This window comes from Mobula birostris, chromosome 2 (genome assembly GCF_030028105.1).
Source record: "Mobula birostris isolate sMobBir1 chromosome 2, sMobBir1.hap1, whole genome shotgun sequence".
NCBI classification, from domain to species: domain Eukaryota; kingdom Metazoa; phylum Chordata; class Chondrichthyes; order Myliobatiformes; family Myliobatidae; genus Mobula; species Mobula birostris.
The window spans coordinates 146,077,342-146,149,430 of record NC_092371.1 but is presented as its reverse complement, the minus strand read 5'-3'; positions in this window follow the sequence as shown (position 1 = coordinate 146,149,430).

The following is a 72,089-nucleotide window of genomic DNA, read 5'->3' as shown; positions in this document are numbered from 1 at the left end:
CTTTCATCAGTCAGTCTTGAAATGCACACATTCACATACCACCATCTCCCTTCCATCTACCAGGGACTACTGTTTTCCTCACTAGTGGATAGCAGATGGTGAGCTTGAAGAGGTTGGTAGATTGCATTATTTACAGCAGGGCTGGCCTCTATTCTAGGGGGCCATGCCAAATGTTCTAGGCTGGGATTTGTCTAGGAAGTAACCTGAAGCACAAGGTAGTCAATAGATACCTGAACTTTGGGGAAGCCTGCAATAGCTTCAATTTTCAGAGAAGGATATAAAGTTTGATGTTGTGGGGCCTCACCCACAGTGGTGATCAGGACACTATAGTGTGACCTCTGTCTGCAGATGAGGGCTGTAATGATCATGAAACTGGGAAAGCAGGAGTGAGTGCAACCTTGACTTCCTCTGTGGGAGCAGTCCAAGCATATGTAATCTAGTTGACATTAGTTTTATGTCAGAAAAAATGGGCAGGCAGTATGAAGGTTTCAACAAAAAATGTCAATATAAAAATAGCAATTGACAGTAGAACATCCAAATAACTGCCTAAAATTTTACAATGTGAAAACATGACTTTTTTATTGCTTCTGGAAACACATAGGTCTATTTTTTTCTTATTTGAACATTTCTTCGGAAAGGCAAAGGGCTGGAGAAGAAGACATCTGACAGGAGTCGAATGGACCATGGAAGAAGGGGAAGGAAGAGGGCACCAGGAGGAGCTGATAGTTAGATGAAGAGAAAAGAAGGGGTAAGAGGAGCCAGCCTGGAGAATGGAAGAAGGGAGGTGGGGGGGGGGGAACTTAGAGAAATCAATGTTCAGGCCATTAGGTTGGGGCTGACCCTGAAAGAGTATGAGGTGTTGCTCCTCAAACCTGAGAGTAGTCTCATCATAGCAGTAGGAGGAAGCCATGGACTATCGTATAGAATTGGAATGGGGATTGTAAAATAAAATGGTTGGCCACTGAGAAATTCTGCTCTCTGTAGATGGAGCAAAGGTATTCGACAAAGCAGTCTCCCATTCTATGTCAGGTCTCACCAATGTAGAGGAGGCCACAATGGGAGCACTGGATACAGTAGAAAATCCAAACAGATTTGCAGGTGATGTGTGGCCTCAGCTGGAAGGACTGTTTGAGACACTGTATGCAGGTTAGGGAAGAGACGAAAGTGCAGTTGAAGTGCTTGCCCGCTTGTAGAGGTAAGTGCCAGGAGGGAGATTAGTTGGGAGGGTTGAAGGGACAAGGGAATCACAGAGGGAACGATCCCTGTGGAAAGCAGAGAGTGGGGGGAAGGTGAAGATGTTTTATGTTGGGATCCAGTTGAAGATGACGGAAGTTGTGGAGAATGATGTATTAGATGCAGAGTCTCATGGGATGGCAGGTGAGGACAAAAGGAACCCTGTGAATGCGGTGGGAAGATGGGGTGAGCATGGATGTCCATGAAATGGTGGAGATGCGGGTGAGGACGGTATCAATGGTGGTGAAAGGGAACAGATGTGGTGGAGATGAAAGAACTGAAAAAAGAAATAGCATTTTTACAGGTGACAGGATGAGAAGAGGTATGGTCAAGATTGCTGTAAGTCAGTAGATTTATAAAAGATACTGGTAGACCGTTTCTCCCCAGAGGTGGAGACAGAGAGATTGAGAAATGGGAGAGTGGTGTCAGAAGTGGACCAATTGAATTTAAATGCAGAGTGAAAATTGCAGGCAAAGTTGATGAAATTGACAAGCTCAGCATGGGTGCATAAAGCAGCACCAATGCAGTTGTCAATGTAGCACAGAAAGAGTTGGGAAGTGTAACCAGTGAAGATTTGGAACATGGACTGTTCCACGTAGTCAGCAAAAGATGGGCATAGCCGAGGCCCATGTGGATGCCCATGGTTACACCTAGGTTTTGGAGAAAGTGGGAGCAGCTGGAAGAGAAATTGTTGAGTGTAAGGGTCAGTTCTGTCAGAGAAGGGTGGAGTTGGAGATGGAAATGAACTGGTTGGCTCTGTTGTCAAGAAAGAAGTGGAGGGTTTAAGGCCTTCTTGATGGGGATAGAAGTGTATTGGGACTGGATATCCATGGTGAAAATGAGGCGCTCAGGCAATTGAAAGTTGTTGAAGAGATCAAGAGCATGAAGAGGGTCGTAGATATAGGTGGGAAGGGACTGAACCAAGAAGGATAAAATGGCGTTGAGGTATGCAGACATGAGTTTAGCTGGACGGGAGCAGGCGGAAGCAATGGGCCTACCTAGACAGTCAGGTTTGTGGATCTTGGGTAAGAGGTAGAAATCAGCAGCGTGGGGTAAAGGAACTATGAGTTTGGTGGCAGTGGATGGGATATCTCCAGAGCTGATGAAGTTGGTCATGGTACAGGAAACAGAGGCCTGATGGTCTTGAGTGGGGTTGTTTTCAAGGGGTAAGTAAGTGGAGGTGTCTGGAAAAACCTTTTCTCAGAAGAAAGAGAAGAACTCTCATTCTGGATTCTTCTCCCTTCCTTTCCAGTCCTAATGAAGGGTTTAGGCCTGCAATGTTGACTGTTTATTCATTTCCGCTGTCTGACTTGCTGAGGTCCTCCAGAATTTTGTATGTGTTATTCCGGATTCCTAGACTCCACAGAATCTCTTGTGTTCCATAAAAAAAGAATAAGGTATATAAAGAAATTGTCTTTAGTTAATACCACTGAAGGTTGTGAGAATAACAGCTGTCAACTGTAGGCACCTTCAGTATATTTCCTTTATCTAGGCAGCAACAATTCTTACTCTCATTAGTAGTGTAATCCTTTCTAATATACACCATTAACCACAATCTTTTATCTTAGTTTGGATAAATACTACCATGGAGCAGATTCTCCTATAGGTGTTGATCAGAAACTTGCTACCTCAAAACTTTATTTATAACTAAGTGCAATGCTGCTCCACTCCTGGTTTTTCATCCTACCCACTTGGGTAGAGTCCCTTCCTTGCCTCCTCTCACATACCCCTGCCCTGATACTGATCCTCAACCCACACATTAATTTCACAACCAATGCCCAGGTGCCTCTGCCCCTGACTCTCCAGTTGCCCTGATGTAGACTTTCAGAACCATTTGTTCTGTGTTATATGTTTGTGTTTATAGTCTGATCTTCATTGGACAGGAAAATGATCTGAAGTTCCTACTCTCCAGCAAGGTAACTAAGTTACAGGTATTCAGTCTGGCAGTTCTGAGTCTGAATAAGTAAATATTTTAAGAGCACGGACTTTTAAACTGAAGTGTTACCACTTTTGATAATAGATATTCTGAATCACTGGCCTCTATATATATATATAAAAAACTTGACAAGTTGACGATATGTATGGTACCCTCTCTCCAGGGCTGCTTAAAGTCATTTATGGATCTTTCTTTGCACATTTTGGATGAGTTTGTAACGCCAAGATTAATTTTTTGCATGACATTTCATTTCTTAAAGGCAACTCTGTGTACAGATTTGGATTCACTGCAGAGTAAGATTGAGTGATGAAGGATACCAGTGTTAATTTATCACTAAACTATAACATTTCTCAGGCTTGGAAGTGTTACCACTGAATAAGTTCAGAACAGCATGGTTTGAGTAAGGTTAGGAACCACCCATCTTCAATATGGAAGCAAAAGATCTTTCTTTAAAACAAAAACGATATAGTGCAGGTTGGGGGAGAAAGTGGCATTCTGAGAATATGAGATGTGTGAACATGAAGAGCCCACACATCTGATGGTGGAAGACTATGCAGCACATTGAACAATCTTAAATAATCTTGTTTAAAGGTGCTGTGCAGTAAGTAATCCAAAGCCATTGGAAATGGTGGAAATCTATAAACTTGAGACAATAAGCCAAAAGTATGATGATGCAGTAACAGGTGCTTTTCAAGTTAAAACTTGACCAAAAATATATTGTTGCCACAATAAAATAACACTAAAATGAGTGGGAGGTCATGTTGTAATTAGACTATTTGTACCAGCCACAAGGTGCAGACATGCTGAGTGAATGGAATTTATTGTAGAAAGCTGTGAAGTCATGCAGAAGGCATCAAAAATATCTAAGTGAACGGAGACTGCAGCAGAGTGGAGTACAGGGAGCCCTAGGCATCCTTATGCATGATTCAGAAATAAGTTATCCGGGTTAAGAAAATGATTTACCAAAGTTCCAAGTAAATTTATTATCAAATGCCATTACATATTTATTACATATGTCACCATTTTACAACCCTGAGATTCATTTTCTTGTGGATATATTCAATAAATCTATAGAATAATAACCATAACCACCCAACTTGGCCGTACAACCAGAATGCAGAAAACAAGTGTGTAAATACAAAAAGGAGGAAATAATAATAATAAATGAATAAGCAATAAATATTGAGAAAATGAGATGAGTCCTTGAAAGTGAAAACCTCCAATAGGTCCTTGAAAATCTCCAGTAGGTGTGGGAACATTTCAATGATGGGGCGAGTGAAGTTATTCCCTTTGGTTCAAGAGCCTACTGGTTGAGGTGTAGTAACTGTTCCTAAATCTAGTGGTGTGAGTTTGGGTCTCTTGTACCTTCTTCCTGATGGCAACAGTGAGAAGGGAGCATGACTAGGATGCTGCTTTCCTGTGAGTGTTTCACGTAGATCAAAGGCTTCAAAGGTACATTTAATGTCAGAGAAATGCATACAATATACATCCTGACATTCTTTTTCTTTGCAACCATGCACGAAAACAGAGGAGTGCCCACAAAGAATGAACAGTTAAATGTTAGAACCCCAAAGGTGCCCCCCCCAGCTCCCCTCCCTCCCGCACGTGTCAGTAAGCAGCAATCCCCCCTCTACCCACCACTGAGAACTCAAGCGTGGGCAAAGTAACAGTAAAAACACAGACTTGCAGAACCCCAAAGGTTACATTATTCACCCGGCATTCAACATACCACAGTGTCTCTCCCTCTCCCCCTCCCCCTCTCCCTCTCCCCCTAATGAGGGAGAAAAAGATGTCTGTGTTTCACAGCGAGCAGGGAGACATAACAAATAACTCGCTGGTTTACAATGTTAAAATGTTACGTCGCTTTTTTCAAGTTCTGTGTCAAATATCTTGAATCTCTGGGCACACAGCCACAGATATTCCAACTCCCCCGACGACACATGGGTTTCCTACGATGACGCTGACCTTTGATCCGTTCGTCTCCAGAGCCCCGAGATCTTAGGCCGCCAAAGCCGAGCCAAACTCTTAGGCCAAGCCCGTGGTGTGCCGAACAACAGCTTAATCAAGTTTAATATCAGTGGCGCATCATGAAAGTTGTTGTCTTGCGGCAACAGTACATTACTATACATAGTAATAAAAATGATCAAATATAATAAAAAGTACAGATAAAAAATTAAAATAAGCAGAGCAAAAAGAGAGGGAAAATACTACTGATAAAGCTTTCAGGGGTTCATTGTCCATTCAGAAATCTGATGAAAGGGAAGAAGCTGTTCCTGAAACCTTTAGTATGCATCTTCAGGCTCCTGTATCTCCTGCTCAATAACAGCAATGAAAAAAGGGCATGTCCTGGGTGACGGGGGTCTTTAATGATGGACGCTTCCTTTTTGAGGCATCATCTTTTGAAGGTGCCCTGGATGCTGGGGAGACTAGTGCCCATGATAGAACTGGCCGAGTTTACAGATCTTTGCAGCTTTTTCCAATTCTGTACAGTGATACCAGAGAGTAATGCAACCAGTTGGAATGCTCTCCACATCTGTAGAAATTTGCGAGTTCTTTGGTGACATACCAATTCTCCTGAAATTCCTAATGAAATACAGCCACTGTCATGCCTTCTTTGCAATTACATCAGTATTTTGGGCCCAGGATAGATCCTCGGAAATGCTGACATCCAGGAACTTGAAACTGCACACTCTTTCCACTCTGAACACTCGATGAGGGCTGGTGTTCTCGCAACTTGCCCTTCCTGAAGTACACAATTAATACATTGGTCTTAGTGATGTTGAGTGCAAGGTTGTTGCTACAACACCACCCAACCAGCTAGTAGGATTAGTACTATAATTTTTTTTACTGCAGACTTGACTTACTTCAAATTTGATTTATTGCTTTCAGTGAAAAGCTAAATTTTTAATTCAGAGTTTTTATTGTGTGTGTTGCTTTTTATTACAAGTGGCTGATTGCAAATGTAGTTATTTTCATGAATCCATACACAGATATAGTAATTACATATGCATTTACATTACAATGAATGACAGTTAAATGTTAGAGCCCCAAAGCCCCTCCACCAGCTCCCCACCCACGCGTAAGCAGCAGCAAAGCAACGAACCCCCTCCCCGCGAGCAAAAAAAAGCATCGTGCCGCCCACCAAGCACTGAAGCATGCAGCAAAGCAGCAATACAGACATAGACTTGCAGTACCCCAAAGACTACTCGTTCACTGGTAATTCGACATACCACAGGCTCTCTCTCTCTCCTTGATAAGGGAAAAAGAACTGTCTCCATTTTGCAGTGAGAGAGGAGACATATAAAACAACTCGCTGGTTTATGGTGTTCAAGGTCAGTTGCGTCATTTTTTCCGAGCTCTGTGCCCAAAGAACTCTGATCTCTGGGCACACGGCCACAGCCAGCAGTCAACTTGCTGCTTTCAATCTTCCGTGTACTCCCATGACACACCGATTTCCTGCAGAGACACTGACCACAAGTCTGCCTGCCTCCAGACCCATGAAATCCTGAAACTACAAAGGGGCGCTAATCTTCTAGGCCACATCCTTGGTATATCGAATAACGGCCAGTCGTGAGACCCTGTGAGCGGGTCCCATTCCCGCAAAGAACCAAAGTCAGCGTGTAGCTCCAGGTCAGGGTCTTCAAAAGAACCCTGAAAGGGAAAAAGAGATTTTAAAGATAGAAATAGAGCTGTTTCTGAAGATGAAAGCAAAGGAATCTGCGTTAGGCGCCATTGTCTCCTAAGCTCCTCCTTCATTGAACTGAGCTTGATAGGGAGGGCTGTATCCATGATTGGCCTGACCGTATTCACTACTTTCTATAGTATTTTCCATTCAAGGGCTTTGTGCTTCCATACCAGTCTGTGATGCAGCCAGTCTATATACTCTCTACCACATATCTATAGAAGTTTTTTGAAGTTTCAGATGTCCTGCAAACTTCTAAGGAAGTAAAGGTGCTGCCAGGCTTTCTACGTACTTGCACAGTTCATCCAAAATAATAACACTAAGGAAATTAAAGTTGCTGACCCACCCCACCTCTGATCTTCCAATGAGAACTCGCTCATGGACCTCTGGTTTTCTTCTCCTGAGATCAATAACCAGCTCCTTGGTCTTGCCAACATTGAGTAAGAGGTTGTTATGGCAACACTCCGCCAGATTTTCTATCTCCCTCCTATATGCAGATTCATCACATTTGATTCAGCCTGTGACAGTGGTGTCATCAGCAAACTTGAATTTGGCATTGGAGCTGTGCTTAACCACAGAGTCATAAGTGTAAAGCAAGTAGAGCAGGGGGCTAAGCACACAGACTTGTGGTGCACCTGTGCTGATAGGGATTGTGCAGTAGATGTTTTTGCCACTTTGGACTGACTGAGGTCTGCAAATGAGAACATCAAGGATCCAATTGCACAAGAAAGTACTGAGTCCAAGGTCTTGGAGTTATTGATTAGCCTTGCAGGATGATGGTATTGAATGCTGAACTGTAGTTAATAAGAAAAGTATCCTGATGTATGCATCTTTGCTGTCCAGATGTTACAGGGTTGAGTGAAGTGCCAATAAGATGGCATCTGCTGTGGACTTGTTGTTCTGGTAGGCAAATTGGAGCAGATCTAAGTCCCTTCTCAGACAGGAGTTGATATGCTTCATCACCAACCTCTCAAAACACTTTATCACTGTGGATGTAAATGCTACTATATGATTGGGGAAGGTATAACTGAAGCCTGCTTGAAGCTGGTGGGAAACCTTAGACTGCTGAAGCAAGAGGTTAAAAATCTCACTGACCATTCCAGCCAGTTGATCAGCGCAGGTCTCAGTTCTTTCGTACTTGACCAGGTACTCCGTCTGTGCTGAATGCCTTTCATGGGTTCACCTCCCCGATGGCTGGTTGCACGTCAGCCTCCGAGACGGAAGTCACACAGTTGTTGAGGGAGGTGGGAGTTTGTGATGGTTCCTCCATGCTTGGACGGTCAAAGTGAGCACAGGAGGCACGGATCACTTCTGGAAGCAAAGCCCTGCTGTCACTTACGTTCCTTGACATTATTTTATAAGATGTGACAGCATTCAAGCCCTGCCACAACTGTTGATCATCCTTCGTTGATTCAACTTTAGTCCAGAATTGCCACTTTGCCTGTGACATGGCTTTCTGGAGATCGTACCAGGCAGGACCTTTAGTAACTTTCTTGGTAACCAGGCTTAAATGCCTCTGATCTGGTGCACAGTGGGTTGTAAATCTCATGGTTCATCCAGGGCTTCTGGTTGGGAAAGACTGAATGATTTTGTGGGGTCACAATCATCTATAACTGTTTTAAAGTCCATTACAACCATGGATTACTTACTTCGATCTACAGATGAGTCCTTGAACACAGCCCAGCTGACTGACTCAAAGCTGCTCCTCTGCCTTCCATGATCACCTCTTTGTTGACCTAATCTCGGAAACTTAGCTCTTTAGCCTCTGTCTGTATGCAGGTAGGAAAAGGACAGTCAAGTGATCTGACTGACAGAAATACGGTTTGGGCAAGGAAGAGTAGGCATTCCTTATCTTAGTATAACAGTAGTCTAGGCTTTTGGGACCTTTGGTGCTACAGGTTATATGCTAATAGTAACTGTGCAGGGTTTTCTTCAAACAATACTGGATGAAGTCACCAACTATGATTTGAAATGCGTCAGCATGGACTGTTTCTTGCTTGGAGGCTGCATCATGCAGAACCTCAAGTGCTTGGTTATATTTGGCTGCTAGTGGTATGTAAACTCCAGTTAGGATTATGTGGAGAACCCTCTAGGTGAATAGAATGGACAGCATTTGTCTATTAGGTGTTCAAGTCCATGGGAACACGATTTCTAAAACCCACCACATCAGTGCATCAACAAGAGTTTATCATGAAACACAAACACCTCCACTTTGTCTTTTCCGAAGCAGCTGTTCAGTCCATCTGGTAAATCCTGAAGCTTTCCAGTTTGACCACTGTATTTGGCATGCTGCAAAATAGCCAAGTTTTGCTCAAACGTAGAATACTTCATTTCCCTCTGATACTGCACGCTTGCCCTCATGCTAATTCCTGGAATGAAAAGGGTTGTCCTTTCTTTCAAAAAGTGCAGTAAAGCAAACTGCTAGAGGAACCATCCTCCTGCCACCCTACAGGGATAGAGTTCCTCTTGTCCTCACCTACCACCCCACCAGCCTTTGCATCTAGTAGATAATTCTCCAAAACTTCTGCCACCTCCAACGGGATCCCACCACCAAGCACATCTTTCCTCCCACCACCCCCCCCCCCCACCACTTTCTGCTTTCCACAGGGATTGCAACCTACGCAACTCCTTTGTCCATTCATCCCTCCTGGCACTTATCCTTGTAAGCAGAACAAGTGCTACACCTGCCCCTACACCACCTCCCTCACCACCATTCAGCACCCTCAACAGTCCTTCGAGGTGAGGTGACATTTCACCTGAGAGTCTGTTGGGGTCACTTACTGTGTTCGGTGCTCCCGCTGCGGCCTCCTGTATATCGGTGAGAGCTGACATAGATTGGGAGACCGCTTTGCTGAGCATCTATGCTCCATCCAACGGAACAAGTGGGATCTCCACACATTTTAATTCCACTTCCCATTCCCATTCCAATATGTCCATCCATGGCCTCCTGCACTGACATGATGAGGCCACACTTAGGTTGAAGGAACAACACCTTGTATTCTGTTTGGGTAGCCTCCAACCTGATGGTATGAACGTTGATTTCTCAAACCTCCAGTAATGCCCTTCCCCATTTCTCGTCCCCTTCACCATTTCTCGCCCCCTTTACCCTCTTACCTTATCTCCTTAACTACCCATTGCCCCTCTCTGGTGCTCCTCTCCCTTTTTCTTTCTTCCATAGCCTTCTGTCTCTTTCACAAATCAACTTTCCTCACCCCTCCAGATTTCACCTATCATTGGTGTTTCTCTCCCCCTCCCCCCACCTTTTAAATCTACTCTTCAGCTTTTTTTCTCCAGTTCTACTGAAGGATTTCGGCCAGAAATATCTACTGCATTATTTTCCATAGATGCTGCCTGGCCTGCTAAGTCCTCCAGCATTTTGTGAGTGTTGCTTTTATTAGCTAGAGGAACTCAACTGTTCAGCCAGCTTCTGTGGAGGAAGATGGACACTCAATGTTCTGGGCTGAGACCCATTATTTGCACTGTTCCCTTTCTCCCTCTTTAGGTGCTGCCTGCTCCACTGAGTTCCTCTGACAGTTGGTTTTGCCCCAGGTTTAGACACAAAAGTGTCCTAATAATGAAGGATAATCTTAATGAAACATATAAAATCAAGAGAGAATGTAATAAGGCAGATGTTGGGATGTCTCCACAAGTGGCTGAGTTTCGAAGAAGGGTCCATAATTACAAAGTAAGAGAATTGCCATTTAAAAGTGAGAAATATGAAAACTTCTCACGAAGGGTAGTGAATTTCAAGAATTCCTACCCCAAAGAGCTGTGGAGGCTAACTCAATGGATGCACTTAAAGAGAAGGTGGCTACTTTTTGAAAGATCAGGCAATCAAATTCTGACATTTGAGCTTGAGTGTAAATATATGGCATCAATGCATCTACAAATTCTAGAAAATCTTGTCAAACAGAAGCAAATGGAATAACTGCAGCCACCAGAGAGTTGCAGCAAAGTCCAAGCTATGAAACCTAATTGAAATATACTGTTGAGACCATTGCAGTCAGCAGTTATCATATTACCAGTCACTCACCATTGTCTTGTTGCATTAGAACTATCTAGTATTTCATATGCTAAATAATCCTCCATAATCCTGACCACAGTTTACATTCCACCAACGATAACCCCGTCCTGTAAAATCCTAGAGCTACAGAATCAGCAAGAGAAGCTCCCTGGGAGAGGAAGGCTCTTTGCTAAGAGAATGTATGAAGTTGTGTGGTGAAAGTGGGAACCACAGGGATGATTAAACTTGAGCCCAGAATGTTTTCTATGGTGGGGGTACCCAGAACTAGAGGGCACAGCCTCAAAACTGAAGGGCGACAATTTAGAACAGAGGTAAAGAGGAATTTTTTTTAGCCAGAGAGTAGTGGATCAGTGGAATGCTCTGTCACGGACTGCGGTGGTCGTCTATGGGTATATTTAAAGTGGAAGTTGATAGTTTCCTGATTAGTCAGGGCATCAAAGATATGGTGAGAAGGCAGGTGTATGGGGTTGAGTGGGATCCTGGATCAGCCATGATGGAATGGCACAGCAGGTTTGATGGGCTGAATGGCCTAATTCTGCTCCTATGTCTCATGGTTCTATGGACAGGGGTCTCTGGCAAGCTGCTGTCATTGGTCTATGCCCAAGTAGGGGTGATGGGCTTAATAACTAACTGCAAGACAGATTCGTGTTTGCCTAAACGGATAAATATATCATCAGGTATTAGCTGTTGGGGACAAGGAGTATTACACATTATTTGTATGTCAAGACTGCAACCTCAATTATAGTGGAAATGAAAAATACCAAATAATTTTATTTATCACTAGGTACAAACCATCCAAGAAGAACTTGACGTTGACCTAGGGCTTGGAGGCTTGCATGTCTCAATAAGCCAGAGAGCTATGTTGGCTGGAGTCAAGGCTGTGTGCTTTGGTTCTTGGTAGGCTCACCCATGCTAAATAGGTCAAAGGGTAGAGGCCAGACTGAGAACGGTCCTCCAGGTTCGTGGGTTAAGTGCAGGATGAACAACACTGACCGGTCAAAAGAGTTTAGTTATGGTAAAAGCAATGAAGAATCTTAAATCTGAGTGCAACAGTATTTCTGTGTTTCCACCTGGGACAGTAGTGAAAATCAAGAGGAAGCCACCGGTGTGATGAAAGAAGCCCTGAACACCACCAAGACCAACACCAAAATTGTTTTTTGGAATGTACAAGCCATGTATAACACAAGCAAGCTAGCATAAATAACTGCAGAAATATATCTGTTACAACCTACATTTTCTGGGCGTCAGCAAAAACAGACAGGGTCTGGCAGATGAAAGGCAGCAATTGTTGAAACAGATTTATACTCAGGAAAGATGGTCAATATCATGATGGTGTAGCTGTCATTTTGAAGAGAGACATTGAGAGGTGCTTGCTTGAGTGGAAACCAATCAATAGCAGACTGATGAGAGTCAGACTGAAAGGGAAGCAAGTGAACATAACTGTGATCCAGTGATGTGTTCCAACTAATGATAATGGCATTGTACAAAAGGACGTCTTAATCAGAGGTAGAGTTAACACGACGTCATATCAATCACCATCATGGGTAATCTAAATTCCAAAGTGGGAAATAACAAATCACACTTCACTTGGGTCACGGGTATGTGGAATAATGAATACACAATGGTGAAAGATTGGTGGAATTCTGTGCCATAAACAATTTGGTCATGAGGTGACCCTCTTTCTACACCATGAAATCCACAAACTGACATGGTGCTCACCCAGTGGACATGACAAGAACCAGACAGACCATTTAATGATTAATGGTGCATGAAGACGATCCTTGCAAGATGCAAAGATGAAGAGAGAAGCAGATACAGGAAGTGACTTCCACCTTGTTGGAGCAGTGAAGAAACTCTAGCTGAGAAGCACTGGGATCAGGATACATGTACAAAGACATTTTGATATTGAAAAGCTCAAAAACACCCGTGTGAGATCTTCCTACACCATTCAGCACAAAAACGGATCCAAAGCCTTGCAAGACCTTGACAAAGATGTGTCAGTAGACAGAATAGACACAATGTGGAGATGGATAGCTTCTCTCTTCAAGGAGAGCAGCAAGGCTTCTCCAGAAATGGAAAGAAAAACAAAGAATGGCTACTGCAGGAAACATGAACAGCCTTGGAAGGAGAGCAGAAAATTAAGAAAGTGGTTGATGCAAAGTCGACGTGAATTGAAGTGAAATTACAGCTAGCATATACTGAAGCTAACAAGAAAGTGAAGAGACTTGTAAGAAAGGATAAGAGAGTCTACAAGGAAGACCTTGCAGGGGAGTCCAAAATAGCAGCCATTTGAGGAGATCAGGGAAATACTTACAAGATTTCAAAATGAGAAAATTGGCATGAGAAAAGCTTCAGGCCAGAACCAGCGGTCCTGTGATAGATAAAAACAATCTGTTTTTGAAAAGGCAAAAAGCACAATGGACAGAATTGCTGAATAGACCACCACCAAAGAAGAACCTAACATACAAGAGGACCTTGATATCAACACAAATCCAGCCAAAAAAGAGATTGTTGCTGTGATTAAATTATTAAAGAACAGTAAAGCGCCAAGACGTGACAATTTGAATGCGGAACTGTTCAAAGCTAAACCTAAAGCTGCAGTAACCATCATGCAGCCACTGGTTATGATAATCTTTGAATGGGGACAAATACCTAAGAACTGGACAAAAGGAGTTAATGAGCACTAAGTGATTACAACAACTGGTGTGGCATCATGATTTTGTCAGTGCCCAGCAAGATTCTCGCCAAAGTCATTGTCCATCAAATTACAGATGCTGTCGATGTGTGCTTGAGAAAAGAGCAAGATGCTTCAGAGAAATCTAGGGTGTGTCAGCCAGATATTCACCCTGCATGACATCATAGAACAGTGCACAGAGTAGCAGAGACGACTCCTATGTGAATTTCGTGGACTTTGAAAAGGCTTTTCATTGCATCCATAGGGAGAGCCTCTGGCGAATTCTCAGATCATGCAGGACCCTTCCAAAATTGTCCAGCTTATCCAGAGTTTTTATGTTAACTTTACCTGCATAACTGGGGACTGCAGTTTGAGTTTGAAGCCAAGACAGGAGTTGGGCAAAGCTGTGCGATATTATTTTACCTGGCGATTGTCTGGGTCAGCGGGCAAACTCTGAAAGATAAGCAAAGAGTCATTAGGTGGACTCTATTTTCTACTTTAGAAAACCTTGACTTTGCGGATGATGTTGTATTACTATCACATACACACCAGCACATGCAAGAGAAAACTTAGCACCTTTATACCTTTGGTGGACAGGTTGGACTCAGAGTCAGCAAGAGAAAGACTGAGACCATGACGTTCGTTGTAGAGTCTCTTCCTCCTGTCACAGCATGTGACGTTGACTCACCCAGCACCAGCAGATTCACCTATCTGGGCAGCATCATTCGACAGGATGGTGAGACCAAGGACGACATCCAGTGCAGACTCAGCAAAGCTAGAAACATCTTCAGATCAATGAGCAACACATGGGAATCAACCAAGTACATGGTCCACACCAAGGTGAAGCTGTACAAGAGCTGTATTCTGTCCACACTCTTGTACAGATCAGTGTGCTGGTATATGACAGAATGACCTTGTCAAGCTGTTGTCATTCTACACCATGAGCCCCTGGAAGATTCTCCATATTTTCTGGCCAAGAAAGATCTCCAACCATGCCCTCCCCCTTCAGTGTCACCAAGAAGTCATGGCCGCAGTCATCGTGAGGAAACATTGGAGATGGAATGGGCACGTGTTGAGAAGACAGCCTAACTCCATCAAGACAGCACTTCACTGGAACCCTGAAGGGTGGAGGAACTGCAGAAGACCAAAGGCAACTTGGCGCCATACCGTAGAGGTCGAAGTGAGGACCCTGAACAACACCTGGGGCACAATAGAGAAGATGACCAAGGACAGACAGAGATGGAGGACCTTCATTGCTGCCCTAAATGTCAAGGGCATAACAGGCAGTAACTAACTAACTCATCATCATCAGTGATCACTCTTGCCTCAACAACAATGTGTATTTTTGTGGTGCTTCAATTGAAACAGAAGGATTTCCAGTGGTTTGGCAAATTTGACACTGAATTGCAGAATGAATCACAGAAGTTTTAAAGGCAATATTAGAAGGGACAAAAATAAAGAGACAAAGAGCCTTTCAGAGGGAATTCCAGAGTTTAGAGCCAGACATGAAACTTAATCCTTAACTGACAATGTAGAAAACATAAGAGGCCAAATTTGGAACTGTGCAGAGATCCAGAAGGATTGTGCAATAGAAGAGGCCATAGTTCAATCTATTGGGGGTCAGGGGGAGAGACAAGGGTGACAAACTTAGAATCTAAACCTCAAATAATTCTCACTTGCTTTCAAATGACTGCTTTGTTGAACCATCATTTATTTTTATAGGCGGGTAGTTCAACTGGTTGGTTGTTCAGGAATAGCTTTATTAAATAACCTAGCGGTGGTGAGGGGATGAGGTGGAGAAAGCTGCTCAAGGCATCACAAGGATTCAAAACGTGACAGATTGAGCTCACTTCAAGCAAATTTTGTTTCAACAACCTGCAGGAAGACAAAAAACTGAAGCAAAGGATGCTCAAATACTTCAAAGAATCAGAGATTGAAACAGCCTAGAGGGGACATTGGCCCATCATTATTGGGCCTATTTTCCTACCAGTAATTTAAACTCCTTATTTTGCGGTAAACTAAAGTAGCTTAATCTCACAAAATTCTGGAAGAATTAAGTAGGTCAAGGCAGCATCTACTGAAGGAGAAGTGGAGTTAATGTTTCAAAAGGGTCCTTGACCTGAAGTGTCAATGCTGTTTCTCTTCCTGAAGAAACTACCTGGGGTGCTCAGTGTTTCCAGACTTTCAGTTTTTATCTCAGATTTCCAGAATCTGCCATTTTTGATTTTCATTGTCTTGATCTCATTTTCCTTTTCAGATGGAATGTTCTGGTTGGTTGAAGCATCACTGGGGAAGCTAACAAGGCAGTCTTTACAGGGAAATCATTCATTTCTTCATCAAGCATGTGCTAACCTTTTCCCAGCCCAATCTTCTTAGTCTCATTTCCCATCTATGAAATAATTCCTTTACAAAAACTAGATTGGATCTGCTTCCACGTGTTGGTGACATGGTAATGTAGTGGTTCGTGTAACACTATTACAGTGCCAACAACCCTGTTTCAGTTCCTGCCACGGTCTGTAATGATTTTATCTATTCTCCCCATAATTATGTGGATGTCCTCCTACATTCCAAAGGCATAGTAGGTTAATTGGGCAGCATAGGCTCATTGGGCTGAAAGGGTTAAATAAAGTAAATTCCATCAAAATTCACAGAATAAGTTCCAGATCACTGTATGAAGAAGTTTTCCCTCATCTCACCTTACTTCTTTCTCCAAATATCTTTAATCTGTGTCCCTTGATTCATGACCCTTCCTCCATTAAGAACAGGAATGAAAGCAGAAACACATTCTGCAAATCTAAATATTCTTTGATGTTACCTGCAACATACAGCTGTTAATAAGGAGACAAATCTTGTACTGCTGGCCTATTCTGTCACCCGCCCCCCCACCACACCCTGTGCATACTCCCATTTAGACATAACTGTCCCAACAACAGTCTCTTCTGAGTATATAAATCAAGGTGACTCTAAAAAATCTTATGTAGCATTTATGTATGAAGTGCATAAGTGAGTGTACTTCCTGCTGGCAAAATTGAATCAGGGTGACATGGACCACTTTACAGGTAGTAAATACACTGAGAAATTTATATTTATCTCTTTTGAAGATTGCAGATGCTTAGAAGTTTATTATATTGTGTCTTTTTATATTTTTATATCACTGATACTTCCTCGGTCTCTTGGTGGGCAGGTTTGATTGGAACGATGGTGCAAAACAGTCTCAAATAAAGAAGCATAAAATAGAGAAAATCTGTTTCAAACTAGATTCCAGACTTACAGTATAAACAAATGTTTATGCCCATGACCCTCCACCCAAAGTCTCGCTGAAAGTTTATAATAAACTGATCTAAAATTATTCTGACTTTAATTTATTGTAGATTAATCTTAATAAAAAAGAAAACAAGGTGGTTAAAAATGAGGGAGTTAAATGAACTGGTCTCACAAATAAATGCAGATAGTTATGCTGGAAACAGATCAGACACTATAGCTGTCGACACGTGCTCTTGCGATTATAGAATGAAAAAGCTCAAAAGGTACAGTTCTAAGAATTATAATATGTCTATAAATTCCATAACATATTGAAACCAGCTGCAGCTGCGACACATTAGGATAATAAAGAGTTCTTGAGTTTCAAATCATTTTCCAAAGACTAGGGATGCAAGGAATGATATTATTTTAATCAGATATTAATTGATTAATGAAGAAACAATAATAAATTCAAAGCTATAATTTTTATATATGTAGTTGAAATTGTAATGTAAAAGGTAGGACATTTAACGACGTGTATCAGTGAAGTGCTTCTCCAGGCATGGAATGTCTGTGAGATCTGCCCAAAGTTGAAGTGGACATTAATGTGAAGTAAAGTTACGAAGGTTTGGAGAAGGAAGATTTTGAGCACCTTGGAAAGGATTGTTTTGGTTTTTATTTGAAAACCAATAGAGAAGTACAGCACAGAAATAGGCTCTTCAGCCCAGCTAGTATGTGCCGAGCCACTTAAACTGCCTACTCCTTTCGACCTGCACAGGGACCATAGCCCTCCATATCCCTACTATCCATGTACCTGTCCAAACTTCTCCTAAATATTGAAATCAAGCTTGCATACACCATGTGTGCTGGCAGTTCATTCCACACTCTCATGACCCTTGGAGTGAAAAAGTTTCCTCTCATGTTCCCCTTAAACTTTTCACCTTTCACTCTTAACCCATGACCTCTAGTTACAGTCCCACCCAACCTTGTTGGGAAAAACTGATATAGATTCATGGCAACTTTTGGTGAAACAGAAGATTTGTCACATTCCTTGTGAACTTTTCTCCGAAGAAATGAGACAGACCATGTAGGATTCAAAAATGCTTTACCAATATTGCCGTTGGTTCACAGATATTCATGGAGTTGGGAGAAGATAGTTCTGTGAATGAGGGCCATTTTTGGCATGGTGGATATCAGGGTCTAGATCCACAATCCTGATTGATAAGTTACAGAACCTGGCCTTCTGTACCTCCCTCCGCCATTGAATCCTTGACATCCTAACTGGAAGACACAAACTTTGCAGATTGGTGATAATATCTTCTCTTCGCTGACGATCAACACTGGTGCACCTCAGTGGTGTGTGCTTAGACCACTGCTCTACTCCCTCTATACCCATGACTGTGTGGCTAGGCATAGCACAAGTACCACCTATAAATATGCTGACAATACAACCATTGTTGGTAGAAACTCAGATGGAGGTGAGAGGGCATACAGAAGCGAGATATACCAACTAGTGGAGTGGTGTCGCAGCAACAATCTTACACTCAATGTCAGTAAGACAAAAGAGCTGATTGTAGACTTCAGGAAGGATAAGAGGAAGAAACACATACCAATCCTCAGAGGAATCAGAAGTGGAGAAAGTGAGTAGTTTCAAGTTCCTGGGTGTCAAGATCTCAGAGGCCCTAAACATAAGCTATAAAGAAGGCAAAACAGTGACTGTACTTCATTAAGAGTTTGAAGAGATTTGGTACGTCACCAAAAACACTCAAAAACTTCTATAGATGTTCCGTGGAGAACATTGACAGGCTGCATCACCGTCTGGTATGGGTGGGGGGTGTGGGCTGAGGCTACTACACAGGACCTAGAAAAGCTGCAGTAGGTGGCAAATTTAGTCAGCTCCATCTTAGGTACCAGCCTACAAGGTACCCAGGACATCTTCAGGGAGCGGTGTCTCAGAAAGGCAGCGTCCATTATTAATGACCCCTAGCACCTAGGGCATGCCCTTTTCACATTGTTACCATCAGGTAGGAGGTACAGAAGCCTGAAGGCACACACTCAGCAATTCAGGGACAGCTTCTTCCCCTCTGCTATCGGCTTCCTGAATGGACATTGAACCCATGAACACTACCTCACTTTTTAAATGTTTTTGTTCAATTTTTAATCTATTCAATATACATACACTGTTATTTTTTTATTTTTCTTCTGTCTTCTGTATTACAAGGCAGCTGCTACATTACAAATTTCACAACATATGCTGATGATAATAAACTTGATTCTCAGATGAGACTGGGGTGAGGTGGGGATGAAGGAAAGGATTCAATCTTCATTGAAGGTCCTGACAGGTGAGGAACTGAAAAAAAGGTGAAAATATATGTGGAGAGTTATAAAGCAGTCATTGCCTCGGTGACACCCAGCTCATAATAAACTGTACTTATATTATGCTATCTGGAGATGGTAACATAATCTTTGTATTACTGGACCAATAATTAAGAGGCCTGGTCTAATGAACTGGAGGCATGGTAGGGTTAAAGTGTCCATTATAGTAATACCCTATTAACAGGTCCATGAGATTATTGTCAATAACCACCTACTTTGATAGTGTCTCTTAAGGAAGGAAAGCTGGTGTCATATTCTAGTTTGTACAAATGAGTTTCATTCTTAACCGCTTCTGAACTGCCCCCTGAAAACCACTCAGGATAAGGGATATGAGCAATAAAAACAGAACATGTTGGAAAAACATTCAAGTACCATCTGTGGAAAGAGAAATGGTCAGTGTTTCAAATGAAGACCTGAGAAAGAAACAATTTGATCCAGTGGTTGAAGGTGATTAGTAAAACTAATGGATTATTATAATGATCCGATTAAATTATTATGGCTGTGTATTTCTAATCTGGCACAAATGGCTCATGTAGAGAGGAAGAAAGAACAAATTACTTAAATTTGGAGAATTTGATTTTGAGTTGAGAAGGCTGCAAATTGCTTAGATTGAAGATAGGGTGTTGCTCCTTGAGTCTGTGTTGGTTCTCGTAACAGTGCAGGAAGTTGAATACAAAAGGTCATAGCCGGAGTGAGATGGAGAATTAAGCTGCCACAAATCTGATTTTGAAGATTCTGCAGATGTTCCAAATCTTGAGCAACACATAAAAAAGTACTAGAGCAAATCAGCAAGTCAGACAATATCTAATATGGGGAAATAAAGAGTCAACCCTTCATGAAAGATCCAGCCCGAAACATGACTGGTTATTCCCCTCCATAGATGCTGCCTGACTTGTTGAGTTCTTCCGGCATTTTGTGTGTGAATCTGATCTTACCACATATTCTGTACAGTTAAAACTTTGATCCATACCTGATCGAAGTTTCTTTTTACTCCAGGTCGTGCACCTCGTTTCTTTCAGCTTCTGAATTCTCTTCACTCCTTTCTAAATACTGTGTCCTCAATCTTCAAGGTTCAATTTTCTTTCATTTCCTCTTTACTTTTGCAGCTATTTATTTTAGCCCAGACACCATTTTTCTTCCATTTCTCAGGTGATTTTGTTTTGGCACTCTAACTCTGTAACCTCCACCAATGCTGCAAATGTCTTTCACAGGCTTTCCTTTGTTCTGACAATAGGCTCTTGACCAAGCCCCACCTATTTCCCTTCACTGTACTCATACGCCACACCACAATACCAGCAGTGATTCTGTAACTCCCATTCTATACCCTTGGCATCTGTTTCCCTTTATTGCACTTAGGCTATCCGTAAATCCCATTTGGTCATATTTGGTTATCCATTCCTACCAGACCAAATTTTCCAGGGAACAGGTTAACAATTCTCCATTCAACTGCTGGAATTTCCTTAAATAGCTAAGAAAATTCTGGAATTACAGGAAGCTGTGGAAGTCCCAGAACTTGTGGCCAGTAGTTCATTGTTGGTTTCCTGAATGCATTCTGACACTCTGGGTCTTAGGGGATTTGCAGTATTCCCCATTAATTACTGCGCACGAGACTAAGTTCGCTGCATGACAGCCTCCTTGTATAAGTCAATGGAGAGAAGTAACTTAAGGGACCAAGTAACTGTTGGCTTAAACACATCCAAAATGTTTGAATGATTTAAACATTTACATATTGAAGAATTCCAAAGAAATTTCATGCTTTTTAAATTGATTTAAAGATGCTATAATAGCAGTTTGAACCATTCATTAGCGGTTATAACATTTGGCAACTGCTTAAGTTAGATCTGTAACCGAGGGGCATAGCTTCCTTTGAAACCACTGCTTGATCCTATCAGTGCAAAGGGTCACATCATGAGGGATCGATCAATTCTGAATCCTACTGGGAAATCAGAAATCCTACCAGGAAATTTCTACTGGGAAGCTTCTGTCTGATTTTTCAGAGCAGTAATCGTTGGCAAGTGTTCAGCTCAGCAGAGATGCAAATTCAGAGCCAAATTTAGTGTCGGTATCTCATTGTGTAGATTACTTGGTACCCTTTTTAACATTATACAAAGATAAATTGTTGTTTTTGTTTTTTTCAGTTAAAGGATACACTTATCTGCTGCCAAGCCCAACATGTATTGTCCATTTCTTCATGAACTTGAGGAAATAATTGTAAGCTATCTATCAGCACCACTGGTGCTAACAAAGGAGAGCATCTTGTATACCTACTAACGATAAGGTCGTGAGACACAGAAGCCGAATTCAGCTATTGGGCCCATTGAGTTTACTCCTTCATTCCATCATGGCTGACTTATTATTCCCCTCAACCCCATTCTCCTGCCTTCTCCTTGTAATGTTTGATACCCTGGCTAAATGACTAAATGACCCAATGACAAGGCCGGCACAGCCGTCTGATCAAATGGGAAAGGAAAGTACACCAGTAAATGGCATTATCGCTAAGATTACTGATGGATAGCATGATCTTGAGGTGACAGTCTATAGCTCCTTGAAAGTGGCAACACTAGTGGGTAAAGTGGTCAGGAAGGTGTGCAGCAAACTTTCCTTTATCAATTGAGGCATTGAGTATACAAGTCATGAAGTCATGTTGCATTTGTATAAATGTTGGTTCGGCCATGTTTGAAGTATTGTATGCATTTCTGGTCACTGCATACCAGGAAGAATATGGATTTTTGGAAAGGGTGAACAAGTGTTTCACAAGGATGGCGTCTAGGTTAGAGGAAGGTACTACAAGCAGATGTTGGATAAATTTGGATTGTTTTTCTAGAGTGTCAGAGGCTGAGGGGCAACCTGATGGCAAGATATGAAATATCTTAGAGGCATAGATAGGGTAGATAATCAGTCTTTTTCCCCTGAGTAGAAATGTCCAAATAAAAGGGAAGATAAAATGTGAGATAGATAACAGAGAAATACAAGGGAAGTTTTTACTGTATGCTTGGTGCCTGGAGCACACCACCAGGGGAAGTGATGGAAGAAGCCACAATAGCAATGTTTCAGCTGCATTTAGTCAGGCACATTGGTTGGATCTGACATTGTGAGTGGAAGAGCCTGTTCCTGTGGTGCACTGTCCTATGTTAGACTCATAGAACACTTCAGCAGAGAACAAGCCCTTCAGCCCATCCAAACCATATTGAACTATTATTCTAGTTCTCTATGAGTATACTAGTCCCATCAACCTGCAACTGAACCATAGCCCTCCATACCCCTCCCATCTATGTACTTATCCAAACTTTTCTTAAATGCCGAACTCAAACCCAGATCTACCACTTCTGCTTGCAGCTTTTTGCACACTCTCATTGTCCTCTGAGTGAAGGTTCCCTCATATTTCGCTTAAATATTTTACCTTTTATCCTTAACCACTGTTCCCTCTAAGCTGTGTAGGTATGCAGCTATGCAGTAACTGAAATGCTCCCACGCACATAGCCTTTGTTGCTGGAATTGGACGCAGCTAGAAAATATGAAAGATTTTCTTTGTACTGTATTTCATTATATCTTTCAATTAATAAGCATACTTTAAAGTATGTGATACTTCAATTTTCATTCTAAATATCTGTAGTATGTATATTACAGAACAAAATCTAAAGTACCTCACGGTTTTCAGGCTGGGAAAAAAATTCCTGCGCAAAGCAATGATAGGTCCATGCAGCTGTAACAAAAATTAAAGGTACATTTCCCTTAATCCAGTTGACCTCTAGTTCTATCACAAAGAAGAGAAAACCTCTCCCAATCTCAGGGGTAAAAGCCTACTTGCATTTACCCTGCCAATACCCCCTCATAATTTTGTTTACTTCAATCAAATCTCCCCTCATTCTTCTTCCCACTGGAGAATAAAGTCATAACCTATTCAACCTCCCCCTATAACTCAGGTCCTCAAGTCCCAGCAACATTCTTGCTAATTTTCTCTTCACTCTTTCAAACTTATTGAACTGCACACAGTACTCTAAATTAGGCCTCGTAAACATCTTGTACAACTTCAACATAACATCCCAACTCCTGTACTCAGTACTTTGACTTATGAAGACTAATGTGCCAAAAATTCCTTTTATGACCCTATTTACCTGTGACAACATTTTCATGGCATTATGGACCTGTATTCCCTGATCCCTCTGTTCCACCACACCCTTCATTCCCCTACCGTTCACTGCACAAGTCCCATTCTTGTTTCTCCTGCCAAAGACAAACTTTACACTTATCTGCATGGAATATCATATGCTATTTTTCCAGCTGGTCCAGATACCACTCTGAAGTTTGATAGCCTTCCTCGCTGTCCACAATCTTGGTGGCATCTGCAAATGTTCCATGTTCTGCCACATGCTCAAGACTCTGACAATAATAAAAGCACCCTAACATCTGTCCAGTCCAGCTTCCTCAAGATCTTATATGTTTGAATAAGTCATCTCTCATTCTTCTAACTTCCAAGGAATACTAATCCAAACCAGTTACTCTATCTTAATACGACAAACTTCAAATCTGAGGAATTAGCCTGGTGAGCCTCCTTTGTACTGCATCCAGTGATATTAAACCTTTTATTTTAAATACTGTATGCAATTTGACAGGTGAGACCTTGCTAATGCCCTGTGCAATTGCAACAAAACATCATCATTTTTAAGCTCCACCCCCTTGCAATAAAGGCCAAAGTGCCATTTTCTCTCTTAAATATCTGGCGGCCCAGTTGTTTTGTGATTTAAGCACTGGAACACTCATATCACTCTGTACTTCACTCATTTTCAACATAGTGGAGTACTTATCTACTTATCGAAGAAGAATGCCTGGTGGCAATTGCCAAGTTTCCTTGGCCATTTTTGAACAGATAATGTGAGACTTCATGGGATCCAGCGTTACTGTTAATGATCCCCAAGAACTGTTCCATTTAATTGATTACTATTGTATAATTTATTCATCTTTGTGATATACTCGTGGAAACCAAGACATTTCCTGTTATGAGCTTCAAAACATAATGTCATTTCTAAGTTTATCATTCTGATTCTGATTCATTTATTTATCACATGTACAAACGTACATCAAAATCCACAGTGAAATGTGTTGTTTGTGTTAACAACCAGCAGAACCCAAGGATGTGATTGCAAATGTCGCCAGGCATTCCTGTGCCAACACAGCATGTTTGGCAGAATAAAACAGAACACAGCAAAACAGAATGCAAGCAACAACAGCCAATCACCCACACACTCCAACTCCAGGACAGACCTTACTTATTGAATGGTGCAGCAGGTAGATGAACCTACACCTGTATCTATCGCTTACGTTTCCTGTTCTTTAATCTATTTCAGAATTACCACAATGCACTCAGTGGCCACAAAATTAGGTACGGCATGTACATAATAAAGTGGCCACTGTGTGCACGTTTCTGGTGGTCTGCTTCTGTAGCCCAACCACTTCAAGGTTCAATGAGTTATACATTGAGATACTTTACTGCACACCACTGTTGTAGAGTGTGGTTATTTGAGTTACTATAGGCTCCTGTCAGCTTGAGCCAGTCTGGCCATTCTCCTCTGATCTCTCTCATTAACAAGGGGTTTTTGCCCACAGAATTGCCACTCACTGGATTTTTTTTTTGTTTCTTGCACCATTCTCTGTAAATTTTAGAGACTGTTATGTGTGAAAATTCCAGGTGATTAGCAGTTTTTGAGATACTCAAACAATCCCATCTGGCACCAACAAACATTCCACATTTAAAGTCACTTAGATCACATTTCTTTCCCATCCTGATGTTTGGTCTGAACAACAACTGAACTTCTTCATCACATCTGCATGCTTTTATCTATTGAGTTGCTGCCACCATGAATAGTTGATTATATATTTGCATTTACAAGCAGATGTACAAATGTACATTCTCTCATTCAGAAAATAGTCCTTTTTATTCCTTCTACCTAAGTGTATGACCATGTACATCCTGACATTATATTCCATCTGCACTTCTTTGCTGGCTCTTCTAATCTGTCATCTGCTAATAGCTTACTGAGATTGCAAGTGATCTTGATGGTATTTCTCACAATATTAATATGTTACTAAAATGTATTGTGTGCTCATACAATGCATTGTTTATGCTTAATATTGCAACCACCCTTGTTTTCTATCCTATTTTATTAATTTTCTTTTATTTTCATATCCAAATGGAGCTTTACTGAAGGTTCAAGCTGCCAAGAGGAATTATTTTCCAAAGCTGAGCACATTAGAATTGAAGAGACTACAGAGGAGAGATTAGTACATGGAATGCAGCCATTGACAGCAGTATGCCAAAACTCTTCATAGTCTCTTCCAGCAATGCATTCTTTCTTACAAGAAGCTCTGTGCTATCTGCCATTTTCTTTCTGAATTAATCTTCTAACTCTTTGGCTCTTGGTGAATTTCATATTTGATCCAAGAAATTGGAAATTATTCAGTGCATGTGGGAATTCAATTTCCTTTGTTTTTTGGATTTATATTTAGTTTCAGAGATTCTTTAATGTCCTTAAGGCATAGGAGCAGAATTAAGCCATTCTGCCCGTTGAGTCTGCTTCGCCATTTCATCATGGCTGATCCATTTCCCTGTTAACCCAATTCTCCTGCCTTTTCCCAGTAACCTTTCACGCCCTGACTAATCAAGAACCAATCAACCTCTGCCCTAAATACACCCATTGACCTGGCCTCCACAGCTGCCTGTGGCAATTAATTCTACAGATTCACCTCCCTCTGGCTAAAGAAATTCCTCATCTCCATTCTAAATTGACATCCCTCTATTCCAAGGCTGCGCCCTCTAGTCCTAGACTCCCCCACTATAGGAAATATCCTCGCCACATCCACTCTATCTTGGACTTTCAACCTTTGATATGTTTCAATAAGATCCCACCACCTCCCCACCTCCACCATTCTTCTAAATTCTAGCAAGTACAGGCCCAGAGCCATCAAACACTCCTCATATGATAAGCCTTTAAATCCTGGAATCATTCTTGGGAATCTCCTCTGAACACTAATGTTAGCACATCCTTTCTTTGATAAGGGGCCCAAACCTGCTCACAATACTCCAAGTGAGACATTACCAGTGTCTTACAAAGCCTTAGCATTGCATCTTAGCTTTTATGTTCTAGTCCTTTTGAAATGAATGCAAACAATGCATTTGCCTTCCTCACCACTACTCAATCAGCAAGTTAACATTTAAGGAACCCTGCAGGAGGACTTACAAGTCCCTCTGCACCTTGGATTTCTGAACTTTCTCCCCGTTAAGAAAATAGTCAATGCCTTTATTCCTTCTGCTAAAGTGTTTGATCATGCACTTCCTGACACTATATTCCATCTGCCACTTAGCCCATTCTCCAAATCTGTCTTTTCCTAATAGCTTCCTGAGACTGCAAGTGATTTTGAAGGTATTTCCCATATATTGTCAAAAAAATAAAAAAATATATTCTATTGCCTGTAAGGATCCAATGTGGTTAGTTATTTTCCCAGACCTATGAACTCAAATAGTGAGACAGAAAATGCGAACACTTTCGATTCTACTTACAAAGATATCAATATCTATTTCCTGCCTTTTCAAATTAAACAGAATATATAAAAAGGAGATATCCATTCAGCCTTTCAGCCTGCTTGATCATTACAGATGTCCACTTCGGTTATATGCATTTACATTTCCCTTAATATCTTTACCTAAATAAACCTGGGTAGCTGTGCCCAAAACAGAATTCAATTGGGGATTGACTAAAGCTCTGGAAAAGAAACATACTGTCACTTTTTCATTTATTTTCTTTGAAATCAAGGCCATTAAAAAGCTTTTTGTGTCTGTACATCAGCTTTATTTAATACTTCTGCACAAACAAACTTACAGCTCCTCAGAGTTCCTTGGCACTTACTATTATCAAAATATTCAGAATTGTTTTTACAGATTCGAAATAGATGAAAGTTGGTTTATTATCTTTGAACTTCTAAAAATGAGTTTCTCAGAATTTCACCTTCTACTTCAGCTGAGATGGAATCAATGCTTTGCGAACATCTGCTCTTCTATTCACCCACCATTTATTTGCCTGCTCATTTCGTCTGTCCATGTTCCTTTGTTGATTTACAACTGTCTAGATTTTTGACTTTGCAGAGAGTTTATCAATAACTAAAATTAACCTCTGAATCAGTGTATAAAGGACAAGGAGATGATAAAGAGTTTCTTCCATCTTGAATCCTGTTATGTTCTAAGCAAGAACAAAAAATTCCACTTTCAGAAGAAACTGGTTTAAAAAGATGAAATTGATGAAGTTCTGCAATATAAGTGGACAAGTACCAAGCGGATACTTTTTTCAGGACCCTAGTAGTAGTGAATGGGCCTGTAAGAAATTCTTCGGAAGTGAACAAAAACTGTACATGCTGGAAATCTGAAACAAGAACAAAAATGCTGGAAACATTCAGCAGGTCTTGCAGCATCTGCAAAAAAAGTCAGAATTAACTATCTACATCTTAAATATTAATTCTGTTCTTTTCTTTCCAGAGATTTCATGGACCTTGGTTCCTTAAAGTTGTCTTAGCTGTGTAGTAGGAATAAAATCCCACTACCTATTAAATCCCCACAACAATGTGCTTCTCAAATAACCTCTGACAACCAAGTCCAGCTCTTAGCATGTATGCTTTAGCTGCAAAGTCAGCTGAATCATTTCTACTGACAGGAGAAGGGGCAAAGCTGGGTCATTGGTGCCTTTAAACCAGTCCCTTTGGACAGATGGGGCTAATCGGCTGTGGTTGACCGCTCATCAAGGAGAAGGAAAGCTTTGGTCTCAAACCTCCACAGCCTTGCAGCTATACCAACCCATGAGGAAGTCTTCAGGTGTAAACCCTGAGGAAAATTCTGAAGCTGGAGACCCTAAGGCAATCCTACTTTGAGTTCAATGCTGATTGGCAACTCCAGCAACATAGTTTGGCACCAGCAGCATCGGTTTCTGTCATTCCTTTGAATGAATCAGCTGCTTGGAGAGGGGGAGTCTGCTGCACGGGTAACAGCTTGCTATTAATTTCATACTGCCCTGACTTGTGTGCTGGTTTTGAGTATGACGGCTAGGATGCAACATCCGTGGTCAACCACAACAAATGGACACCTAATCATAGACTTAGTTTCTTCACACCAAAATTACATTGATTTGACCAAAGTCAGCAGTACTTAAATAGACTCAATGTATGTTAAAATGACTTGAGGACTAGATTCATGATAGCAACCTATATAAAAGTGATGCACTGCAAGCAGGTTTGATTTTCCTGTCTTCTATAATGTGGAATCAAAAGGTTTGCGCATCTGTTTTAACATTTCATAACTAAAGAACAGTCATTACACAGTTCAGTAAGTACTATTCTAAATATTCCAGAAATAATTGAAGAAAAAAAAATCAGCCCATTGACTCTGTTCCACTGATTTTTTTTTAAACCCCATTGTCCTGCTTTCTCCCTGTAACCCTTAACACCCTAACCAGTCAAGAACCTGTCAATCTCAGTCTTAAATACACCCTATTTTGTCCCTAAAATTTGCAAGCCACAGTTCCCGAGGAGACATTGGATTGCAGAGGGAGAATGAGTTTAAAAGAAACGAATGGGGGCAGCCAGCACATTTGCCCGCCACAGTTCTTGAGGAGACGTTTGAATGCACACACTTAGGCAGATGGCAAGATCCAAATCAAAGTAGTTAGGTTTATGCAGAGCAGCCAATGTGTAAAAGGGCTAGTGTTAGAGTGGGTAGTTGAGGCTTTGGCGAGGAGAGGTACAAGTCATAAGTAGATTTTTCATTATTAATTTTTTCTTTACTTATTACAATTTTAGAGCAGTGGGGATGCCAGGCAGGATAGTGGATTGCACCTTTTGCGGGATCTGGGAAGGTTGGGATACCTCCAGTGTTCCTGATGACGATGCATGCAAGAAGTGCATCTAGCTGCAGCTTCTAACAGACAGTGTTAAGGAGTTGGAGTGGGAACTAAAGGAACTCTGGATCATTTGGGAGGTTGAGGGATTGTTCAACAGGACATGCAAGGAGGTAGTTACATCCAAGGTGCAGGGCACAGGTAATTGGGAGACCGTCAGGAGGGGAAAAGGGCATAGACAACCAGTGCAGAGTAACCCTGTGGCCGCTCCCCCCAACAAGGATATCACTTTTGATACTGTTGCAGTGGGATGACCTACTAGAGGAGAGCCACAGTGGTCAAGACTCTGGCACTGAATCTGGCTCAGTGGTTCAAAAGGGAAGGGGTGAGAAGAGGCGAGTTGTAGTGATAGAGGATTTGTTGGTAGGGGAACAAAAAAAAAAAGTTTCTATGGACGAGAATGAGATTCCTTAATGTATGTTGCCTCCCAGGAGCCAGGGTCAGGGATATCTTCAATTGAGACTGACCACAGCATTGAGTTGGAGGGTAAGCTGCTTGACATTGTAGTCCTCATTGGTACCATTGAGTTGAGTGGGAGTGATAAGGTCCTGCAACGTGAGTTCAGGGAGTTAGGTATTAAGTTAAAAGACAGGTCCTCCAACATTGTGAACTGAGGATTGCTACCCATGCCATGTGCTAGCGAAGTCAGAAGGAGGAAGATCATACAAGTTAACATATGGCTAAGAAGATGGCGCAGAGAGAGGGCATCAGATTTTTGGATCATTAGACTATCTTCCTGGGAAGGTGGTACCTGGACAGAAAGGACAGTTTGCACCGGAACTAAAGGGGGACTAACATCCTACCTGGATGTTTTCCTTACAACACACATCAAAGTTGCTGGTGAACGCAGCAGGCCAGGCAGCATCTCTAGGAGGAGGTACAGTCGACGTTTCAGACCGAGACCCTTCATCAGGATTAACTGAAGGAAGAGTTAGTAAGAGATTTGAAAGTGGGAGGGGGAGGGGGAGATCCAAAATGATAGGAGAAGACAGGAGGGGGAGGGATGGAGCCAAGAGCTGGACAGGTGATAGGCAAAAGGGATATGAGAGGATCATGGGACAGGAGGTCCGGGGAGAAAGACAAGGTGGGGGGGAACCCAGAGGATGGGCAAGGGGTATAGTCAGAGGGACAAAGGGAGAAAAAGGAGAGTGAGAGATAGAATATGTGTATAAAAATAAATAACGGATGGGGTACGAGGGGGAGATAGGGCATTAGCGGAAGTTAGAGAAGTCGATCTTCATGCCATCAGGTTGGAGGCTGCCCAGACGGAATATAAGGTGTTATTCCTCCAACCTGAGTGTGGCTTCATCTTTACAGTAGAGGAGGTCGTGGATAGACATGTCAGAATGGGAATGGGATGTGGAGTTAAAATGTGTGGCCACTGGGAGATCCTGCTTTCTCTGGCGGACAGAGAGTAGGTGTTCAGCAAAGCGGTCTCCCAATCTGCGTCGGGTCTCGCCAATATATAGAAGACCACAATTTCCGGCTTTTATGTGTGTTGCTTGAATTTCCAGCATCTGCAGAATTCCTGTTGTTTGTGGATTTTTCCTTATGCTGCTTTGGGGATGTGGGCTGTGGTGCAGGGGTTTAAACTAGAGTTGCAGGGAGATGGGAACTAGAGTATCAGAGCAGCTAGTGGAGTGGTTGTGGGGAAAGATGTTGTTAAGCCGACATCCAATTCAGGAATCAAAATGTTGAGTATGGTGGGTATATTCTGAACTGCGTATATTTCAATACAAGGAGTATAGTCAGAAAGGCGGAAGAGCTTGGGGCATGGATCAGCATGTGGAAATACGCATGACATTGTAACCGGTTGTGAAACTTGGTTGCAGGAGGGGACAGGACTGGCAGCTCAATGTTCCAGGGTCCTATTGTTTTAAACATGATAGAGCAAAAGGGATTAAAATAGGAGGAGTGGCATTACTAGTTCAGGAAAATGTCACAGCAGTGCTCAGACAGGACAGACTGGCTAGCTCATCTAGTGAGGCTTTATGGGTAGAACTAAGCAATAAAAAAGGTGTGCCACCTTATTGAGATTATATTATAGATCACCCAAAGGTCCGCAGGATTTAGAGGATCAAAATTTTAGAGTGATCACAGAAGCACAAGGGAGCGATAGATGGGAAAGAGTTTGTCAATTGTGTTTGGAAAAGTTTCTGTAGTTAGTATATAGAAGTCCCGACTAGAGAGAGTGCAATACTAGATCTTTTATTAAGGAGTGATATAGGGCAAGTGACAGTAGTTTTTATAGAGTCATGCAGTCATAGAAAACTACACCACGGTAACAGACCCTTCAGCCCATCTAGTCCTGTTGAACTATTTAAACTATTCTCATCAACCTGCACCCATACCCCTCCCATCCATGTCCCTATCCAAACTTCTCTTAAATGTTGAAATCGAAATTGCATCTACAACTTGCATTGGCAGCTCATTCTACACTCTCACCACCCTCTGAGTGAAGAGGATTCCTGTCATGTTCCCCTTAAACATTTCACCCATGACCTCTAGTTGTAGTCTCACCCAACCTCAGTGGAAAAAGCAGGGGAAAACTTTGATTCTAGTGATCATAATGCCATTAGTTTCAAGGTAATTAAAGAAAAAGAATAGGTCTGGTTCTCAAGTTGAGATTCTAAATTGCAGAAAGGTCAATTTTGATCACATCAAAAAGGATCTGGCAACTGGATTGGGACAGGCAGTTTTCTGGCAAAGATATACTTGGTAAGCAGGAGGCCTTCAAAAGTGAAATTTTGAGAGCACAATGCTGGTATCTGTCTGTTAGAATAAAAGGCTAGGGTAACAGGTTTAAGGAACATTAGCTTTCAGAGGTATTTAGGCCCTGGTTAGGGAAAAGGAGGTGCATGGCAGATAGAAACAAATGAGGTACTTGAGCAGTACAAGAAATGCAAGAGAACATTTAAGAAGGATAACAGGGAGGTTAAAAAAAGACATAGAGTTGCTCTAGCAGACAGAATGCAGAAGCTGCTACAGATATATAAAGAGCAAAAGGATAGCAAGGGACAAGCTAGGTCCTCTGAAAGATCAGAATGGTAATCTATGTGTTGAGTATTTATTCGAGAGGTGGACACAGAGTCTCTCGAAGTAAGGAACTGCAGCAGAGAGGTCATGGGCTGTTATACAGATTACAGAGGGGGAAGGGTTTGCTGTCTTGAGGAAAATTAGGGTGGATAAATTCTCAGGGCCTGACAAGGTGTTCTGTGAGAACTTGAAGGATGCTAGTGCTGAAATTGCAGAGTCCCTAGCAGAGATACTTAAAACGTCCTTAGCAATGGGTGAATTGCTGAAGGATGGAAGGACAGCTAATGTTGTTCCCTTAAGAAGGGCTCTAAGAATAAACCAGGAAATTATAGGTCTATAAAGACAAGAAATTCTGCAGATGCTCAAAATCCAAAGCAACACACACACACGCAAAATGCTGGAGAAACTCAGCAGATCAATCAGCATCTACAAAAATGAATGAACAGTCAACGTTTTGGGCTGAAATCCTTCTTCAAAATTGAAATGGAAGAGGAAAGATGCCAGAGTAAAAATGAGGGGGCGGGGAGGGGAAGTAGGCTTCCCAGAAAGCAATAAATGAAGCCAAGTGGGTGGGAAACTTTGTCACATGGTGTGAGCAGAATTATCTGCAGCTTAATATGAAAAAGACTAAGGAGCTGGTGGTAGACCTGAGGAGAGCTAAGGTACCAGTGACCCCTGTTTCCATCCAGGGGGTCAGTGTGGACATGGTGGAGGATTACAAATACCTGGGGCTACGAATTGACAATAAACTGGACTGGTCAAAGAACACTGAGGCTGTCTACAAGAAGGGCCAGAGCCGTCTCTATTTCCTGAGGAGACTGAGGTCCTTTAACAGCTGCTGGACGATGCTGAGGATGTTCCACGAGTCTGTGGTGGCCAGTGCTATCATGTTTGCTGTTGTGTGCTGGGGCACCAGGCTGAGGGTAGCAGACACCAACAGAATCAACAAACTCATTCATAAGGCCAGTGATGTTGTGGGGATGGAACTGGACTCTCTCACGGTGGTGTCTGAAAAGAGGATGCTGTCTAAGTTGCATGCCATCTTGGTCAATGTCTCCCATTCATTACATAATGTACTGGGTGGGCACAGGAGTACGTTCAGCCAGAGACTCATTCCACCGAGATGCAGCACTGAGCGTCATAGGAAGTCATTCCTGCCTGTGACCATCAAAGTTTACAACTCCTTCCTTGGAGGGTCAGACATCCTGAGCCAATAGGCTGGTCCTGGACTTATTTCATAATTTACTGGCATAATTTACATATTACTATTTAACTATTTATGGTTCTATTACTAGTTATTATTTATGGAGCAACTGTAATGAAAACCAATTTCCCCCGGGATTAATAAAGTATGACTATGACTAAGACAAAGGGTTGGAGAAGAAGGGATCTGATAGGAGACAAGAGTGGACCATAGGAGAAAGAGAAGAAGGGGAACCAGGGGGAAGTGATAGGCAGGTGAGAAGAGGTAAAAGGCCAGAGTAGTGAATAGAAGAGGGAGGGGGAGGGGAAAATATTTTACTGGAAGGAGAAATCAATATTCCTGCCATCACGTAGGAGGCTACCCAGACGGACTATAAGGCGGCTCATCCATCCTGAGGGTGCCTTCATCTTGACCCAAGAGGAGGCCAAGGACTAACATGTTGGTATGGGAATGGGAATTAAAATATTTGGCCACTGGGAATTTCTGCTTTTAGTGGATAAGGTGGAACTGCTCTCCTGAGCAGCCCCCCAATTTATGTCAGGTCTCACCAATGTAGAGGAGGCCACATTGGAAGCACTGGGCACAATAGTTGACCCCAGCAGATTTGCAAGTGAAGTTTTGCCTCACCTGGAAAGACTGTTTGGGGGACTGAATGGGCAAGCGTAACACTTGGGCCATCTGCTAGGAGGGAGATTAGTGGGGAGGGATAAATGAACAAAGGAATTATGGAGAAAGCGATCCCTGCAGAAAGTTGGGGGGTGGTGGGGAGGTGTAAAGGTATGTTATTGCTAGGATTCCTTTGGAGATGGCAGAGGATGTGAAGGATGATGAGCTGGATGCAGACGCTGGTAGGGTGGTAGGCAAGGACAAGAGGAACTCTATCACTTTTAAGGCGGTGGGAAGATGGAGTGACCGCAGATATTTGGGAAACGTAGGAGATACGGGTGAGGGTAGCATCAATAGTGGAGGAAGGGAAACAATGTCCTTTGAAGAAGTCAGACTTCTCTGATGTCCTGGAAAGGAAGGCCACGTCCTGGGAACAGAGTTGGCAGAGGAGAAGGAACTGAGAAAAGGAAATGGGATTTTTACGGGAAACAGAATGGGAAGAGGTATGGTCAAAATAACCATGGAAAATGGTAGGTTTATAAAAGATGTCAGTTGACACTTTGGCACTAGAGATGGAGACAGATGTTGAGAAAGGCAAAGGAAGTTTTAAAAATGGACCAAATGAATTTAAGGGCAGTGAGGAACTTAGAAGCAAAGTTGATAAAATCGACTATCTCAGCGTGGGTGCATGAAGCAACACCAATGTAGTTGACAAAGTAGTAGAGGAAGAGTTGGGGAGTATTACCAGGAAAGGTTTTGAACATGGACTGTTCTATGCAGCAAACAAAGAGGCAGTCTTGGCTGGAGCCAATGCGAGTACACATGGCTACCCCGCCCCCTTGAGTCTTGAGAAAGTGGGAGGAGCCAAAGGAAAAATTGTTGAAAGTGAGGACTAGTTCTGCCAGGTGGAGGAAGGTGGTGGAGGGGCATTGCTTGGCTCTTGTGGTAAACCATGTATATATATTGTAACTGGGTTACCTGTCTGGACACACCCCTCTGCTGACTGCCCCTGTGGCTCCTCCCACAGAGTCCTGTATAAAGGCGTTCGCCTTGAGCCTCCCCCTCAGTCCAGGGGCAGATACTTACTGTGGAGGTCGTATTGTACAGCGAATAAAAGCCTTTCAGTATTTTACCAAACCTCAGTCTTTTGGAGTAATTGAAGGTGCTTCAATTTTATTCGCTGTACGTTTTAAAACATGGAACAGGCCCTGAGACCAGAAAAATTAGACCTCAATCCGCAAACACCTGAAGCTGGAAACGCTTTCGAACTCTGGCTGGCCTGCTTCGAAGCGTATCTAGAGGAGATTAAAGCGACCGACCCCGTAGCGAAGCGCAGAGTTCTACTCTCCAGGGTCAGTCCACGGGTCTATTCGCTGATCAGAGACCAGCCAAACTACGACGACGCAATGAACGCACTCAAAAGACAATACCTGCGGCCGATAAACAGCGTCTATGCTCGGCACCATTTAGCGACACGGCAACAACGCCACGGGGAATCGAGTGCTGAGTTCATCCAGGCCCTACGGACGCTCGTGCGAGCCTGCAAATGCCAGGAGCTGACGGCGACGCAGCGTGCAGAACTCCTAGTGAGAGACGCCTTCGTCACGGGGACCAGGTCAGTGCACGTGCGCCAGCGGCTCCTGGAAAAAGCCGATTTTACCCTAAATTCGGCGATGGAGCTGGCTGATACGTTGGAGGCCGCTCTGCATAACTCTGAGGCTCTCCAGGCACGCGATCCCCCGATGGCCTCGTGGGTGCCGCAGACCCCGCAACCTGCCAGCGAATCGACCTCGGCTGCCGCCAGTCATGAGTCCGCGAAGTGCTACTTCTGCAGACTGGAGAAGCACCCCTGGAAACGCTGCCCGGCCCGACAAGCTACCTGCTCCAGCTGTGGAAAGAAGGGCCACTTCGCCAAGGTCTAAGTCAAAACCGCGAGTGGGATCAAGCAGCGCCGTGTGGGAGACGTGGGGGTCGCCATCTTCCCTGCACACTGCCACCACGTGCGAGACATGAGGGCCGCCATCTTGCCTGCCGCCATCTTCCCTGCACGCCACCATCACGTGCGAGACATGGGGGCGGCCATCTTGGTCGGCGCCACCTCCCACCGCCTACGACCAACGGGTGCTCACGAGGCACCCCACCACGCCAGACCAAGACAGCAACCCCACCCTGGCTTCCGTGACCCTCGACCAAAGCGCTCGCCACCAGCTCGCAAGGTCAATGATGGACATCCTGGTGGAGGGGCACAGGACAAGCTGCCTGTTTGACACAGGCAGCGCGGAGAGTTTTATCCACCCGGCCATGGTGCAGCATTGTGGACTCATGATACGGCCGGTAAGTCGGAGGGTCACCATGGCCTCCAGGTCGCATACAACAGATATCCGGGGGGGTTGTGTAGCGACACTAGTGGTGCAGGGCACAGAATATCGGGACTTTACGTTACTGATCTTGCCTCAACTGTGTGCCCCTGTGCTGTTGGGGTTGGACTTCCAGAGCCACCTGAAAAGCGTGACAATGAAGTATGATGGGCCCCTCCCGCCAATTACTGTCATAAATCCCGTTTTGTAGAGATATGTCACGTACCCCGCTACTGACCACACACACACACACCGACCCGCACATCCCACCCAACATCATGTCAACTGCCACACTACCGACACCACTTGCGGCCTCTCCACCCTCAGGATCCCTCCCCCACTGCTGTTCGCCAACCTGATCCCCGACTGTAAACCTGTGGCAACTAAAAGCAGGAGGTACAGCGCGGGGGACAGAGCTTTCATTAAGTCGGAGGTGCAGCGGCTGCTCAGGGAGGGGGTCATTGAGGCAAGCATAAGTCCTTGGAGGGCGCAAGTGGTCGTTGTTCGGAACGGGGAGAAGAATAGGATGGTCGTGGACTATAGCCAGACCATCAATAGGTTCACGCAGCTCGACGCGTACCCTCTACCCCGCATCGCGGATATGGTCAATCAGATAGCACAGTACAAGTGTACTCGACCATAGACCTAAAATCCGCTTACCATCAGCTCCCCACCTGCCGGGAGGACCGCCCTTACACTGCCTTCGAGGCGGACGGCAGGCTTTATCAATTCCTGCGCGTCCCCTTTGGTGTCACAAATGGTGTATCTGTCTTCCAGAGGGCAATGGACCGGATGGTGGACCAGTGCCAACTGAAGGCCACGTTCCCATATCTGAATAACATCACCACCTGCGGTCACGACCGGCAGGATCACGACAACAACCTCCAAAAATTTCTCCAAGCGGCCAAATCTTTCAACCTCACCTATAACAAGGACAAGTGTGTATTTGGGACCACCCGACTTGCTATCCTTGGGTGTGTCGTGGAGAATGGAGTCATTGGCCCTGACCCCGACCGTATGCGCCCCTTGTTGGAACTCCCTCTTCCCAATACCCTCAGAGCCCTCAAAAGGTGCCTGGGCTTCTTTTCATATTACGCCCAATGGATCTCTAACTATGCAGACAAGGCCCGCCCCCTGGTCAAGTCCACCACATTCCCCCTCTCTGCTGAGGCCCACGCGGCCTTCAACCGCATAAAAGGGGACATTGCCAAAGCAGCAATGCATGCGGTGGATGAGGTCATTCCCTTCCAAGTAGAGAGTGACGCCTCCGACTTTGCGCTGGCTGCTACCCTCAACCAGGCAGGAAGACCAGTGGCGTTCTTCTCCCGTACCCTTCAAGGCCCTGAAATTCGGCACTTTGCGGTAGAGAAAGAGGCCCAGGTCATAGGGGAAGCTATAAGGCACTGGAAGCACTACCTTGCCGGAAAAAGGTTCACCCTGCTAACTGACCAGCGCTCCATCGCATTCATGTTTAATAATCAGCAGCGGAGCAAAATCAAAAATGATAAAATTCTGAGGTGGAGAATCGAACTCTCCACATACAACTATGACATCATTTACAGGCCTGGGAAGCTCAACGAGCCCGCCGATGCCCTATCCCAGGGAACATGCGCCAGCGCGCAGATCGACCGGCTATACGCCCTACATGTAGACCTTTGCCACCCGGGAGTCACCCGGCTTTTCCACTTCGTGAAAGCCCGGAACCTGCCTTACTCCCTTGAGAGATCAGGATGATAACCAGGGACTGCCAAGTCTGCGCAGAGTGCAAACCGCACTTCTACCGACCCGAAAAGGCACCACTCATCAAGGCCACCCGCCCCTTTGAGCAACTGAGTGTTGACTTTAAGGGCCCCCTTCCCTCCACCGACCGCAATGTGCACTTTCTTAACATAATTGACAAGTACTCGCAGTTCCCCTTTGCCATCCCCTGCCCCGACACCACTACCACGTCAGTTATAAAAGCCCTGCGCAAGCTCTTCACTCTGTTCGGATACCTATGCTATATCCACAGTGACAGACGGTCCTCGTTTATGAGTGATGAGCTGCGCCAATATCTACTGGCTAGGGGAATTGCAACCAGTAGGACCACGAGCTATAATCCCCGGGGGAATGGACAGGTAGAGAAGGAGAATGGCGCAGTGTGGAAAGCCACACTCTTAGCCCTCAGGTCAAAGGGACTGCCGGTCTCCCGCTGGCAGGAGGCCCTTCCCGAGGCACTCCACTCCATCCGCTCCCTGTTATGCACAGCCACCAATGCCACCCCTCATGAGCGGCTCTTTTCACTTCCCAGAAAGTCGACCACTGGGACCACCCTACCATCTTGGCTGACGTCCCCGGGGCCAGTGCTGCTCCAGAAACATGCGAGGAGCAATAAGTACTCCCCGATAGTCGAGAGGGTTCACTTACTTCATGCGAACCCCCAGTATGCCTACGTGGTTTTACCTGATGGGCGGGAGAACACGGTCTCCATCCGCGACCTGGCACCCGCAGGAGCTCTGGGCCCCTACCCTGAACACTCTGTGGTGACTATTGACCCCGTACCCACCAATGTATGTACCTACGAGACACCGTGCACCCCAAACCCTATACAGACACCACACGACACTCCCATACTGGGCACGACGCACACGCACGAGGGATTACCGACGCCTTACGTGCTGGCACCTGAAGTCAGGCCGGAGCCAGCACAACCGCCATCGCCGGTGCTACATAGATCACAGTGACGGACTCGACCGCCTGATAGACTTAACCTGTAAATATACTTCTTGTAAATATTGTCAGTCACTTCACCCCGTGGGACTCTTTTTAAAAAAAGGAGGGGTGAATGTGGTAAACCATGTATATATATTGTAACTGGGTTACCTGTCTGGACACACCCCTCTGCTGACTGCCCCTGTGGCTCCTCCCACAGATTCCTGTATAAAGTTGTTTGCCTTGCCCCTCCCCCTCAGTCCGGGGGCAGACACTCACTGTGGAGGTCGTATTGTACAGCGAATAAAAGCCTTTCAGTATTTTACCAAACCTCAGTCTTTTGGAGTAATTGAAGGTACTTCAGCTCTTTGGTTAAGGAAGAAGTGGAGAGTTTTAAGGCCTTCTTGATGGGGATAGAAGTATATAGGGACTGAATATCTATGGCAAAAATGATGTGGTCAATGCCAGGGAATTGAATGTTACTAAAAAGATTGAGAGCTCAAGAAGTGTCATGGATATAAGTGAGAAGCAATTGAACCAAGGTGGTAGAATGGAATCAAGGTATGAGGACACGAGTTCAGAGGAGAAGGACCATGCAGAAACAATAGGCCTACCTGGACTGTCAGGTTTATGGATCTTGCATAGGGGCTAGAAGCAAGTAGTTGTGGGACAAAGGGACTATGAGTTTGGTGGTAGTGGATGGGAACTCAACAGATTTGATGAGGTAATTGATAGTGCCAGAGACAGTTATCTGATGGTCTGGAGTGATGTCCTATTCAAAGGATATGTATAAGGAGGGGCCTGAGAGTTGCTGTCTGGCCTCGACAAGGTAGAGGTCAGTGTGTCACACAACAACAACACCTCGTGTCTGTGGGTTTGTTGGCGAGGTTGGGATTGGAGCAGAGAGAGTGTACAGAGGGGTAAGGTTCGAGGAGGGAGTAGTGCTTAGTTAAAGGTCAATGAGCCTGACATCAGTTGTGGCAAACTTTTGGAGATACTGGATATGTAACTATTTAGATAGGCAGGGACTGATTAGGGATAGTCAACATGACCTTGTGCGTGGTAAGTCATGTCCAACAAATCCTCTAGAGTTTTTTTTTGAGTAAGTTACCAGAAAAGTTGATGAAGGCAATGCAGTGGGATTTTGTCTATATGGATGTCAGCAAAGCCTTAGACAGGATCTTACATGGGAGGTTGGTCAAGAAGGTTTAGTCACTTGGCATTCAAGATGAGGTAGTAAACTGCATTAGATGTTGGTTTTGCGGGAGAAGCCAGAGAGTGATAGTAGATCATAGTGCGCTGTTTTGTAACTCCAAAACATAACAATGGTAATGAGCAAGTTTTAAAATTAATTCAAAACTACTACCTACCTGCTGAAGCATAGCAAGACATTCGGGTTTAAAAACCAGCATGTGTTCTTCACAAAAGGAGGGAGATGTTTGAGTTTAAAAAAAAGGCAAAAAATGAACAAAATTCATGGGTTCATAAAGAGTGAACTTTTTTTTTTTAAATATAAAAGCAGAAATGGTTCTCTACATTGGAAGATAAAGACGTTTGCGAACGTTGATGTACACCGAGTGAATTAAGCAGTATTTTGAAGTAAACAAAATAACCAATAAAATGCAAGTGCCAGCTTTGATGAGTGTAACAAATGGAAGAGAATACCAATTTGCTTAGCTGTTTAATTGCTCCATCCAAACCAGCTGAAATGTAAGAGTAATGCAGAGACATTTACAACTGGAGTCAGATCTGCACCTGCACTCTGGCAGAAAGCTATGGACCAGGCTGTTCAGGCACTCGGTGTTACCTGAATGACATTATTGTTACCGCCAAGGATGACAAGGAACATCTTCAAAATCTCAAGACTGTTAAGAAGATTAGAAGATTATAGGATCAGAGAATGATGCAACAAGGGTGAATTCTTTAAACCAAGAGTCACTTACTGTAGTCACACTATAGAGATACAAGGATTACACATCTACTATATACAGAAATCCACAGCATAAGTTGTTCCATTCAGGCTTAAAAATTTAATCGCTGTGCAGGATTTTTTACTCTTGCGGGACAATATTTTTTCTAACAAGGGGATCACTCTGCTTGGCAGGAGAGAATTGTGGCTGTGAAACAATTTCAGGTTCTTGGTCCTCCTCCATGGTGGTGGTGGGAGCCCACTTGGAGACTGCAGCAAGTGATTCTGAGAGTGGTAGACTGCTTTCTTCTTCCTTCTTTCTCTTGTAGTTTGCGCATTTTGATCTTGAGAGGGTGCATTCAGTTCACTGGAGTATTCTCTTATTAATCCTTCATTCACTTCTTTTCCAATCTGAGATCTCCTCTTAATTTTCTCATCCACAACATCTGATTATACTCTGGTTTTGTATATCCCTTGATTCCTTTCATTTTGGCCTTCCATTCGTCCAGGTTGGTCTATGAATCAACTTTTACAAGCGGCTTTTTGTCTCCCTCTTGAAGTTCATGTAATGACTTTTATACTAACAAAGCTTTACAACTTAAATACTTACAGCTTTGCTGAAGTTCCTTGAACTTTCATCCAGCTTAAAACCAGGTCACATTTTACAATTAACTGTCAGGTTAACATATCGAAAGCTTTCTCAGATATGTTGCCTATAAAAACTGTTGTAGTCAAACCACTGCTTTTGTCACTTTCATGATTTCTCTGAGCAGCATGGTCCTTCCTTGGTCCAATGTGCTTTCCAACCGGAAGCAGAGGCTGGCATCAAAACCTGTCTGTCCACTGTTAGGCAATGGATCATGGTGTTATGGTAACAGTTATGGCAACCTGTACCTTTCTTAATTTGCTTTCAGCTGACTTTCTTTCAGGGACTGTTGATCATTAATCAATTTGCCATTGCCTCAGCCAATCACATCCCCACATTTCTGGTCCTTTTGTTTTTCCCCCACATACAATCGAAATGTGGTTTGTTGGTTGTTGTATTTCACTGTCATGAAAGTCATTCCCACAGGAGGAGTTTCTTTTCTCCAGTATAATTTCTTAGCTGGCTATCAGCAGGCTTCAATTTAGTATCTTTGAAATGCTATTCAAACACATTGTGGAATGATTGAAACAGCTAAACCAGTGTCCAATTCTATTTTAATTAATTTGCCATTCACTTCTGGTGTAAGCCATAATGCTTACTGATTGTTAATTTTCACTTTAAATCTCAAAGCTACACAGTCCTGTGTCATTCTTAGATTCATCTTGAGCAGCGAGCAGATTAGTGCTCTTTTAGAAACTACAAATTGACTCTTTAGCTTTTTCTCTTCCCTGAACAGTTCATTTATTTTTGTTTGCCCAACATACTCCTTGTATGTATCTTACTTTGTTAAATTTTCCTCTAAGTTTTACCTTTAAATCTGCATTTATTTGGTGAATGAGAGCCCTGTCCACAATGGTAACACAATTTATCTATCCAGCCTGACTTCTATTTAGATGATGCAATTTTAAAAAAATCGTGTTCACCTTCATTCCTGAGTGCAACTCAGTTCCATCTGTCTGCGGTTTCCATTGCGGTTTCCAAGTGCTCTAAACACAACTTGTGCTTCAGTTAGTAGCTCCTTTTCAATGCTTTCTTATAAGATTCCACAAACTGTAGATCTCTGTTTATCATTAAGACCATTACAAATTGACAACGCTCAGGCAATTTCTTCAATTCAGCCACGTATATTGAAGAGCACACCTCTTTTTAATTCCACTTATGAAACCTAAAGCATTCTGCATCAACAATGGCTTTAGTTCTAAATGTTCCGACATTATTTTTACAATATCAGCCTCATTTCTGTTGGTTTAGTAGGAGCAGTTAAACTTCGAAGCAAATTGCATGCCTTGAAACTCAAAAGCGCTCAGCAAAATTGGCACTCACTTTTCACAGCCTATCTCAGTTACTCCAAAATACTGTTCGAATAGCTCAGTACGCATGAGCTAATTACCCATTGTGTAACCAAATGTTAATCATTCCACTATAGCCAGCCACTTCTGCTTTCTTTTTGTGATTATTTTCACCCAATACTCACTTTATGAACCTTGAATTTTTCCATTTACAGTCTTTTAAAATTTGATATCTCTGCATGTGCTGTGCTGCAATTTTAAATTTGACCGTTCCTCACTGCGTTTTATTTTATTTCAGCCCTTGGTAGCCATTCCGGGTTCATTTTAAAAATACTTGGTCACTAATGTTCTGTTTTACAACTTCAAAACATTAAAATAATTCTAAGGAAGACATGACAGTCTTCCTTTATGTTTATTATAAGAGAAGTGCACACATATCATGTGGTAGCGTGATGATGTATGCAATTCACATATTGATATATGTAACCCATAATTAATTATTTAAATTCATAAGACTGTCTGCTCAACCATTAAGCATTGGTTGAGACTCTTGGCTATTGATCCCTCCCCACTGATCTCCCTCCTGGTACTTATCCTTACAAGCGGAACAAGTGCCACAACTGCCCCTATACTGTTACCCTCACTATCACTTAGGGCGCCCAACAGTCCTTTCAGGTGAGGTAATACTTCACCTGAGAGTCTGTTGGGGTCATCTACTGTATCCAGTGCTCCCAGTGTGGTCTCCTGTATATTGGTGAGACCTGACATATATTGGGAGACAGCTTCACCGAGCACCTATCTCCTAGTAGCGACCTGCTTCAATTCTACTTCCCAGTCCCATTACAATATGCCAGTCCATGGTTTCCTCTACTGCCACAGTTAGAGCGCAGGAGTAATCCCATATATTCCATCTGGGTAGCCTCCAACCTGATGTCATGAACACTGACTTCTCAAACTTCTGGTAATTGCCCCCTCCCTTCACCATTCCCAGGACTTTGGCTGTTTACTCTTTTCCATAGATGCTGCCTGGCTCGCGGAGTTCCTCCAGCATTTTGATTGTGTTGCCTAGGTTAGGACTCAATTCTCTGGAATATAGATAATTGAGGAGAAATTTGATGTAGGCTTACAAAATTATGAGGGGTATGATAGGGTAAATGCAAGCAAGCTTTTTCCACATAGGTTTGGTGAGACTGCAACTAGAGGTCATGGGTTAAGGATGAAAGATGAAATGTTTAAGATAAACATGAAGGATCTTCTTCAGTCAGAGAGTGGCGAGAGTGTGAAACGACCTGCCAGCACAAGTGGTGGATGTGGTTGGGAAGGGTACCAAGGGCTATGGTTTGGGTGCAGATTGATGGGATGAGACAGATTAATGGTTCAATATGGACCAGCTAGTCTGAAGGGCTTGTTTCTGTGCTGTAGTGTTCTATGACCCTGATTCCAAAATGTTAGCATCTTGCTACATAAAGACATGGGTAAGAAATATCTAGGCTTCACAATGACACCAGGTAAGTGGTTGATTAGGTAATGCAGAACTAATAGTTTCAGAGACATTGGTTAATCAAGTGGGAAAAGCCAGACAGCACTTCAAAGAAAGTGTCTGAGAAAGCACAGAAATTCAACCAAGTTTGTCCATGCAAAACACTAAATACCTAGCTACACTAATGAGCACTAGGCCTATACTTTTCGCTGCTTGGCTATTCTAATGCTTGCCTAAATACTTAAATCTTGTGAGAGTACCTGCTTTCACCACTCCTTCGGGTAGTGCATTCTAGATTCCAACCACCCATGTGTGGAAAATTTGCTTCGATCTCCTCATAAGGTTTTTATCCTAAAATTACATCCTCTAGTTTTAATTATCTCCGCTGTGAGGAAATTTCTGTGAGAAAGTGTTAAGTGTTCCTCCAGCATTTTTTGTATTGTGAAATCTTTTTGCTTGCTTGGATATTACATTATTTTACTTGGAGCACACATGGACAGTGTTTATTTACTTAGAGATAGAGCACAGTAACAGGGTCTTCCAGTCCAATGTGTCCATGTGCTCCAATTACATTCAGATTGGCAAGATTTTGTAAGCATCACTGAATCATGGCAGAAAGAGGATTATAGCTAGGAGCTTTATGTCCAAGGATACATATTGTATCAGAAGGACAGGCAAGAAGGCAGAGGGGGTGGTGTGGCCCTGCTGAATATAAAATGAAATTAAATAATTAGGATGAGGAGACATGAGGTTGTAAGGTGTTGAATTGTTGTGGATGGAGCTGAGGAACTGCAAGGGTAAAAAGACCCTGATGGAAGTTATACAGTATACAGACCACCAAACAGTAGGAAGGATGTGGTCTACAGTTACAATGGGAGATAGAATTTGCATGTCAATAGACCAATGTTACAATAGTCATGGGAGATTTCAATATGTAGGTGGACTGGGAAACTCAGGTTGGTGCAGGATTCCGAGAGGGGAATTCTGAAATGCCTACCAGATAGCCTTTTAGAGCAGCTCACGATTGAGCCCACTAGGGGATCAGCAATTCTTGATTTTGTTGTGCAAGGAACCAGAATGTATTAGAGAGCTTAAGGTAAAAGAACCCTTAGGGGTAGTGATCATAATATGATCAAATTCATCCTGAACTTTGAGAAGGAGAAGCTAAAGTTAGATGTATCAGTATTTCAGTGGAGTAAAGGGAATTACAGAGGCACAAGGGAGGAGTTGGCCAGAGTTCATTGGAAAAGAATACTGACAGGTGTGATGGCAGAGGAGTAATGGTTGGAATTTCTGGAAGCAATTCAGAAGGCACAGGATATATACATCCTAAAGAGAAAGTAGTATTCTAAAGGCGAGATGACATAACCATGGCTAACAAGTGAGGTTAAAACCAACATAAAAGCCAAAGAGTGCATATATTAGAGCAAAAATTAGTGAGATGTTAAGCAATTGGGAAGCTTTTAAAAGCCAACAGAAAGGAACAAAAAGTCATGAAGAATGTAAAGATGGAATATGAAAGTAAGTCAGCTACCAAAAGTAGCTAAAGAGGATACCAAAAGTTTCTTCAGAAATATGAAGTGTAAAAAAAGAGGGAGGAGTGAATATTAGACAACAGAAAAGTGATGGTGGAGAGGAAGTAATGGGAGACAAGGGAATGACAGATGAAATGAATAAGTATTTGCATCAGTGTTCACTGTGGAAGACACTAACTATATAGTGAACGTTTCAGGTGTCAGGGCTCATGAAGTATGTAAAGTTGCCATTACTAGAGAAAGGGTTATTGGGAAAATGAAAAGTCTGAAGGTAGGTAAGTCACCTGGACAAGATGGTCTACACCCCAGGGTATGAAAGAAGTGGCTGAGGACATTGTTGAGACATTAGTAATGATCTTTCAAGAACCACTAGTTTCTAAAATGATTTTGGAAGACTGGAAAATTGCAAATGTTACTTCACACTTCAAGTAGTGAGAGAGGCAGAAGAAAGAAAATGATAGGTCAGTTACTCTGACCTCAGTGGTTGAGAAGATGTCGATCTCTAAGAATGTGGTTTCAGAGTACCTGGAGGCAAATCTTTGGAACTTGTTGTCACAGGCAGCTGTGGAGGCCAAGTCATTATGGAAATTTTCAGCAGATGTTGATAGATTCTTCCAAACAAGAGAAAATCTGCAGATGCTGGAAATCCGAGCAATACACACAAAATGCTGGAGGAACTCAGGCCAGGCAGCACCTATGGAAAAAAGTACAATCGACGTTTTGTGCCAAGACCCTTCTTGACTGGTCAGGACTTGAAGGGATGCAGGGAGAAGGCAGGAGATTGGGGCTGAGAGGAAGATTGGATCAGCCATGATGAAATGGCAGAGCAGACTTGATGGGCCAAATGGCCTAATTCTGCTCCTATACCTTATGGTCTTATGGACCAAATAACCTACTAATCCATACGTCTTTTTAATGTGAGAAGTAACTGGAGCACCCAGAGAAAATGCACGCTGTCTTAGGGAGAACATACAAATTCCTTACAGACATTATTAAATGGTTAACTGATTAGTCTACATTTCAACTACTGTGCTTAGTAGGCCGGTGACAAATGGGGTGTTCCAGGAGTCAGTGCTGGGAACCACTTAATCATAATTTATGAAAATGATGGATATGAATGTATAAAGCACAACAAGTTTGCTGCTGATACTAAATTAGGAGGTCTTGATAGCAAGGTTACAATGAATTACAAAGAGGTCTTGATCAGCTAGGGAGATGGCTGAGGAATGATAAGTGATTTTCAGCTGAAGTAAATGTGAGTAATGCATTCTGGACATTCAAACCAGAATAAGATATATACAGTGAAAAGCAGGGCACTAATGAGTACTATTGAACAAGGGACACAAGTGTACATTTTATTGTAGTGACCATACAGGCAGAGAAGGTGGCGAAGGCAGCATTTAGCATGCTGGCCTTCAGTCTGGGGAGTTGAAAACTAGATGGTACAGAGACAAGATAAGTGGGAAGAGATTTAATGAGGGACTGTGAAGTAACCTATTTAGCTGAGGATAGTGAGTACCTGGAATGAACTGCCAGAGGAAGTGGTCAAAGCAGGTAAAATTGTAACATTTCAGATGAGGTTGAATAGGTTTTGAACATGGGCAACATAGACCAGATGGGTTGAAGGGCCTATTCCTATGCTGTATTACTTTATAGAAAATTACAGTTTAGGCAGAACATATTGATTGAAGTGTAACACAATATTAGCAGAATGGTAACCAAAAGCACTTAAATTATAATGACAGCTTGCTTAGTCTACAGATATTCTTTTGACTGTAGAAAATTAACAAACAATTCAATTAGGATAAAATATTTGACTGGATAAATGGAGAGAAACTATTTCCCCTGGTACAGCAAAGATGAAAAATCTTAAATTATAGTTTGATCTTTGATGGATGGTATCAGAAAGCTCCATTTGTCCATTCAAAAGCAGGGGAAATTATTCTGAAAAGCCTTTCAAAGCTGGGTCAACTGAAAAATTTAGATTAGACTTCTCTGGCAAGACTGATTTACTCAAGGAATAAATGAATCTTTTAGCAGATGTATTTCCTTTTAAATCAGAAATAAAATAATGAATGGTGGGAATCTGAAATTAAAGGAAACCATGCTCAAGGTGCAGAATCTGTGAGAAAGGAGCAATACAACACAATTCTGATTCTTTCTATCGTGAATGATTCTCTACATCCAGTTCCTAACAATTGCTCACAGAATATGATATCTGGTACTCATTCCTAATTCCCCGAAACTAAGGAGCCCCACTGGGTATGTAGGTCATATTGGATATGGATAGATTTCTTTTCCTGAAAAACCTTAAAAAAATAGATTTTTTCCAGTAATTAATCCAGAACTCTCACTACTGTTCCTGGAACTTATTTTATCTGTCATTTTTTAAGGCAAATGCCAATCCAACTCCACCTACCCCCAAATCCCATGTGGCCTAAACTTCCAGATCAGCTTATTATGCGCGACCTTGTCAAAGGGCTTAGTAAAGTCCATGTAGACAATATCCACCACCTTCATTTATCCCCTTAGTTACATCTTCAAAATAAAAACTCCAAAAGATTCAGACATGGCCGTCCACACACAAAACAATGCTGCCTATTCCTGATATGATACGTGCACAATTCTGATTTGATGGAGAGACAGACGTGAGAGTACGGAGGAATATCTGGAAACTTCTGAAATGCCTGCTTCACTGCCGCTGCTACTGTGTGGTAACCGAAATCTCCAGAGCAGAAGGCCCCGAAATCCTCGGCTTTGAGTGCTTCAGCAGCCAGGGCGAGGTCAAAGGCGTTCGGCAGAGAACGGTGCTCGGGAGACTGTATTGGAGGGCTGGTCGGAAGCTCGAAGTTTTCGGACAGATGGACTCAGTGTCAGCTGTGGCCGGCTGCTTCCAAGGTATCGGCAAGTTGACGGTGCCTGGAGGTTTATGGCAGGGAGTTTCTCCCTTTTGCTGCCTGCTATCGGGGACTCGGGCGTCGATCGACTCGGGGACTTTTGAGACTTTATTTACCGTGCCCATGGTTTGTTCTTCATCAAATCATGGTATTGCTTTGCACTGCTGTAACTATATGTTATAATTATGTGGTTCTGTCAGTGTTAGTCTTTGGATTGTCCTGTTTTCTGTGATATCACTCTGGAGAAACATTGTCATTTCTTAATGCATGTATGCATTTCTAAATGACAATAAAAGAGGACTGAGTGTTCTCGTAATCTAATCTAATCTAAATATGGCCTTGACCATCCAGGTGATGGCAGGTCTTGACTCGTTGAATTCCTTCTAGGAACTTCCCTACAATTGAAGTCAAGCTCATCAGTCTGGTGTTCCCTAACCCGTCCTTGCTAGTCTCCGGTCTTCCAGACCCTCACCAATGACTAACAAAGCAAATCTCTACAAGTGTATAGTCAATTTCTTCCCTGGCCTCCCATGAAGTCCATATGTGCACTTGGTTAGGCCCCAGTGGTTTGCTCACCTTCATTTCAATGCCAGAAAAAACTTACTCTTTCATAATACACAAATGACGCAAGACTTGGCTACTTACTAAATATTAAAACTCAGACACTTCCTGCCACTCCACACATCAGGTTGTAGGCTACATAGATAGAATAGGAGATGTTATTCTTCCAACCTGAGAGTGACCTCATTGCGACAGTAGAGGAGACAATGGACCAGCATGTTGAAAGAGAAATGGCTAGTCAAATTAAAGTGGGTAGCCACTTGAATTCCTGGCTTTTGTTTATGCCTGACCTGCTGAGTGTGTCGCTGTGTCTCTGTCTCATACAGGTTGAGTACCTCTTATTCAAAATGCCTGGGGGCAGATGTGTTTCAGATTGTGGAATATATAATGAGATAACTTGGGATCACCATTATCTCTAACTCTTTCTTTGCTACTTGTAAGCAGTCTTTGTCTTTACACTTGTTCATCACGCACATGTACTTAACAGTAAAGCTTATTACATAGCATTAATATATTGAAAATTTTGTGTGCAGGGTAATGAAAGCAGCTTCAGGAAAGAATACCAGAATCCTGACAAGACTAAACAATGACAGACTTTCAGTCTCCATCTACAATGTTGTGCTTTCATTAAAGGGTTACAATACCCTGCATTTGTATTTTACTTTTTTTTTTATGTTTTATGTAAGGTATAAAAACTATCAGCATTGTAGATTTGTCTGGTGTTAGGTTTTCATCAGTGATGATCTATGCAAACTCATCAATGAATTTATCTGGTGCTCCATGATCAGCAGATACTTTATCTTTAAAATGTTTTAAATCTTTAAAAATGTAATGCAGTGCCTTTTCTTAAATTTCTGCAAATGGCCTGCTAAATATTCATAATTACCTTCAATTTTCAGTTCGCCATGATAGACCTTTGCTTGTTTCATGATCAGCATACCGTCCAGTGGTATATGTTCACTCTGAAGCCCACAAATCCACTCGTTCAATACACTTTCGAGATCTTCATTTTTCATTTTATACAGTATTTCAATATTTTTCATCAACTTCTCTTCATTATATGTCAGGTCACTTTTCAGAACTGTGTGGTGCTCAGAGACCCGCACATCGCCCGGGAAACTTTCCAGTGCCTTTTGGAATTTTGCATTTGTGATGCCATGTCAATGCTCAAAAATTCAGATTTGGGAGGTTTTACAATTTTGGAATTTTGGATAAGGGATCATCAATCTGTACCTGCAGAATCCCCTGTATTTACATACACTTCCTTCTTTTTCTTTATCAGAGCCTCAATATCTCTTGTTAGTCAAGCTTCCCCGAACATGTTATGTCTATCCCTCATGCTAACAGGAACATACTGCATTGGACTCTGGATATGATCCTTTTAAAAAGCTTCCACTTGTCAACTGTTCCTTTGCCTTAGAATCACCCAGTTGATCCCAGCTAGATACTGCCTGATGCCCGAAATGTTGGTCCTACTGAAGGTCTAATCTGTGGACCTGTCTTATCTTTCTTCATAATTACACCCCCTCCACGCTTACCTGTTCCGGTCATACCTAAAGCCTCAGTACCCCCAAACACCGAACCACTAGTCCAGTCACATTCCTGTCATGGCCAAAATATCCCAGTCCTCAGAGACAACCCATACCTTCAGTTTATCTACCTTACCTGTTGAGCTACTGTACATGCATTGAAATACTGCAGATGCAATTGAAAGCATGTCTGCCCTTTTTTAACATAAGCATGGTTATCCTCATTACTGGGCTTTCTGTCCTGATACTAGGCTTACATTCCTTGACAAAGTTTCCTACCATAGCCCTGTACTCAGCCTCATCTCCCTTGCTGATGCATCCAACTATGGCAGAGTCATCAGAAAACTTCTGAAAATGACAAGACTCTGTGCGGTAGTTGAAGTCCGATGTGTAAATGGTGATGAGAAAGGGAGACAAGACAGTCCCCTGTGGAGCCCCAGTGCTGCTGATCACTCTGTCGGACACACAGTGTTGCAAGCACACGTACTGTGGTCTGCCAGTCAGGTAATCGAGAATCCATGACACCAGGGAAGCATCCACCTGCATCGCTGTCAGCTTCTCCCCCAGCAGAGCAGGGCAGATGGTGTTGAACGCACTGGAGAAGTCAAAAAACATGACCCTCACAGTGCTCGCCGGCTTGTCCAGGTGGGCGTAGACACGGTTCAGCAAGAAGACGATGGCATCCTCAACTCCTAGTCGGGGCTGGTAGGCGAACTGGAGGGGATCTAAGTGTGGCCTGACCATAGGCCGGAGCAGCTCCAGAACAAGTCTCTCCAGGGTCTTCATGATGTGGGAGGTCAATGCCACCGGTCTGTAGTCATTGAGGCCTCTGGAGCGCGGCTTCTTCAGCACAGGGACGAGGCAGGAGGTCTTCCACAGTACAGAAACCCTCCGGAGCCTCAGGCTCAGGTTGAATACATGGCGAAGTACTCCACGTAGCTGAGGGGCATAGGCTTTGAGCACCCTGGTACTGACACCATCCGGTCCTGCAGCCTTGCTTGGGTTGAGACGTTTCAGTTGTCTTCTCATCTGTTCAGCTGTGAAGCCCACCGGGGTGGTTTCGTGTGAGGAAGGAGTACAGTCATGATTGCAGGGTGGGGGACTGTGAGGAGGGGTAGGAGGTGAGAGTGGAATATGTATTGGTCGGGGGCCGACAACAGATGGCTCACGTGGGGGATGGGCTTGGGGCCACAATGTCAAATCTGTTAAAGAACAGGTTAAGTTCATTGGCCCTGTCCACACTGCCTTCAGCTCCTCTGTTGCTAGTTTGCCGGAACCCAGTGATGGTCCTCATCCCCCTCCAGACCACTCTCATGTTGTTCTGCTGGAGTTTCCACTCAAGCTTCCTCCTGTACCTGTCTTTAACCTCCCTGATCCTGGCTTTTAGGTCCCTCTGTATTGCCCCCAGCTCCTCCCTATTTCCATCTCTAAACGCCCTCTTTTTGGCGTTCAGGATGTCCTTAATGTCCTTTGTCACCCATGGCTTGTTATTTGAATAACAAAGGACAGTTCTTGTCGGAACATTGCAGTCCACACAGAAGTTGATGTAATCAGTGATGCACTCTGTGAGCCCATCAATATCCTCTCCATGTGGCTCACAGAGTGCCTGCCAGTCTGTCACCTCAAAACAACCCTGGAGCGCCTCATAAGCCTCCTCCGACCATTTTCTCACTGTCCTCGAGCTTGCTGGTTTACTCTTCACCAGGGGCACGTAGCAGGGTTTTAGATGCACCAGGTTGTGATCTGACCTTCCCAGTGGGGGGAGGGGAGAGGAGCTGTATGCATCCTTAACATTAGTGTAGATCAAATCCAGAGTCCTCTCCCCTCTGGTTGTACAGCTCACATACTGCGTGAAGTTGGGCAGTGTTCTAGCCATGGTTGAAGTCACCCAAGATGGTAATGAGGGCACTCGGGTGCTGGGTTTGTAATCTGGCTATGATGGTGTAAATGATGTTACACGCCGACGTTGGGTTGGCAGAGGGAGGGATGTACACAACAATCACAATTGCATGCGAGATTTCCCTTGGCAAATAATATGGCCGGAGTCCAACAGCAAAAAGTTCAATATCCAGGCTACAGACATGTTCCTTGATCAAAATATGCCCAGGATTACACCATCTTTTATTTACCTGAACCGCCAGCCGCCTTCCTTTACGCTTACCGCTCTCAGTGCAATTCCAGTCAGCTCGAACGGTCTGGAAGCCCTCTATGGAAATGCCTTGATCGGGTATGTCCTCGTGCAGCCACGTCTCAGTGAAGCACATGACACTGCTCTCCCGACATGTTCTCTGACTCCTGACAAGCGCCGTCAGTTCGTCGATTTTATTCCCCAGCAATCTCACATTTCCCATGATGAGAGAGGGGAGACACGGCTTATAACTTGTCTTCTCCATAAGCCTCTGTTGTCTCGACCCTATCCTCTTCCCTCGCCTTTTTGATCCCCCTCTGCATCCTTTGTGTTTTCCTCCAGATTTCAGCCGGGATGTCCGCTGCTCTGTTCGAAAACCGGTGGGCATGAGCGCAATCAGTTGGTCCCTGGAATACACAATGCGGCCATTCTGCTGCCACGCTAACGGGACGTGTCCGAATGTAACTATTTCCAGCACTAAAAAAACAAGTAAAACTCTCTCCACCAGCATGTTAGAGAGGGTGCAGCTTCAACGTGTTACCGTGAGAGAAAAAAAATACAACAAATAACTAAGTTAAAAAGTTTAAAAGTAAGAAACTACGGAGCAACTGTTACAGTCTGCATGCACGACCGGCGCATGTGCACATGTAATTCCACAAATTCATTACCCTTTGACTAAAGAAATTTCTCATAAGAGCATAAGAAATAGGAGCAGGAGTATGCCATCTGGCCCATTGAACCTGCCCTGCCATTCTATAAGATTATGGCTACTCTGTCCGTAAACTCAGCATCATCGACCTGCCTTTATCCCACAACCCTTAATTTCCCTTACTATGTAAAAACCTATCTAACTGTTTCTTAGATATATTTAGTGAAGAAGCCTCAACTGCTTTCCTGGGCAGAGAATTCCACAGATTCATCACTCTCTGGGAAAAACAGTTTCTCCTCATCTCCATCCTAAATCTTCTCCCCTGAATCTTGAGGCAATGTCCCTTAGTTCTAGTCTCACCTACCAATGGAAACAACTTTCCTACTATCTTATCCATTCTTTTCAAAATTTTCTTTTGAAAATTTCATTCTTCTGAACTCCAGAGAGTATAGTCCCAGGCAACTCAATCTCTCCTCATAGGTTAACCCCTTCATGCCTTGAATCAACCTGGTGAACCTCCTCTGCACTGCCTCCAAAGCCAGTATATCCTTCCTCAAGTATGGAGACCAGAACTGCACACAGTACTCCAGGTGCAGCCTCACCAGTACCCTGTATAGTTGCAGCATGACCTCCCTGCTCTTGAATTCAATCCCTCTAGCAATGAAGGCCAACATTCCATTTGCCTTCTTAATAACCTGTTGTACCTGCAAGCCAATTTTTTGTGATTCATGCATAGGCACTCCCAAGACTCTCTGCATAACAGCATGCTGCAATCTTTCAGCACTTAAATAATAACCTGCACTTCTACTATTCCTCCCAAAGTGGATGATCTTGCATTTACCAACGTTGTATTCCATCTGCCAGAACTTGGCCCACTCACTTAACCTATCTATATCCCTCTGCAGACTCTCCACATCCTCTGTACAATTTGCTTTTCCACTCAGTTTAGTGTCATCAGCAAATTTTGCTACACTACACTCAGTCCCCTCTTCCAAATCATCAATGCAAAAGGTAAACAGCTGCGGGCCCAACACCGACCCAAGGCACCCCAGTCACTACTGACTGCCAACCGGAGAAACACCCATTTATACCAACTCTCTGCCTTCTATTGATTAACCAATCCACTATCCATGCCAATACACTTCCTCCGGCTCTATGCATCCATATCTTATTTACAAGTCTCTTGTTCGGCACCTTATCGAACGCCTTCTGGAAATCCAAGTATATGATATCCACCTGTTCTCCTCTATCCACTGCACTCATTATGTCCTCAAAGAACTCCAGTACGTTTGTCAAACCGGACCTGCCTTTCTGAATCCATGCTGAGTCTGTCTAATAGAACCACTCCTTTCTGTTTCACTATTTCTTCCTTAATGACAGCTTCAAGCATTTTTCTGACTACAGATTGTAAGCTAACTGGTCTATAATTGCCTGTCTTTTGCCTACATCCTTTTTTTAAAAAGTGGTGTGACATTTGCTGTTTTTCAATCTGCCGGGACCTGCCCAGAGTCTGGAGAGTTTTGATAAATGATTACCAACGCATCTACGATAACCTCCGACAATTCCTTCAGCGCTCTGGGATGCATCCCATCAGGACCAGGGGACTTGTCTATCTTCAGGCCCTCTAGTTTGCTTATCACTAACTCTTTAGTGATAGTGATTTTATTGAGGTCCTCACCTCCCATTTCGTCCATAACATCCTTCTTTGGCATATTAGACGTGTCCTCCACTGTGAAGACTGACACAAGATAGTCATTCAATGCCTCAGCCATTTCCTTATCACCCAATATCAATTTCTCCTTCTCATCTTCCAAGGGACCTACCTTGATGTTAGCCACTCTCTTTTGCTTTATATCTTTATAAAAACTTTTACTATCTGTTTTTATATTTTGTGCTAATTTACTTTCATACTCCATCTTCCCTTTCCTTATTTCTTGTTTAGTCGTCCTCTGTTGCTTTTTAATGTTTTCCCAATCCTCCAGTCTCCTACTACTCTTTGCGACTTTGTACATGAGCTTTTAATTTGATACTATCTTTTATTTGCTTAGTTATCCAAGGCTGGCTCTCCCCACACTTACTGTTCTTACTTTTGACTGGAATATACTTCCGTTGAGCACTGTGAAAAATCTCTTTGAAAGTATTCCACTGTTCCTCAACTGTCCTACCAAATAGCCTGAGCTCCCAATCCACATTCGCCAACTGCCCCCTCATCCTGTTGTAGTCTCCTTTGTTCAAGCATAATACACTAGTTTTAGATCTAACTATTTCATCATCCATCTGAATGTGAAATTCAATCATACTATGATCACTCTTTCCAAGAGGATTCCTGACTACAAGATTGTTAATCTCACCTGTCTCATTGCATAGGACTAGATCCAAGATAATATTTTCCCTTGTAGGTTCACTAACATGCTGCTCAAGAAAGCCATCATGGATGCATTCTATGAAGTCCTCCTCAAGACTTCCTTGACCAACCTGATTCACCCAATCTATGTGGAAGTTAAAATCCTCTATGACAACTGCCATTCTGTTCTTACAAGCCTCAGTTATTTCTTGGTTAATCGCCTCTGCCACTGCAATATTTTTATTAGGTGGCCAATAGACAACACCCACCAGAGATTTTTTCCCTTTACTATTCTTAACCTCTACCCAGATGGACTCAACATTCTGCTCCGTAGATCTTATATCCTCTCTCATAATCACCCTGATTTCATCCCTAATCAAGAGGGCCACTCCACCTCCTCTGCCTTCCTGCCTATCTTTCCGTAATACCTGATATCCTTGGATATTTAATTCCCAGTCATCTCCACCTTGCAAATAGGTTTCTGTAACGGTTACCATATGCCTTGCTACTGATCTGTGCCACAAGCTCACTAACCTTGTTTCTAATACTATGGACATTTAGATAATATACTCATTGTCCTTTTAGAATCTAGTGGCCTATATGATTTTTGATTTTTACTTTTATGTACTCTACTCTTACTTTTCTCTTCACTAACTCTAGCTTTGGTCTCTGTATCACTTCCCTCTTTTCTGTGTGGGTTCCCCTTGCCTACCATATTAGTTTAAAAGCTCCCCAACAGCATTAGCAAATAATCTCCCTAGGACATTGATCCCAGCCCTGCCCTGATGTAGACTGTCCAGACGGTACTGGTCCCACTTCCCCTAGAAGTGGTTCCAATACCCCAAGAATCTGAAACCCTCCCTCCTGCGCCACTGCTCAAACCACATATTCAATCTAGCTATCCTGCTCGTCCAACTCTGACTAGCACAAGGCAGCAGTAATAATCCCGAGATGATTACCTTTGAAGTCATACTCTTTAATTTATCTCCTAGCTCCCTAAATTCAGCTTGTAGGACCTCATCCCGCTTTCTTCCTATATCGTTAGTACCTACATGCACCACGACAACTAGCTGCTCACCCTCCCCTTTCAGAATGCCCTGCAGGCCTCTCCGAGACATCTCTGCATCTGTTTTTAAAGGGTGCCCCTCTATCCTAAGGCTGTGTCCTCTTGTCCTAGACTCTCCCACCATGGGAAACATCCTTTCCACATCTACTCTGTCTAGACCTTTCAACATTCGAAAGGTTTCAATGAGATCCCCCCCTCATCCTTCTGAATTCCAGCGAGTACAGGCCCAGAGCCATCAAACGTTCCTCGTATGATAACCCTTTCATTCCTGGAATCATGCTTGAGAAGCTCCACTAGATGTTCTCCAACTTCAGCACATCTTTTTTAAGAAGATGGCCCCAAAACTGTTCACAATATTCAAGGAGAGGCCTCACCAGTGCCGTATAGAGCTTCAGCATCGCCCCCTTGCTCTTGTATTCTAGACCTCTTGAAATAAATGCTAACGTTGCATTTGCCTTTCATACCACCGACTCAACTTGCAAGTTAACCTTCAGGGTGTTCTGCACAAGGATTCCGAAGCTCCTCTGCATCTCAGATTCCTGGATTTTCTCCCTGTTTAGAAAATTCAAGGCCATTCAAAGCCCCAGACAGTCCTTCCAGGTGAGGTGACACTTCATCTGTGAGTCGACTGGGGTGATGTACTGCTTCTATATATTGGCGAGATCCGACGCAGACTGGGAGACCGCTTTGCTTAACACCTACGCTCTGTCCGCCAGAGAAAGCAGGATCTCCCAGTGGCCATGCATTTTAATTCCACATCCCATTCCCATTCTGATATGTCTATCCACGGCTTCCTCTACTGTAAAGATGAAGCCATACTCAGGTTGGAGAAACAACACCTTATATTGCGTCTGGGTAGCCTCCAACCTGACTTCTCTAACTTCCGCTAATGCCCCACCTCCCCCTCGTACCCCATCCGTTATTTATTTTTATACACACATTCTTTCTCTCACTCTCCTTTTTCTCCCTCTGTCCCTCTGACTATATCCCTTGCCCATCCTCTGGGATTCCCCCTCCCTTGTCTTTCTCCCTGGGCCTCCTGTCCCATGATCCTCTCATATCCCCTTTGCCAATCACCTGTCCAGCTCTTGACTCCATCCCTCCCCCTCCTGTCTTCTCCTATCATTTTGGATCTCTCCCTCCCCCTCCCCCACCCCCTTTCAAATCTCTTACTAACTTTTCCTTCAGTTAGTCCTGACGAAGGGTCTCGGCCTGAAACGTCGACTGTACCTCTTCCTAGAGATGTTGCCTGGCCTGCTGCGTTCACCAGCAACTTTGATGTGTGTTGCTTGAATTTCCAGCATCTGCAGAATTCCTGTTGTTTGTATTTCATTTGCCACTTCTTTGTCCCTCCACCCATCTTTGTATCATCTGCAAACTTGGCATCAAAGCCATCTATTCCATCATCTAAATTATTAATATACAGCAAAAAAAAATGAAGTGGTCCCAACACCGACCCCTGCGGAACACCACTAGTCCCTGGCAGCCAACCAGCAAAGGATCCTTTTATTCCCACTCACTGCCTCCTACCAACCAGCCAATGCTCTAACCATGTTAGTAACTTTCCTGTCATACCATAGGCTCTTAACTTAGTAAGCAACCTCATGAGTGGCACCTTGTCAAAGGCCTTCTGAAAGTCCAAATATACAACATCCATTGCATCCCCTTTGTCTGTCCTACTTGCAATCTGCTCAAAGAATTCCAACAGGCTCATCAGGCAGGATTTTCCCTGAGGGAAACCATTCTGACTTTGTACTATCATTGATTGCAACCTTCCCCTCTGAGTTTCAGGGCCAGAGTGCCCGAGATCTGACAACTGCTGCTAGAATATCCCTCTCTACAGTACCTAAAGAGTGATACTAGCTGGAGGAGAGGAAGGGCTCCCTTCACTGACTGCCAACTGCATTTACTTCATCTCATCAATCTGAAGCCTGTACTTGGGTGTAACCACCTCAGTAAGAGTCTTGTCTATGAAATATTCAGCTTCTCAGGTAACCCTGAGTACCTGCAGATCCAGATAAGCCTGTTGGGGAGAAGCAGCTGAGTGCACTTCCTATAGAATACAGCCAGTTTCCCTGACTTCCACACCTTACAGCTGGAGCAGTTCTCTGCCAACCTGCCAATGAACAACAAAATAAACTTATAGTCTTTCTGTGCTCTTAACCCAGCCCACTTCAACAATGGCCATTCCACTTCACCCTAACTTCTTTTTATTGGCTGATGCTAATTAGCCAATCAACTATTAACCAGTGATTTACAAAAGTGCCCCTTTTAAAGTCCTGTTCAACTCACCAATGAGATTTATGGTGAAAAGCTCACTAAAGTATTTGCCAAAGCCAAATAGGACCCCATTGAAAATGTTATTCTGGTTTATATTTTCAGCTAAAATAAAAACTAATCTGGTTGGCACTGTTTGAAGACCTTCCCTAAAATAATGGCTGAAGCCAACCTTTGTATCTGTCAAACAAGTCTGCAGGAATCCTTGGGCAGGATATTTTTAGTCACAGTTAGCATTAAATATAATATAGCCCATGTGTTGCGTGACCCACTTATCCCAGCCAGATCATTCTGTTCACTACTTACTCTTAAGTAAAACCTGCCCAAAGTTCAATGTACAACTCTGCACACAAAGATTTTCATGTTGTGCTCCAATGCCTCATTCGATATACTACTCACAAGGTAATAGTAGTTTCCCATGATAATGTCACAGCCATTTGCTCTCTTTTAACAATCATAATCAATAACACGGGCAGGCACAAGCGATTCTGTAGGTTCTGTACATGTTGAGCAGCAGGCCTAAAATGCTGGAGGAACTCAGCAGGCCAGGCTGCATCTATGGAAAGAAACGAATAGACAAATTTTCAAGACATGATCCTTTATCATGTCCACTGTAGATGAAAATGAATAGGGTAAGGAGTGGGGTAAAGCAAGTACACTGATTTGTCCTGTGTTGTGTCAGGTTTCTTGAGTATTACTGGAGCTACAATTGTCCAGACAAGTGGAAAGTGTTTTATCAGAAGCCTGATGTTAGAAAAGGTTCCAGATATCAGGAGTTCACTGATCAGCATCTGACATTCTCTATCTTGAATCAAGTGCTTTCAGCCATTTCTCAATATCGATCACATGGAATTAATTAACTAACTGACGACTGCTTTACTGACAGCGAGGAACTCAGGAGGAAGTTAAGATGGATGTTACATTCAGCAAAGCTTCAGCACTCATATGCTGGTCAGTTGTCATTGTGGATAGTGTTATTCTGGCAGCTTCCTCATCCTGTTGAATTACATGTGATCACTTGTGGTTAAATGTGGCAGGCCCACAGAGTTTTCATCAGATTCATTAGTTTGTGAGGTTGCCAGCATTTTTTTATTGCCTGTTGATTTTGCTGCTCATTATCCACAAAATCTTGGATTTATAGATTCTCATGGAAACAGACCATTAAGTGCAACTTACCCATGCTGGCAGTGAACACTCTCCCATATTAACTCCATCACCCAACACTTGGTCCATTGCACTCTATACCAAGGCAATTCAATTGCTCATATAGACACCTAAATGCTGTCAGTGAGCCAGTTTCCACCATTCTGTCAGACAGTGCATTCGAGGTGCCTGCACGCTTGGTCCAGTAAATCATCCTTATAACTTTTTCTAAATTTCTTTTCCCTTACGTTAAACCTATATCTTCTTGTCATATTTACCTCCGATATGGGGAAAAGTTTCCTGCAGTCTACCTGACCTAAACCCCTCAGAATTTTATATACCTCAGTCAGGCCCTTCCTTAAGGTACAGAGGCTTCAAGAGGGGCGGCCATTGTTGGGAGTAGAGTGTCAGGCTTTAGCTCAAAGGAGGCTTTAGCTCAAAAGAGGTGTTGGCTTTGGGTGAGCTTCAGTTAACCTTCCCTCTTTTGTCTCCCTTACTGTACCTAGTGTAGTCAATGGCTGTTATGTGCTCTTCATGCCAGATGTTGGAGTCCTGAGAGACCCAGAGTCTCCCAGGGAGCTACGTCTGCATGAAGTGCATCCAGCTGCAGCTCCTTGAAGACTGTGTTAGGGATCTGGAGTGGCAGCTGGATGACCTTAGGGTTGTATGGGAGAGTGAGGAGATAATCGATCAGAGTCACAGGGAAGTAATCACTCCAAAGTTGCAGGGGGCAAGCAGCTGGGTGACATATTGGTACCAATGATATAGGAAGGGAAAACAAAGAGGTCCTGAAAAGAGAACTTAGAGAAATGGGTAGAAGCTGAGAAGCAAGAATTCTCAGGTAGTAATTTCTGGTTGGCTGCCTGTCCATACGCCAGTGAAGGTAGAAATGGGATGATTTGGCAAATTAATGTGTGGCTGAGAAGCTGGTGCAGGGGAAAGGCTTCAGGTTCTTGGATCATTGGAAGAGGTTTTCGGAAGAGGTCATACCTTTTCTGGGGGAGGTATGGCCTGTTCAAAAGTGATGGGTTGCACCTGAACCTGAGGGGAACCAATATTCTCTTGGGCAGGTTTGTTAGCGCTGTTGGGGAGGGTTTAAACTAGTTTGGCAGGGGTTGGGAACCAGTGTGAAGGGACTAAGGGTAGGACAGAAGGTAAAAAAAAAAAGACGGTGTGTGGTCAGAGTGTCAGGAAGGGCGGGCAGATGATAGGATATAATTGTAGCCAGCAGGGAGAGTACCAGTGCATTTTAGGGATGCAGAATCAAAAAGGGTAGAAAATGCAAAGTTTTATTTCTCAATGCACAGAGTGTAAAAAAAGAGGTGGATGATCTTGTTGCACTATTACAAATTGTCAGGTATGATGTTGTAGCCATCACTGAATCGTGGCTGAAGGATGATTGCAGATGGGAGCTGAATGTCCAAGGTTACACGTTGTATTGGAGGGGTAGGAAGGTCGGCAGAGGGGTGGCGTAGCTCTGCTCTAAAGAAAGACATCATATCAGTAGAAAGATGTGACTTAGAATTGGAAGATGTTGAATCCTTGTGGGTTGAAGATGATGATAATCAGCCCTTTGGCTTTGAAGATGTTGAGTGTGTTAAGTGATAATTTTTTGTTGTGGTACCACTCAACAAGATTTTCAATCTCACTCCTATTCATCACTACCTTTAAGTCAGCAAACAGCAGTGGTGTCTGTAAAAAAATTAAATACAGCATTGGAGAATGATTCCAAGAATGAAAGGGTCACCGTATGAGGAATGTCTGGCAGATCTTGGGATGTATTCCCTGGAGTTCAGGAGAATGAGTGGGGATCTCATAGAATCATTCTGAATGTTAAAAGGCCTGAACTGATTAGATGTGGCAAAGTTATTTCCCATGGTAGAGGAGTCTAGGACAAGGGGGCATGACTTCAGGATTGAAAGACGTCCATTTAGAACAGAGCTGCGGAGAAATTACTTTAGTCAGAGGGTGGTAAATCTGTGGAATTTGTTGCCACGAGCAGCTGTGGAGACCAAGTCATTAGGTGCATTTAAGGCAAAGATAGATAGGTTCTTGGTTAGCCAGGGCATCAATGGGTATGGGGAGAAGGCAGGGGAGTTATGATGACTAGAAGAATTGGATCAGGCCTGGATTGAATGGCAAAGCAGACTACTTGGCCTACTTCTGCTCCTATGTCTTATGGTCTTCTGGTCTTCTGTAGCTGCACTTAGCAACACAATGAGAAGTATAATGTGAATAGAGCAGGAAGCCTTGTGTGCACTTTGTACACTGATGCCCAGTTTAGGTTTTGCAGGACTGCACAGTTCAAGATCTAATTTTAGACTGACTTTTATGGGTGATGTGAGAGTGACTGCTCTTGATAACAGATTAGTTTGATTGAGTGTGGCGTCAATAATCTCATTGTAGGACATCATTATTGGAGTTCCATGAGGCAATATCTTGTATTCTTATATGATTCAATGTCTCATCAGTGAGCTTCGTTCCATGATTAGGTCAGAAATGTGGATGCTCTCTGATGCTTTCGGAATGTTTAGTTCCACTCACAGCTTCTCAGTAAAACAAAAAGCCCATACCACATCTCCTAGACTAAATTAGCCTTGGGCTAATAAGTGGCAAGCAACATTTGCTTCACAGAAGTCGCTAGGAATGACCATCTCCAACGAAAGGAAAATTAACAATTTTTTTGGCATCAGTAGCTATAGCAGCAGTATTCTGGATGAGTATATTTCCAAAGAAATGGTGGATGCGAGTTCATTTTCAGCCTTTAAAGAAAAGTTTGTTTGAATATATGGATGGAAGGGTTTTGGAGGGCTATGGAGCAGATGCAGGGCAATGGAGGAAGAACAGTTTGACATGGACCAGATGACCAGAAGGACTTGTTTCTGTGCTGTAGTACTCTATGATTTGATGACTGTAACAACATTCAGGAAGTTCAAAACCATCCAGGACAGGACAGACTGCATGACCGGTGTTTTGTCCACTTCACTAAACATTCACTTTCTCTCCCCTATCATCTACAAAGTGCACTGCAGTTACTTGTCTAGGCAATTTCAACAGCACTATACAAACCCATTACTTAGAAGGACAAGTTAAAATTTAGGACAAAGCCTGTAGGCACATAGAAATATCATAGTTTGCAGGTTTATTCTGTCAGACACTGTTATCATTCCTCTGTTGTCACTGGTCTAAATCTCAGAACTCTCTCTCCAGTAGAAGCTGTGTTGTAAATACACCTAATGCTAAATATCATTTGGCTGGAATATATTTTATTATTTGTTACTTTATTTTTGGTAATATTACTTTATGTGCTGTGTGTGAGTTATATCTGCTGTATTGTGCACCTTGGTCTAGAGGAACATTATTTTGTTTGGTGGTACACACATATATGGTTGAAGGACAATAAACTTGAATTTGACTTGAGGTACTTCGAGGGGTGGAACGAAATGATGATGGCACTCAACGGCGATTTCTTTGCAAGCATCTTTGGAAACAGCTCTATTTATAACTTTAATCTCTTTATTTTTAAAGTTCTTTTGAAGACCCTGACCTGGAGTTACACTCTGACTTTGGTTCTTTGCGGAAATGGGACTCGCTCTTAGGGCATCATGGCCAGCTGCTTTTTGATATCCCAAGGACATGACCTGGAAGACTAGCGTGCCTTCAAGGTGTCGGATTTTCATGGCTCTGGAGATGGACTGATTCAAGGCTGGTGCCTGTGACTGAAGCATTGTGGGAGAACACAGAACATCTGGAGCAGTAGGTTAAACTGTCATGTGCTGTGTGTCCAGAGACCTGAGCTCTCTGAGTGCAGAGCTCAGAAAAAGCGATGCAACAGACTTTTAACATCATAAATCAGTGAGTTGCTTGTTATGTCTTCCCTCTCACTGTGAAACAGAGACATCTCTTTTTCCCTTATTAGGGAGAGAAAGAGCCTGTGATATGTCAAATTACCGAGTAAATGTGTGGTCTATGGGGTACTGTAAGTCTGTGCCTTTATTGATGCATTACTGTACACTTGAGTGTTCAGTGGAAGGCGCTGATGCTTTTTTGCTAGTTGGGGGTGGGGGAGGTCGTTGCCTTGCTGCTGTTTGTGTGTGAGAGGGAGGAGCTGGAGGGGATCTAACATTTAACTGTCATTCATTCTTTGGAGCAATCCTCTGTTTTCATAGATGTTTGCGAAGGGAACGAATTTCAGGATGTATATTGTATCCATTTCTCTGACATTAAATGTACTTATCGACCTATTGAAACCTATTGAGGATCTCTAAATAAAATGGTAAAACAAAGCAATATAAACAAAAGTGAGGAAAGAGGAATAATTCCAATTTAGATATGTGCTTCCAAGTCGACATTCAAATTTTTATGATTGAAAATGTTCTGAAGACATCTGGAGAGAGAAAATCACTCATCACTTTTATGTTCTGTGGCTCAGTGTATTCCCTTGTTTTGGAGAAATATATTGGCCCAGATAATGCTGCTGATGTGGATGAATTGAAAGTGCAGATTGTTATTAATGATTATGATATAGTTGGGATCACAGAGACATGGCTCCAGGGTGACCAGGGATGGGAGCTCAACGTTCAGGGAGAATTCAATATTCAGGAGGGATACACATGAAGGAAGGGGAGGTGGGGTGGCGTTGCTGGTTAAAGAAGAGATTAACGCAATAGAAAGGAAGGACATAAGCCAGGAAGATGTGGAATCGATATGGGTAGAGCTGCGTAACACTAAGGGGCAGAAGACACTGGTGGGAGTTGTGTACAGGCCACCTAACAGTAGTAGTGAGGTCGGAGATGGTATTAAACAGGAAATTAGAAATGTGTGCAATAAAGGAACAGCAGTTATAATGGGTGACTTCAATCTACATGTAGGTTGGGTGAACCAAATTGGTAAAGGTGCTGAGGAAGAGGATTTCTTGGAATGTATGCGGGATGGTTTTTTGAACCAACATGTCGAGGAACCGACTAGAGAGCAGGCTATTCTGGACTGGGTTTTGAGCAACGAGGAAGGGTTAATTAGCAATCTTGTCGTGAGAGGCCCCTTGGGTAAGAGTGACCATAATATGGTGGAATTCTTCATTAAGATGGAGAGTGACATAGTTAATTCAGAAACAAAGGTTCTGAACTTAAAGAGGGGTAACTTTGAAGGTATGAGACGTGAATTAGCTAAGATAGACTGGCAAATGACACTTAAAGGATTGATGGTGGAGATGCAATGGCAAGCATTTAAAGGTTGCATGGATGAACTGCAACAAATGTTCATCCCAGTTTGGCAAAAGAATAAATCAAGGAAGGTAGTGCACCCGTGGCTGACAAGAGAAATTAGGGATAGTATCAATTCCAAAGAAGCAACATACAAATTAGCCAGAGAAAGTGGCTCACCTGAGGACTGGGAGAAATTCAGAGTTCAGCAGAGGAGGACAAAGGGCTTAATTAGGAAGGGGAAAAAAGATTATGAGAGAAAACTGGCAGGCAACATAAAATCGGACTGTAAAAGCTTTTATAGATATGTAAAAAGGAAAAGACTGGTAAAGACAAATGTAGGTCCCCTGCAGGCAGAAACAGGTGAGTTGATTATGGGGAGCAAGGACATGGCAGACCAATTGAATAATTACTTTGGTTCTGTCTTCACTAAGGAGGACATAAATAATCTTCCAGAAATAGTAGGGGACAGAGGGTCCAGTGAGATGGAGGAACTGAGCGAAATACATGTTAGTAGGGAAGTGGTGTTAGGTAAATTGAAGGGATTGAAGGCAGATAAATCCCCAGGGCCAGATGGTCTGCATCCCAGGGTTCTTAAGGAAGTAGCCCAAGAAATAGTGGATGCATTAGTGATAATTTTTCAAAACTCGTTAAATTCTGGACTAGTTCCTGAGGATTGGAGGGTGGCTAATGTAACTCCACTTTTTAAAAAAGGAGAGAGAGAGAAACCGGGGAATTATAGACCGGTTAGCCTAACGTCGGTGGTGGGGAAACTGCTGGAGTCAGTTATCAAGGATGTGATAACAGCACATTTGGAAAGTGATGAAATGATTGGACAAAGTCAGCATGGATTTGTGAAAGGAAAATCATGTCTGACGAATCTCATAGAATTTTTTGAGGATGTAACTAATGGAATGGATAGGGGAGAACCAGTGGATGTGGTATATTTGGATTTTCAGAAGGCTTTTGACAAGGTCCCACACAGGAGATTAGTGTGCAAACTTAAAGCACACGGTATTGGGGGTAAGGTATTGGTGTGGGTGGAGAGTTGGTTAGCAGACAGGAAGCAAAGAGTGGGAATAAACGGGACCTTTTCAGAATGGCAGGCGGTGACTAGTGGGGTACCGCAAGGCTCACTGCTGGGACCCCAGTTGTTTACAATATACATTAATGACTTGGATGAAGGAATTAAATGCAGCATCTCCAAGTTTGCGGATGACACAAAGCTGGGTGGCAGTGTTAGCTGTGAGGAGGATGCTAAGAGGATGCAGGGTGACTTGGATAGGTTGGGTGAGTGGGCAAATTCATGGCAGATGCAATTTAATGTGGATAAATGTGAAGTTATCCACTTTGGTGGCAAAAATAGGAAAACAGATTATTATCTGAATGGTGGCCGATTAGGAAAAGGGGAGGTGCAACGTGACCTGGGTGTCATTATACACCAGTCATTGAAAGTGGGCATGCAGGTACAGCAGGCGGTGAAAAAGGCGAATGGTATGCTGGCATTTATAGCGAGAGGATTTGAGTACAGGAGCAGGGAGGTACTACTGCAGTTGTACAAGGCCTTGGTGAGACCACACCTGGAGTATTGTGTGCAGTTTTGGTCCCCTAATCTGAGGAAAGACATCCTTGCCATAGAGGGAGTACAGAGAAGGTTCACCAGATTGATTCCTGGGATGGCAGGACTTTCATATGAAGAAAGAATGGATGAACTGGGCTTGTACTCGTTGGAATTTGGAAGATTGAGGGGGGATCTGATTGAAACGTATAAGATCCTAAAGGGATTGGACAGGCTAGATGCAGGAAGATTGTTCCCGATGTTGGGGAAGTCCAGAACGAGGGGTCACAGTTTGAGGATAGAGGGGAAGCCTTTTAGGACGAGATTAGGAAAAACTTCTTCACACAGAGAGTGGTGAATCTGTGGAATTCTCTGCCACAGGAAACAGTTGAGGCCAGTTCATTGGCTATATTTAAGAGGGAGTTAGATATGGCCCTTGTGGCTACGGGGGTCAGGGGGTATGGAGGGAAGGCTGGGGTGGTGTTCTGAGTTGGATGATCAGCCATGATCATAATAAGTGGCGGTGCAGGCTCGAAGGGCCGAACGGCCTACTCCTGCACCTATTTTCTATGTTTCTATGTTTCTATGATCTCCTCTTTTCCTTCTTGCTTAAGCTTCCAAAACTTCTGCAATGTGAATTGTGAAACTATGAGCAATAGCAGGACAATAGGCCATCAGAGTGAAGGACAGCCTTAGTGAAGGACAGCGTTATTTATTTGTCTCCTTAACCAGCAGCAGAGTGAGAAAGAAATAGAGCAATATAGAAAAGGAAGGACTAGCTAAGAGTCAAAACATTACAGCAATGAAATGAACAAGAACGAGAGAAGAGATAGAATGAAGCAAGAAGGTAATGGAAATATCTTTAGAAATGTTTAACAATCTAGCACCCATAGTATTCGAGATTCCACAGTTTTAGAATGGGGAATGAGTAGGTTTTACAATAAGCCTCCTTAAAACTGAACTCAACAAAACCACAGATGATAGTCCCCTTGAAAGTTTAAGTCATTTTCTCTTGGCACTCATGCTGCCTGACCAGCTGAGTATTTCCAACTTCATTCATTTATATCTCAGCTTCTTGCTTTTGGTAGTTCAAAGCTGTTCTTGAGTCATCTGGCAAACATTATTTGCCTCATCAACAAATAGAGCTGCTTCACTGAATGAAAAAAACTTACAGGATCACCTTTGGAACTACTCGGACTGCAGAAGTTATCTCAATCCATCATCACTAAAGTCTTAAATTCACAATTATTTTAAAAACGCGAACAACAGGAATTAAAGATAGGTTTAGATATGTAAATAAAATCAATTTATAGTTTAGCACTGAAAATTATTATTAGGATAGGGAGTTGTGTAGGGAGCGATCCCTGCGGAATGCAGAGAGAGGGGGGGAGGGAAAGATGTGCTTAGTGGTGGGATCCCGTTGGAGGTGGCGGAAGTTACGGAGAATAATATGTTGGACCCGGAGGCTGGTGGGGTGGTAGGTGAGGACCAGGGGAACCCTATTCCTAGTGGGTTGGCGGGAGGATGGAGTGAGAGCAGATGTACGTGAAAAGGGGGAGATGCGTTTAAGAGCAGAATGAGGCCTGTGAGTCACCTGTGAGTCGACTGGGGTGATATACTGCGTCCGGTGCTCCTGATGTGGCCTTTTATATATTGGCGAGACCCGACGCAGACTGGGAGACCGCTTTGCTGAACATCTACGCTCTGTCCACCAGAGAAAGCAGGATCTCCCAGTGGCCACACATTTTAATTCCACATCCCATTCCCATTCTGACATGTTTATCCACGGCCTCCTCTACTGTAAAGATGAAGCCACACTCAGGTTGGAGGAACAACACCTTATATTCCGTCTGGGTAGCCTCCAACCTGATGGCATGAACATCGACTTCTCTAACTTCCGCTAGGCCCCACCTCCCCCTCGTACCCCATCTGTTACTTATTTTTATGCACATATTCTATCTCTCACTCTCCTTTTTCTCCCTCTGTCCCTCTGACTATACCCCTTGCCCATCCTCTGGGTTCCCCCCCCCTTGTCTTTCACCCCGGACCTCCTGTCCCATGATCCTCTCATATCCCTTTTGCCTATCACCTGTCCAGCTCTTGGCTCCATCCCTCCCCCTCCTGTCTTCTCCTATCATTTTGGATCTCCCCCTCTCCCTCCAACTTTCAAATCCCTTACTCACTCTTCCTTCAGTTAGTCCTGACGAAGAGTCTCGGCCTGAAACGTCGACTGCACCTCTTCCTACAGATGCTGCCTGGCCTGCTGCGTTCACCAGCAACTTTGATGTGTGTTGCTTGAATTTCCAGCATCTGCAGAATTCCTGTTGTGTACCCACTTATTAAGGTCTTTTTTCTTTTCATCACCTTCATTTAAGGGCAGTGAAGCCTCTTTTCTTTTAGGTAAACATTCATCAGAGGTGCATTAGTGGTTTACAGTTTCTTCAGCTGAAATCGATTAAAATTACTGGGTATCTTTCAGATCGAGATTGCCTGTTGTACAGCAGTTGCATGCACAAATGTTGGATCAATGGGGTAGCCACAATAATCTAAACTGGAGATGAATTGGGTCATGCTAATTTAAAGAGTACATATGATTTCCATTGCAAAATATTCCCAATGCAGACTCTTCCACTCTATCCATGTACATCAAAACATACAATTAAACAGGTCATTTGTATTAATTAAAATCTGTGCTTTCACTGCCAACATAGTGAGCCCGCAATCATTAAACCTAACCGTATGTCTTTGGAATGTGAGAAGAAACAAGGACAGACAGTGGAAACCCACACAGTCATGGAAAGAACTTATCATCTCCTTACAGTGGAAGGAATTGAATCCCGCCCGGTGAAAGCTGGTACTGTAATAGTGTTGCACTAACCCCTGTGCTGCCTCAGAGCAGGAGCGATGATGACATAGAGTAAATGGAGATTGAGGGAGACATACCCGTTCCTATTGGTGAAGAGATCCCAGTAGGTGTCACATATGTAGTTAATGGTTACCTGAACTTATGGCGATGCTGGCAAACCCCAGTGTTTGAAATGTCACCTGTTTTTCTGTGAATTCAATATTGATAAACCCATCCCTCCACACATACAGTGAGTTCTCTGATGTAGTGAGCACGAGAAAGATCTGTCACAGTAGCTTGGGGAGATCCTGTGGTAATGGAATTGAGATGTCAGTCCATAGAGCAGGCCTGTGAAAGAATGTGGCCAAAGAACTACCTGCAGCGTGCCACGTCTATACTAAATGTCGGTACAGTTATTCTAAACTCTGGTGCTCGACAATGCTGTATCCCCAGCATTCTACTCTACTTTTAGCGTGTGGCCAGCTTCTACTCCAGCTCTATCCACAAGTTTGCAGACAATACTACTGCATGGGCTGTTGTTCAATAACAGTGAGTTGGAACACAGGAAGAAGAGAAAGATCTCAGTAACATGCTGTCACACCAACAACCTTTCCCACACTGTTAGCAATACAAGGGAGCTGATCATTGGTTTCAGTAAGTGGTTGGTGCACATGCTCCTGCTTACATCAACAATGTTGGGGTTAAGTGTGTTGAGAGCTTCAGGTTCCTAGCAATGAATATCACCAATAGTCCATGCAGATCCACCACATTAATGTCGCAGCCAAGAAAACTGACCAATGCCTTTACTTTCTCAGCAGGCTAAAGAAATCTGGCATGTCACTGTTGATCCTTACCAATTTTTTTCAATGCTCCACAGATCCTACACAGATGCATGACAGCGTGGTAGCAACTGCTCTGCACATAACCACAAGAAACTGTAAAGGATTATGGACACTGCTCAGCAAATTATGGAAACCAGCTTCCCCTCCATTGATTCTGTCTATACTCCTCCCTTTCTCATTAAGTCAGCCAGCATAATCAAAGACCCTGCTTATCCTGGATGTTTTTTCTTCTCCCCTGTTCCATTGGGAAAGAGATAGAAAAGCTTGAAAGCAGATGCCACCAGGCTTAAGGACACATTCTACCCCGATATAATGAGACTATTAAATAGTTTGCTAGTACGATAAGATAAACCTATTGCACTGCACCTTCTCTGTAGCCATTGTCTTTATTCTGCATTGTTATTGTTCTGCCTTGTTCTCCCCCAATGAACTGAGTAATGATGTAATCTGTATGAACAGTATGCAAGGCAAGCTTTCTACTTTATCTTGGTACATGTGCCATTAAAAGCAAAATACCAGTATCAATTCCATTACAAAACTCACCATAATAAGAGCATTGGGAACCATAAATCTATGAAAATTTTATTCATCAGCGAGTTTAAAGTACACAGGAATGCAAGAAAATCAGAGCAGGGCCATCAAGCCTGCCCCTCCATTCAATATTATAATTATTGATCTGTTCTGGCCTCACTTCCTTTGCTGTGCCAGATTCCCACAAACCTCAATAAGACTATAAGATATTAGAGCAAAAGTAGGCCATTCGGCCCATTGAGTCCGCTCTGCCATCCAATCATGGGCTGATCCAATTCTTCCAGTCATCCCCACTCCCCTGCCTTCACCCCATACCCTTTGATGCCCTGGCTAATCAAGAACCTATCTATCTCTCCCTTAAATACACCCAATGACTTGGCCTCCACAACTGCTCATGGCAACAAATTCCACAGATTTACCACCCTCTGACTAAAGTAATTTCTCCACAATTCCCCAATCTTTCAAATCTATATATATATCCATCGTATTCAGATCTAATAATTCAACCTTCAGTCTCTTGGAGGCAAAGAACTCCAGAGCATTTTAGTAGATGTGGAATCACTGAAGACTCTGTAGAAGAAGACTCTTCACAAACAGCTTCATGCCCTGAGGTCCCTTAGATACCTTCAGAGCAGATGTTGCACCATAACTGCTCCAGTAATGGA